The sequence below is a fragment of the Oryza glaberrima genome, chromosome 11, assembly GCF_000147395.1.
Source record: "Oryza glaberrima chromosome 11, OglaRS2, whole genome shotgun sequence".
Lineage (NCBI taxonomy): Eukaryota > Viridiplantae > Streptophyta > Magnoliopsida > Poales > Poaceae > Oryza > Oryza glaberrima.
In genome coordinates this window covers 7717952-7790040 of record NC_068336.1, presented here as the reverse complement: position 1 = coordinate 7790040, position 72089 = coordinate 7717952, and the positions used below count along the sequence as shown (strand labels likewise).

Below are 72089 nucleotides of genomic sequence, written 5' to 3'. Positions count from 1 at the left end.
ACCTAAGCAGAGTGATGACTCGCAACGATGAGAATATATCTTACTTAATACGAAAAGTAAATACTAAAGGAGATCACGAATACTTACTTATAAAATAAGTATCTATCAAGATACAAAATTGAAGAGAGTGCCGACATCTTCGGTACTCCTCTGGAACTCCCCTGGAAGAATGCCGACATTTCTGTCACTCCTCAGAAACTCCCGGAGAGAACTCCGACATTTGGGGCACTCTTTTCGGAGCTTCCGCTTACTCTCTTCATATATTCTAACTCTACTAGAGAGTAATCTAAATGTGTGAGTTGTATTCCACTTGTTGTGTGTTGTGAGTGAAAGCTTTAAATTTACTATGAGTACACATGCCCTACATTTATATTTAATCTCCAATTCAAATACAAGTGTATATTAATTAGATCTCTCGCCGTTTGTCATGTATATATAGTGCGCAAAGCAAGACCAGGGAACTAACTTGTGCGGCTACTACGTATGCGAGTATTGCCACTGCCTTACAACCCAAATCGTCACCACAAGAGAACTCGATGTACGTACAAATAAACTTAAAATTTCATTGCGTGATGTATCGATTTGTTGTTTACTAATTAATTTCATACATTCATAGGTTATTCGGATGAGGGATAACCTCACACACAAGGAATTTATCGCAGTGGTTCAAGAACAACTCATGGGAGTCGATTCATCAACGAACAAGTCCTTGATCCCGAGAGTGAATTCTACTACGACGGAAATACAATTCATAAGTCGTTAGCTTCTGAGATAACGACTACTAAGTCGAAGTCGTAGCTAGCTAGGACATAATGAATTGTAATTAATACATGTCTATTTTTCTATATGTACACATTTACTTTAGTGTAAATATATATTTTGGTCATATATGCACATATATATGTTAAGTGCTTTAATATTATACATATGAAATTTGCATACATATATGTATAAATACATATATAAATAATATATATATATAATATATATATATATAGGTAAATTAACCGGTGCTACATGGAGTATGGGCTCCAAGACCCAATTTGAATGAGTATGAATTTTTTTTAAATGTTTAGATATGAACATTAACTTCTTTACTAACAAGTTTGAAGTGAGTTTGAACTATTTTTTGTTAGATTTTGGATTTAGGTAAATAACATCCAAACATAAAATTCGTTAGGTATGTAATAATGAATTGTGAAATAAAGTTGAGTTTGAGTTGTTTTGTTGTTAGGTATTTGTATGAATCAAATTCATATACCTAGGTATATACTCACAATTTGAAAATTTTTAAAAATTCGAGAGAATTTATGTGTTTTATACCTTTAAGCCCGGGCACCATGGAGTCCCATATGGGTATATATATATATATATATATATATATATATATATATATATATATATATATATATATATATATATATATATATATATATATATATAAACCATGCAGCAACAGGGCCATGCAAATAAAAAAAATGGCAGATCGATCTTTAGTCACGGTTATTTCACCCGGGACTAAAGATAGCGAGACTAAAATTATGTTGATATTTAGTCCCGGTTAGTATTACCAACCGAGACTAAAATTTGATACGTCGCTGGTGGAGAAAGCCTTTTTACTCCCGGTTGGTAATCCCCTATAGTCCCGGTTTTCCAACCGGGAGTATGAATTCGGGACTAAAGATCGCTATCTTTAGTCCCGGTTCAAATACCCGGGACTAAAGATCGATCTTTAGTCCCGGTTGGTGTTACCAACCGGGAAAAAAGAGAGGAATCTTTAGTCCCGATTGATAACACCAACCGCGACTAAAGAGAGAGTAGCATTTTTTTTTCTTTTACCTATATTTTCTCCCGAATCTAGTGCCATGTATATCCCTAAATCAATCCCCAAATCCTCAATTCAAATTAACATCCCAAATCTTATGTTACTTATAAACATAAATCAAATACATCACAAATCCAAAAAAAAATACACTCAAATCAAATACATCACAAATCCTAAAAAATACACACAAATCAAATACATCACAGATTATGCATCTCATATCCATGCAATGAATCACAAAATTACACATCTCAATCAATCAAAAATTATAAAAAAAGTAAAAAAAAGAAAATAGGCCGGCTGGCCGTCGAGATGGCACGGCCGCCGCCGCGCGCGGCACCTCCGGCCGCCCGCCGGGAGCGCCGCCGCCGGGCGCGGCCCCGCCGGCCGCCGCCGCGCGCGGCACCGCCGCCCGCCATGGCCGCTGCCCCCCGCGGCACCGCTGCCGCCCGTGGCCGCCGCCCCGCGCGGCACTGCCGCCGCCCGCCACGGCCGCCGCCGGCCACCGGATCGGATGGGAAGTGAGGAGGGGAGGAGGAAGGGGAGAAGGGGGAGAAGGAGTTAGATCTGTGAAGAGGAAGGGGAACGGATCTGTGAAGTGTAGGAGAGGATAAGGGAAAGGGATTATATACTACGTATTAAATTTTAGTCTCGGTTGGTAATAATAACCGGGACTAAATATCAATATAATTTTTAGTCCCGGTTAATATTATCAACCGGGACTATAAAGATGACCTTCACCAACCGGAACTAAAGATCCTCGGCCCCCTGACAGACTACTGACACGGGATGAACCGGGAGTAAAGATTATTTTTAGTCCCGGTTGGTGTTACCAACCAGGACTAAAGATCATAAACTAGCTGTGGTGTTTTTAACCGGGACTAAAGATCATTTTTAGTCCCGATTTTTATTGTAAGCGGGACTATTATGGATTTTGGCCGACCGACCAAAGATGGTTTCTCCACCAGTGAGTGATACAGGCGCTACTAATGTCTGTAGTATGAGTTTGTACGACACTACTGCTGATCTTTCCATACGTACAAATGTAACGTACACATGAAAAAAAAAAGACCAGAAAAAACATACATCCATAAAAATCAACGGTTTTTCAAATATAATTTTAGATAAAATATATTACTTCACAAATATAAATATATTTAGTTAAATAAAAATCTATATAAATATCCAATCAATGTTCTTTAAACCATATTCTAAATCTATCTATTATATATAAAAAGTACATTAAACTTTCTATAAATGCTTTTAAACCGCTACGTGGATCTCAAATAAATTACAGAAATCCTATAAAACTATTATATACTGAAAGCCTATTAAACTTCCTGAACGCTGCTACATTATCACGTGACGCTCTAATTTAGAGTTATTGTAGAAAATTTAGAGTAAAAAAAGCATCCAACCTTTAATTTTCAAATAGATTAGTGGACAATTATTTTAAACATTGGAAGTCCATTAAACTTCCTACAAACACTCCTAAACCGCCACGTGGCGCTCTACAAATGCTCCTAAACCATCACATGACACTCTAATATAGTAGAGAAAATCTTAAAAATTCTGATAAAAAAGAAATACATCTAATCATTATTTTCCATTAAATAGGTGGTTCTAGCAATTTTAACCATTTGATCTCTATTAAAAAAGTACAGTGTACAACACCCCGCACCGTATTTGCGCACGTACATACTACGTACTCCCTCCACCCTCCGTATCTCTTCTCCTCTCCTATTTTCTAACTGACCTTTCATATTTTTCTAGCTAACACTTACGGAGTAATATATAAATAAAAAATATTAATTAGATAGATCATAACTCCCAAGTTATCAGAAAAGAAAAAAGATAAAGATCTGTCCGTCGATTTCAACTAAAGCTGATAGATCCACTATGCATGTCAGACAGTTAGATTAGATTTGTAAAATAACAGGTCTATGTTCGGCCTTGGAGCGATCCAGAAATAGCAAACCCTTTTTTTCTCTCTTTCTCTAAGTGTAGATACATAAGTTAGTCAAAAAATAAAGTGTATGTACATAGTGTAAGAGTATACCGTGGTTAACTACTTAAAAGTAATATTTAAATAAATATAACTGCTTAACTGTGCATCTAATTTTCAACTGGTTTGAATATTTATAATATTTGTGATTAAATTAATAAGTTAAGACCTATGTTAACTATATTTTGATTATAGAAATGATATGCTATGCATCAAGACAGCGATGAATTTTTTTTAATAAGTACGATATCAAATGTGCTATTCTATATTAATCTAGAAACATATATGTAGCTAAATTAGATCCATGATAACAATGATGACAATGCTCTACGTATTTTCAATGTGTCTATTACGTGTTTTGAGTCTATTTTTTCAACGTGTCAAATAACCAGCTACACTCAATCAAATTTATAAGACGAAAAATGTTTATATACTACTAAAATTTGATAGTATAATTTCAGTGTACCAATTACTTAATAAAAATGTGTCTCTACTAAATGAAAAATAGACTCAAAACACGTAATGATACCCTCACGGTTCCAATATATTCTTTTGTTGATCGTCCCTATCTTCTCTTTGTCTCTCTGACTCTTCTCATTGTCCTCCCTAATAGTCCCCAATTCATCCCATAAGAGCAGGTACAATAGCAGACTATTAGCCAACTATAAACATATTTTATTGAAATAAAAGATGAGAGAGAAGAGCAGCGGGCTACTGATCTATAGCCAGCTGCAGCACTGACTCTAAGATGCAGTGTGTGTATAATAGGTGGGACCATATATTAATAGTATAGTAAGCAACTATTGTATGAATTGGCTGTTAGATTGACTATAGATGAATTGGAGCTAGCAGTGGGCTATACTATTAAACTTGCTCTAATAAACTATCATAATATATATGCAATTAAAAAACACCTTACTTTTACTTCAGATGACATGTTTTCTAAAGAAAATAAGTCTACTTTCTTTTCAAATGATGAACAAGAATATAAATAATTGCTTATAAACATTACTTAAATATGATAGTATAATATAAAGCTAATAGGTTAGAAAATTATAAAAAAAATTAATGCCGATGAAAAAAATGTATGGAGAAATCGTGGCAGATGTTCTCTGGTTAATACTTAGCGTTTATAATTGTTTCAAACTTAGCATACGACGTATGCGAATGAGCGGGCTACCTTCCTAGTTAAAAAAATACTACAAAAAGGAAATGAAGTAAAAAAGGGCGAACAACCGCCCTCTCACGAAGCCTCTCCACCCCTCCATCTAGTTATCCGTTCTTCTCCCCTTTCTCTGGCCTCTCTTCCTCCTTTCCTTTGACGGCTCACCACCGGCAGAGGGTGGAGGAGGGGTCAGACCTCACGCTCAATTAGTAGTAGAAAAAGAACTAGCTGTCGGGGTTCTCCCGTTCTATCAAGTCTTTCATGTGTTTTTACCTTTTTGTGTCGTTGGGATGGTCATGGGTGCGGACTGCTCTCGTCCTGTTGTCGCGGGGTGTTTACACCATAATTTGGCTCATAGTTGATTTCGTTTGAGCGGGCCAGATTATTTAGAATATTTGGTGCAGTTGTTGAGTGGTTTGCTGGAAAGATTAGTTAAATTAGTGTGTGCAGGAATTAATGGTGCATGGAGAAGATCATATGTGAAACTGATGGGGTGGCCGTAGCATTCAATCTGGCATGGGGACATGGATCAGCTGAGCTTGGATGGATGCAAATTGATTTCTCTGTGTTACTACGTGCTGTTGGCATTCCAGGCCTCCATGGTGCAGTGATGGTGCAACGATGGAACCTGGTGGATGCATGGTGGAGCTGCTGTATTTGGTATTTTGGAGGCTGCTGTATGTGAGCCGATGTGGGATCTGTGCATCGCGGACCTGGAGGATTCGATGGCTCTGCATGCTGCTGAGGTGTCGATGGGCCGTGATGCGTGCATGGATGGGGAGCCACATAATGCGGTAAAGGAAAGATATAGAAACATATTTTTAGGCAGTTATTTTGTTTAGATGGAATCGTATCGATCTGGTGGGTTAATTTGTTGGACTTATCGGATGCATACATTTAGAACGGTCTTAAGGTGACCCTATAAATATTAGGGTATTAGGTCAGTTTTGACCCCCGAACAATATCAATCTACCATTTTCTTGTTCTTTACTTTTCCGTTATGTTCTATTTCTTTTTCATGGCTAAGTTCTAGCAATTCTAGAATTTGGTTAATCTTTGCCGTTTTGCGCTGAAAAACGGTCATGCTTCTCCACGAAAACGAGAAGATTATCCTTTGCTAGTTTGCTCAGAAATTAGTCGTTCGTCGTCACGTAAGTACGGTATTTATCTTCTTTGCTAATTTGCTTGTAAATTAGTCGTATGATTCCGCGAAAGTGAATTAATCTCGAAATCGATTTCACTAGCCGATTTTAATCTATCGATTTTGACGACTCTATTGTTTACACCGCAAATCGTTAGGTGATCTTGTGTTGGCCTAAAAAGGTGTCAACACGGGGTTCTTTGTCGGATCTCCTCTGAACGGCGAGCGACGACAATGGTGGGTTCCCTCCCCTAGCCACCAACTGGGGTGCTAGTGGTTTTGCTCAAGCAAAGGTTGTGTCGGCCTACTTCGTCTTCTCCGGTGAGCCCCTTTCAAGAAAAGCGGTCTTCTTTCTAATCTCTGGAGAAGTTTTCTTAAGAGGTGGTTGATGTGGTCGATTCTAGCCTGGAAGACCTCAACGTCCTTTGCAAGGAGGCTACTTTGACGTATTGTCGCTAGCTTTTTTTGCAGTTCAATTACCGTTTTTGTTTGGTCTCCTTCATTGGTGATTTCGATCTGCATGTTTTCCTTGCTATGGCTGCTATTGTTTTGATCTTGTGAAAGAAGTTTGGTAGAAATCATTGGTGGTGTGGTTGACGATCCGTATTGTTTGCCGGTGCTACAACCTCCACATATGGGAGGCCCTTCAGGGTTCATGCACATGCTCTACCTTTTGCCGCTGGCCTTGTTTCAAGCTCCGTTAGAACCGAGCTCCAAGCATCCGCCATCAGCGACACATGCAACCAAAAGAGAAGGACCTGATTGCTTGTTTATATTTTTTCCAGGTTCTTATCTACAAAATGTTGGTCACAAGTGTAATTTGCCAATTCTAGAGGGCCTTATGTGCAAAATTGGATGTACTCCGCTCAAAAAAAGCTCATAGAGATCGGCGCTATAGGTGTCAGAACAACTAAAATCGACACCTTTAAATAGCTATAGGTGCCGGTTCTAAACAAAAACCAGCACCTTTAATATATTGTAGGTGTCGGTTAATTAAAACCAACACCTATAATAAATTATAGGTGTCGGTTTTTTTAAAAAACCGACACATATCCAAACCGAGCCGAGCTGCCGAGCCACTGAGCCGATAGCGTCAGCCTTATCGATCCTCTCTCGATCTTTCTCGTTCTTTCTTTCTATTGCGAACGGCGGCAGCCCGGAATAGGCGTCAGCGGCGGCGCAGCTCGCCAATGGGTGGCGGCGGCGCCCTCTCCTCCGCCGGATCCGGCGGGAGGGGAGGCAGCGGGCGACGGTGGCGGCGGCGCCCTCCCCTCCACTGGATCTGGCGGGAGGGGAGGCGGCGGCACAAGAGGGGATGCGGCGAGCGGTGGCAGCGCCCTCCCCTCCTTGCCGGCGACGAAGCAGATGGTGGAGCATGCATGAAGCCCGAGGGCCAGCCCCTCTCCCTCCCTTGTCTCTTGTAGAATTTTTTTTTAGATGTTTTGGTGGATTTGTGGATGACATTATCGTTGAGTATGTTCATTCTGTGATGTCAATCGATTTTGATGATGATTTGTGGATGATTTAAGGATTTTAATTTGATTTGGGGATTTTGGTGGCGATGTGGGGCGCAAGGTACAGTGATGGTGCTCAGTGAGTTCGGCTTGATTCGAGCCGATTCTCTTTTTTTTTTCTCGAGCAAAGCTATTGGTGCCGGTTCTATTTTTATCATAGATGCCGATTGCTAGCGTTAGTGTCGACCAATAGGTGTCAGTCCGGAAACCGGCACCTATAGCCGGTTAGGAACCGGCACCTATGGCCCTTTTTAACTAGTGGCTGATCCGTGTTTGTTGCAGTGGTGCAACTCATGTATCTTGTTATATGATTTACTAATAATTAACGAAAAGAAAAATTGGTTAATTTTGTCTAAATAAAAACATGAGTTTTTAAAGAAAAAGTAAAAGGACGAAAAAATGACGCGGAAAAAAAATGAAACGAGGAATACCTTCTATTTTGTCAACACAATTACTCTGTTATAAAACTATTATCTCCTGCCAGAGATAAATATGGGCTCATACCAAATATATGGAAACGTATCCTAATAGGACTCTTCCTATTATGGGTATATATATTGAGAGAGAGGGCTTGAGAGGTTGGTTGATGTATCCTCATATGGTTAAAGCAATAAAACTGTGATGCCCCTCCCTATATCCGTGTTCATCTACTATATGATTGTGTGCATGAGATCGTCGTCTTCTACTCCGGATCAGCGAATAGGTCACTAGTTATTCAACACGTTATCAGCACGAGTTCTCGCTCGTTCCGCTGATCCGGTAAGCGTTTTTACTAGATCAATTTGTTTTGGTACTAATTAGATTGATCTATTGTGTTTATCTATGTGTCTATCGTCGACCAAGACAATCGCCTCCGCACGTAGCCGCGCACCGAGGCAGCCCGGAGCAGCAGCCTCACGCGGCGCAGGAGGAAAATCGTACTACCGTCGACGAAATCGATCGTTGATGACGCAGGGAGAGGCACGGCTGCCCGCGACGTGTGATGTCCGCCTGTCCCGGCTGATCTTCGCAACGGATCGCCTGAACCGCGCACGCGTCACAAGCCCCCGGAGATATATTGATCGGCGTGCACCGTGGCTGCATCGCATCATTATCGGTGAGATCAATCTAATTTATTTGCTATTAATAATTAGATTGATTCATGACGCGAGGTACTGCTGGAGGCACACTCGTGCACGTCGTGCAGTCGTCCATGCCCAATAGGAGCAGGCATCGCAGTCGGACGTCTGCTAGCCGCACCGTGTGCTGCTGCGACACGGTTCTGCCCTGCGAGCGTGTGCGTGTGCACTGTGCTTCCGTGGCTCATGCGCAATTCCCCTCGCGTTCGTGCCGAGCGTGATCCTGCCGTCTGCCCGCATGCGATCGAGCGTCAGCTCAAAACAGCCTCATGCTACTAGGATGGTCGCTGTGTAAAGCTAGCTACGGCTTGTCTGGAACAAGCCAGCCGATTGCCAGGCCTATGCAGGGGCAACAGCATGCGCATGCATGATGCACATGCCAAGCTACAGGAGATGAGCACGTGCATTGATCCATCTTCATCAAGCACGCTAATCACGGTAATTTTAAGATTAGTTTCTGAATTAATTTACTAATCTATAGATGCATCCGGGCATGTGTCTACTAATATGCATCTATTTTATTTGATGAAAACTGGAGAAAACCGTGTGTGGACGTGCGCCACGCGTGCACATACATAATCCGTTGAATTGAATGACGGAGTGCTGTCCCGAATGACGACACCTCACACTCGGTAACACACGACACCAACTAGAAGTTGTCGTCTATCTGGATAACATAGTTGTTGATCTATGAAAATATTAACACACTCGTCATCGCTGGATCTTATAGATCAGCGCGCTTGGGACACTATTGGTTGTGACTTGTATGTTAATAATCCGTCATATTGCTATCTGTATGAAGTAGATGGTAACAAATCCGAGTCATCGGCACCTGCATGCGCCGCCGCCGCCGCCGCCGCCGCCTGCACGTAGCGACACTCTGACGCCACCGCATGATGTCTTCCCCTTTCTCAATGGTTGCTGAATCAATCCAGAGACTTTCCCTCGTCGATCAGCCATCTGAAATGCCGACTCGACGGCCTTTCGAGGCCATCCGCAACGCAATTGATGGCTGCCGCCCGTAGCGACGCCGAGGAGCTTACACCCGCCTCCCCTCGCCGCCGGTACGCACGGCATTCCTCCCGCGCTACCGCACGCGGCCGGGACGAGGGTCGAAGCCGCCGTGAGCACCCGCCGTTGATAGCCGTTCCGCAATGCCGGCCTGTATGCTGAGTCGAGTTTCGTCGACACGTAACATGGAGCTATGATTGTCGGAACGCCGGTCACGGCCTGATTCCAACGAATGCCGGTGTCGGTGCTACTAGATGTTGCACGGCCGCTCTGCCTCTGACCATGGCAACTTGCCATAGTCGTCCATCTCTACCGAGGGCTCACTAGCACGTTTGTCATTGGTTCCATCTGTCGTCTCCATTGAAGAATGGCAATTGGATCATACCTCACCCACTTCTTGTGGGAGAAGGTCGTAATAACCCATTGGGCAACATATGAGATGGCCTGGCTAGGTTTTCAAGCTAGCCAGTATAAGGAGGTGGGCCAAGTAGAAATTGGCCTATTAAAAGGAGTTGGGCACGAACCGTGATTTTGGTCCGAAAACGACATTTTATTTCAAAAGTCCTTGGTTTCCAAGGCATTATGCGGAACTCAGAAATTATGCGGAAAAGTCCTATGGGACATTAGAAACTACGAGGAATATACATTCGCCATTTATACTTTGAACCTTCATGAATTGGGTTTACGCCAAATAAAGAAGAATTAAGGATTTATACCGGTATTTCTAAGTATTTGCTTTAACTATTTAGTTAGTTTCTTGAATAGCCATAATCAATCATAGAAACATTGTTTTTAGGCAAAAGAGCTTACATGAACTTGTGAAACCTTTGTTTTAGCACCCCTTTTGGAAGCATCATATTTTATGGTTTATTTCCTGGCAATTGTTTGTTTGGGGTAATTGATTGTTCTGTGGGTTAGTAGTTCTGTAAATTATACATACCTTTGAATAGCAGGAAATCATGTTAATTGCTAGGATTGTAATAAAGGTGTGTATAGAAAACCATTCTTTAATATTTTGTACTCGTTTTGTGCACTTTATTTACTAGAAGTAAACCGGTAGAAAGTTGCATAAAAGGACATCATGTAAGTAGTTGCATGTAGCAAATACATTTATTGGGCAAATGAGTAATAGAATTATTCATATATCTTCTCTTTGTCTAATTGTTGCCACATTTGTAGAAGGCACAATTATATATTCTCTGTATAGAATAAATGTATACACTCTTCATCAAGAGAGTATATTATTGACTTAGAGATATTTATTAGTGCATGACTATTATAGAAGATAAGATACAACTAATTTATATTAATTGTGTCCAAGTAGATACAATGTCATCGAATTTGCGAATATCTAGACGAGAAGTCTATATGCCAATATGCCCTGCACCAAAATTATCTATCAAAAGATTATGTACCTATGCAGTGTCTATAGTTAATTTGATTGATAATGTTATATTCATCTTCCACGTATAAATGACTTTACAAATGAAGTATTGTTTTTATGGATGTATGTAAATTATTTTGAGTAAATTGGTCATTTGCATTTGAAGCAATTTTGACCTAGATGCAACATGTTTAGTTGTTAGAATTGATAACAAGAAGTTGTATTACTATCAACATGTGCATTTGCACGCAATATATGACTTATACTATTAATATGTTCATGAAGAACATGCATACTCAATTTGTGGAAGGAAAGGAATTTGGTGTATTTGAATTTGATGTTCAACTCAGGGGAGACGAATAGTAATGACAGTAATCTTGCATTCGTTCTTTTGAGATAGTATTTTATAATACATGAGTTACATTATAGTTTAGATTAAGTTCAATATGAAGAACATGGTTAAGCTCATGTAGAGCATCTTTATCTTTTGCTTTAGGCATAGAAGCTTCTGCATTAGATTACTGAATATTTTTTTATATAGGTCATCTCACCTTACCTATATTGCTTTTTTTTTACCTGCAGTAATTCTTTAACCTTTTGTGGAATAAAATTGTGAATTGTATGTCTAACATTGAATGTAAATATTTGTCTTGCCTATTATTTGAAGTATTTTTGGCGAATGTATTCTTATTATCCACTAAGCCTCAATCAATCATGTAGGTTGATAGTTCTAAGTGCATTGACGCCATATTGGCATACATGTAAAGTTGTTTAATTATGCACATGAACAATTAGAATATTTATGTTTAAGTATTGAAGCTTAAATATATCCACCTGCAACCACATTATTTCTTTTAGGAAAGTTGTACCATGAAGTTACAACAAATCTGTGGGTTTCACGACAACTATTTTGTAAGTTTTCTTATGATTGGCGTGAAAATGGGGAGGAATATATGTATTTTGCAAATTAATTTTAGAATATTTGCAATAAAGAAGCATAAGAAATTGTGGATATGTGGCAAGCAAATTGGTGTGTTATAGGTCAAAAGCTAGAAGCAAAAATAGCCCAAACTATTAGCGAATCTTATTTGGGATAATTATGAATTATTGTCACACAACGAAGTGTGTTATTTATTGGCCATTGAAAATTTCATATTCATCAAGGAAGTATGAAATTGCATATAGCTATTTGAAAGCTATTGGTTTACTTGTAGTAAACAATATCCTAAATAATTAATGACCTTTTGGATTCGAATGATTCTGAATGATCAAATGACACCACATTTACTTTGGCGTAATGAATAAAAGTTAGACATGTCACCCAATTAATTTATTGGCATATTCAAGAAGAATAAATATTCTCGTAGAATAATGTTTGGGTGATTTGAAAAGTTCCATGATGGTTAAACTATGTTCATAGATTAATGTTTTAGTGTTATAGTTATGTTCTTGAAGACATCATGAAGTTATATAATACTAACACATCCATCTTATGATCATATCTATGTTGCATAAATATAAACATGAAGTTTATCGATCCAACTTAATTTAAGAATTGAATATAGTATGAGTAATTGGATCAAGTCTTGGGCAAATAAATAAAATGCTAGAAAATAGAGTAATTTTGTCGACTAGTGGATATTTGTTTGGGCTTCATTGTCGCAGAATAATAATCCTCTATGAATTGCGATAACCTACAGTATTATGAATGTGCAATTTTTCATGCCATTGCATTAATTTTTATGTTAGCTCACTGCATATAATATCTTTACTCCCTTTATTTTGTATAAGTGTGTGTTCAATGAATGAACATTTCCCTCATATATCACCACCATAGCATACATATATGGGCCTCCACATGAAGTTGGGGATACAAATGGACCGAATTCCGTTAATCCAGTGCCTATGATAGGGGATTTTTGTGATATGCTATTAGATAAAGATCGAATATCGGCATCAGGGGGAGAAAACCCCATGTGTTAAAGATGCCTTATATTTTCAAGAAGAAAAAGATCTTTATAAATAAGAATAACGCACAAGCCAAACTAAACTAGAAGGTTTAGTTTATTCTCCTGTAAGCCAGAAGCGGGAGCTTGCCAGATAATTATGAATTAAAGGAGTAATCAGAAGTTATATTTACTTGTAGTAAACTTTCAGCTAACAGTGGTATACCCCGGGTTTTGAAAAGTATATCCACAAATGCAGAGTGACATGTTAGTCAATGTTCTAAAATCTACAGGGACGCCTGCGGATTCTAAGATCTAACAACTATTGTCAATGTACTCATTAATAACTCCTTACAACTCTTGTAGAGTAATCACCATGAAGGTGAATTGCCTCATGAAGAGGTTCATCATGAAAATGAAAACTCAGAATTAAAGTGCGCACATCTATCTAATTCTGAGATGCAGAACAACCATACATCTTATGTTTGGGAAATGAGTAAGATATGGTTTATAATGAATTAACCTCACGGAATGAGCATGTGGAGAAAAGAATAGTTGTCAACAACATCGCCTCTATCATTGCTAATATTTCTCTAATAAGAATCCGGATCCGGAACCAAAGTCCATGGCAGAGTTGCATAGTAGCACTCATATCATGTCTATTGAAGAAAGCAATGAGGTTGAACCATAGTCGCTAAATAAGTCTATGTGAACATGGAAGTTTAGACTTAATAGGAAATGAAGTGATGAAAAGCGACGGTTCATTTGGTCATGGAAAAGACTGATATTCTCCTACTATGAATGTATTAAATTCCGCTATATATATCGCTGGCAAAAGGCATGAATGAATAAATGATATGCAGTTTATGGGTTATGAAAATCCATATGAAGTTTTCACTAGAAAGAAAACAATTTCGCAATATATATGTAATTCTCATACTAATTAGTGTCATGAAGCATACTATATTCTCATGAAGAGAATTGCAAGACTCGTAGAAGAGTTTATGATGGCTCACGAAGAATTTTTCTCCTAGAAGTGAGAATATTTCTCATAGCAGAGAAAATGACTTCCGGAAGAATAAGTTGATCCCTGTAGGACTATGCTAATGTATGAATTACCGGCTAATCTCCATATAACACCGATAACTCGTAGTCCCATGAAGTGGACAGACCCGTTCAAACGAATGAATTGGAAAATCACATCCACTAGCATGCAAGTGGATCGGCAGTTTTCTACATACTATGAAGGTGTAAGAATTTATATATCATGAAGATATACTTATTGATGGTATTTGACAATCTTATTAATTCCCCTAATGCCAAAATATAGACCGGTTTATGTCACTCTAAGTGGTTTAAGCTAATTGTTGAAGATTAGTGAAACAATCAAATTGGTAATGATTGATAAATCCACTATGAGAAAGTTGCATAATATTTAACCTCTTGTATTGAGCTAATTATTTTATACGTACCGCATATGTGTATCGTTGCAACTTATTTTCCCATAGTCCTCCGTAAGGATAAAACTTTGATTGTATTGCACATTTGAATAAGTGGTTATACATATTGCTCCTATACGTTGATTTATTTCTCATGTTCATAGTAGAACTTATGAAATAAGTAAACGAAAGATTAAACATTATGGTAATTTTATTATCATTGTTTTACACATTAATAAAAATATGGTTATGACATTGGAACATGGAAGTTTCAATGGATGTCTTATTGAGGGGGAGCATATATGCTAAATATTGATTATCATACTTAAGACTTGGAAGTCTTATATTTGATTTACCAAGAATTAATCAAATTAATCATTGTTTTGATAATTTACGTACCTTGAAGGTTACTACCGCTATATTGTTGTGTTAATCCAAGTTGATTAATATAATAAAGCATACAGATCATTAGCTATTTATGAAGAATAGTCGATTTTAAAAATTATGCAATCAAGAAGATCGTGTATTGTACTCTTTTTTCCTTAGTGAGTTTTTACTTGAATATTTCTCATGCAAGGTTTTTAACGAGGCAACAAGTACAATATAACTAGCGTGTACGATGTACTCTTTTCTCCTATCCTTTTCTTCCACTGTGTTTTTGGATGGAGATTTTAATGAGACATGTGTATAGCGCGGTATTCGTCCAAGGGAGAGTGTTATGAAACTATTATCTCTTGCCAGAGATAAATATGGGCTCATACCAAATATATGGAAACGTATTCTAATAGGACTCTTCCTATTATGGGTATATATACTGAGAGAGAGAGTGCTTGAGAGGTTGGTTGATGTATCCTCATATGGTTAAAGCAATAAAGCTGTGATGCCCCTCCCTATATCCGTGTTCATCTACTATATGATTGTGTGCATGAGATCGTTGTCTTCTACTCCGCATCAGCGAATAGGTCACTAGTTATTCAACAGACTCTACCCACATTGGTCAATTCTACCTGCTGAGCGGAGACTCCGGATAATGCCTAAGATAAGAGTGTTCTGGTGACGGGTGGTCAAAAATTTGCTACCCTGTGCTGCTGAACTCCGCAGAAGCCATATAAAAGAAATAAGTAATTGTCCTCTATGTGGCAATGATGAAACAAAGTTTCATGCATTCATTTATACTTTTGTATTCGTTTCGTGAAAAAAAATTAACACGTGAATATGATTGAAGCACAAACACTCGTAACCAGACCCTCACCATCTAAATTTATACTCCGTCACAGTACAATCAACTTCTAGGGATTCGTAACAGGAGTTAGATTCTTTTTCTCATCTAATCTAATATAGTGAAAAAAGTAAATGTTTTTCAACACCAGATTGCGCCACGTCATCGGAATAAAACTGATCGTTGGATGCACCATGAATTAAATTGCTGCCGTCAGATGCCAAGTAAAGGTGGGTGAAAAACAAATCTGGCCAATGGTCGAATTCTCCAGGTTGGGCCAACGGCCATGGGCCACGTGAACAGGGGAAACCGAATCGTCGCGTGTTTATATAAAATAAAAAAAATCAATGAGCAGGGGAAAAGGTACGAAAAAGAAAAAAAAAATAAAAGAGACACAGAAGTAACCCATCTCCTCATATACAATCCACCGCCGCCTCCGCATTGCCGTCGCCTCCTCCGCCTCTACTTCCATTCCACGTCGCCGGCGAAGTCCATCCACGCCGTTGCTTTCTCCTCTCCTCCTCCGGCGTCTCTTCCTCGCACAGTCCACCGCCTCCTCGCCTCCACCGCACCCTTCCTACTCGCTTTCTCATCCCCATCCCCATCCCAATCACAGCTTCAGAAAAAGCAGGACAAAGTTAAATCGGATCACAGCTAAATAGTTTGGTAAGTCTCAAACTTAGAAAATCCCATCACCTCCTATCTTTGCCTTCCCATACTGTAGCCGGGAAAACATAATAAAGAACAGTAATGGGATGGATTGACAAAGAATATGTTAGAAAGCACATGTACAATTATGTTTATGTTTTTTTTTAAAAAAAGAATGTTCCTGTGTTTTGTTCAGCAAGGAAATATTAATGTTAAAGGCCGATAGCCAACTGAAACGATTTTTTTATTGGACAATATATTTTTCTTTTGGCATCATCAGCAATGATCTAAATGTTTGGTTTGACATTAACAAGTGCCTTCGATGACAGGAGAATACAGTTGGTTTCTTGCCCTGCGTCAGTCTGTTGGGCAAATATGTGAATCAAGGACACAATTAAATTTGAAGATCTACATATCTGCACCGATGGTTCAAAAATGGCTGTAAATCAGTAACACTTTTGTCAAAATAATCCTGTTCATTTTATTTTTTTTCCCTTCTGAGTTCTGAAGCTGAAAGCCAAGCAAACAGCTCATAGTTACCATATTATTGGTTCTCGTGTCCATGAGGCCTGAGGACACCTTAACCTTAACTTGTTAATTAACAACAAAGTTTTAGTTCTACTCTACAATTAGCCTATGTAATTAGTACAACACTAGGTACTGAATGCTACAGTTTCTAACTCTGCATTTACCCTATGTAATGTCAATCATATATTGCAGACTGTTTATGCACATGTCAAGATTTTAGCGTTAATTTGACAGCCGAAATGTAAATGACTGCATCTGCCCATCTCTAATTTTTATCTAGAGACTAATATGACAATCCACTAGCCTACAAAATCTAGGGTGCATTGCGCATAAATATATCACCTTTTTCATAGCTAAATGTTTTTTTTTTTCATATTTGACTGTGTCTACGTGTACTGTCATCACACCTGCTACAAGTCTGATGACAGATTCATCGATATGAACAAGCTCAAGGCCTCCATTTCTGGTGGTTAGCTTTGATTAATTGTATTTGCATTGCACCTGTTCTGTATCACTGCATGTGTATAACTCAAGATAGTGTGCCAGCTGAAGTTTTGTGATCATTTTCTAGAGGTTATTGGCTATTTTGCTTTCCTGATTAACACAATTTTATTTGTACTGTCATTGTTAGATGGAGGTTCTTCAAGAATTATAATTTCTCTCTTTGATTTTTAGAATTAAAACATTTTAACTATTTCAATAGGTCAAATTAAATATGTTTACAACTGTAGTTATAACAGAAACTTCACAGAAATTCCATAATCATAATACAAGAGTATGAATGCATCTGAAACACCTTGATGTCATCATGATAAAAAGCATAATTACCCCCCTTAATGAACTGACAAGAATCACTGACAGGTTGTTGTTTAATACTCTGTAGAAGTGTAGAGTAATGAATATTTAGTTTTGTAATTGGAAGAGAGAATGTAGTATGCTCCGTAAAATATTGAACATTCACGCTTGAGCATAGTATTTGAGCCTTGAGCGAGAAACATTGGATTGTTATTAACAGGTCCTCTGATTCCGCCAAAAAAAAAAACATTATGGCATAAATATACAAGTTGTCAATACGGGCATATAAAGTCGCGCAACGCGTGACTAAGTGGCTAGTAAGGATGATGTAATTAAGATGGCATCAAACTACCCAAAACTACAACACAACTATACAGTTAACTACAACACAACTATACACTTCAAACTGGTTGGGATGCTACATATATGTATATAATTGTTGGATAACATATATTACCACAAGAAGGTTATAAATTTTTATTTCTGCAACACCTAAAAAAAGTATAGAGTAACATGATGGCACAGAATCGTAAACTAATTAAGCCTAGAGACAAACATAAACAAAACACGAAAAAACTAAGATACCAAGATGATACTTATCCCTCAGTCAGATCTGCCTCTTCTCATGCTTCAAGTCTTCTATCCCTTCTCTCTCTCTCTCTCCCTCCTTTTTCTATATATATCTCTCACTCCCTCCCTTTTCTATATATCTCTCCCTCTCCCAATCGACAGTAGCTAGATCTGCCTTGGACTATCTCAGCATTTGAAAATAAACAGACCGAAGGTCAAGAAAAAGAAACAGGAGACCGGATGCTTGGGCAGTGCGTAGGTACTAATTGGCCACATCCATCGCGGAGTCAACAAGAGAAAAGCACCTCAAGAGTCCCTTGCAGAACCCAAATGTAAAAATGTCAACATAGATGTGACGGTGAAAAGCAGGCTGATTTTAAAGAAAAACATGTTGACATATATGGTTAGTTCTTGTTAACTTACAAGCGCCATATGTTTAATTAAGATATATTTTACAATTAATGGTCTCTAGGTTGGTAGCATATGGCTGTATTCGGGAGCCGGGAGGTGAGATTGGGCACACAAAACGAAATGACGTATTTTCTTATGATTAATTATATATTTATTATTTTTTTAAAAAATAAATTAATATGATTTTTAAAGCAACTTTTATATAGAAAATTTTTTTAAAAAAATTATTTAATAGTTTGAAAAGCGTGCGTACAGAAAAAAAAAAGAGGGAGATGAGTTGAGAAAACTTGGGGAAAAAACTCAGCCAAAATCGGTCATATTTTGTAATCCAATAGATCATATTTATTTATACTACAATATCCTAAAACTATTAATGGTTAGAATATTTTTTCTACTGATACTATAATATAACTCGATGATAATAATATTCGTAGTGGGATGGTACCAACCCAGAACACCATAAATATGATCGTAAATTAAGATGTCAGTAAGAGCAGGTTTTAAATTAAGATATCAGTAAGAGCAGGTTTTAAATTAATATGTCAGTAAGAGCAGGTTTAATAAAGCAGACGACTGCCGGCGGAAAAAACACCAGATCAGCAATAGAGATAACTAGAAGACGGTGTATGTACAGCTGCTGGCTATACGCACAAGCACCAATGAATTGATTATCATTTTCTTTATGCCTTATCCTGCTGTACCCGTGCATTGCCTCGCGTAGACCCACACGCAACCATGGGATAAGCTTTTTCTGCAGTTTCTCTTTTCTTGGAGTTCATGTGTAGTCGGAGACAATTTAGTCGTCCGCTAGCACCCTCTCTCCTGTTTTTTTCTATCTAGCTAATCACTTTGGCCAGGTTGGATGCGCTATCGCCGGCTTAAACCATTTATTGTACCTGCTCTAATAGCATATATACATGGCCGGCCAGCTGGAGGGACTGTGCGTCTGCCTGGGAAATCAAACCGGAGAGTTGACAGCTACAGATTACTGAAATAAAATGTGGAAAGTCTTCGTCACGACCATGTGAAATCTTTTTTTGTGTATTTTTAAGCTATATTTGTATATTTATACCCTCGCACCATCGACGAGACGGGTATGCTATACACATCTCTCCAAAAACTCTGTCATCGTCACTTCTTGTCGCCACAAGGTTTCATTGGGGCGCTTAGGTGTCCCATCGCGGCCGCGAGCCGCTCGGCTATTGCCTAAGGTGCGTACTAGTCCCGAGATGAAGGCTCAAGTTTTCATTTTCTTTTTCCTTTTGGTAGGTTTTCTATGTGGTGCTTATTGTTCTCACGAAATTTTGAAGGCATACAAGCTAGTAACATTCTAGAGATAGCTTATGCCAATATAGGGAATAATATATATGGGGGCAGAGCCAAAAAAAAATGCAAGAGTAGGGCTGAATTGGTGTATTTCAATTAGACGCAATATATTTTCAAAAAAAATTATAGTGTTCAAATAGGATTTTGGAGTCAAGCCTAGGGCACAAGCCCTAACTGCTCTAGGCCTGGCTCCACCACTAGACACACTTTTTAACGAAGTAGCAGAGGACAAGAGTTATCAGAAATTTGTTCTACAATCGGAATTTCCTGTTTTCATTAATTAGATAGCACCGGAAGTTTGTGATTCAGTCTAATAGCAAAGTTAGCCTCCGTTAGTAGCATTGGATCCAAACTTGTTAGTCTTCCAATTTTCTAATCTTCTTTTCAGGAAATCATGCATCATGCGAAATTTCAAAACTGTCCTTCGAATCCTTCCTTCTCCCGCCTCTCGCGCTCTCTCACTAGTCACTCTTCAATCCTTAGCTCAATCAAGGCTACAGCCTACAGGCATGGCCAACCAAAAGCTCACACGGCGTCACCGCAGACGCTGCCCACAAGGTCAACATGCAGCCGCGCGTCGTCCTTGCACTCCCGTGTAGCCGCGGCGCAGCCTCCCTCACGTACGCTTGCCCACGAACTCAACATGCAGCCGTCTTTCTAGCACTCGCGTGCGGGCGCGGTGCGGCCTCATTCAAGCTTGCTAACGGCCAACAACTTTGTCTTAGATAATATGTTTTCTGATTCTGTTTTGATAACTTGGTTGAGTGTTTTTTTAGATAATGGAAATAAATCCCATACTAAGCTTATATTGCCCGCCTCGCGTTGCTCTATCCCACGGACAACACGGGTGGCAAAACTACACCATCGCTGCCACCACCTCCTCCTCCCCTCCACCTCGCCGCGGCCCGAGCAGCGGCCAGCAAAGCTGCACAACTGCAAGGATGACAGCGGCGAGGCCCTCTCCCTTAGCTCTTGGACTCGCTGGATGGGGGTGATGTCGAGACAAGGGCTGCAGGACCGCAATAGGCGGGGCCTCGGCGGCTAGATACACTACTGCCATGGCCAGATCTGGCTTTCCCACGGCCGGATCTACCGCTTCCTCCAGCGGAGCCGACCGGGGTCAATGGCGCGGCGGCGACAAAGGCATGGAGCTGAGACAGAGGCCGGCGAGGGCAGTGGTTGGCGATGGTGACGGTTGGACTGGGGGTGAGCCAGATCCGCCGTCCCCTTGACCGGAGGCAGTGACAACGACAGCGTGGAGCTAAGGCGGAGGTCGGTTGGGGCGATGGTTGGCGATGGTGATGGCTGGATGGGTGTGGGATTGATCCACCGTCCCCTTGACCATGGCGGTGGCAACGGCAAGGGCGAGGCGGTGCAGTTCGACCTTGAAGGTGTGACTGCATGCGGGAGGTCGGTAAGGCGCGTATGAGGTGGAGGCCAACATGTCACGCGTGCTTGCAGGGAGTGAGACCATGGCTGGTAGTGGAGGCGGCGGAGTGTAGCCGTGGAGTACACAGTGGTGGAACACCACGCTGGATGCAACCGCGAACCGAGTGCGGGATGCAGCGTGACGACAATTGGCAAGGCGTCGGCATGGCGGACATGCAGCCTAAGGTGGTGGCGATATAGGCAGCCTGGCCAAGGTGGCGAGGAAGGTGGCACCGTGAGGTCGGATTGAGGGTCTACGACAGGAACCTCTCCCATACGGTTGTCCTCTTGCGGCGATAGCTTGCTGCCGAAAGATGGCCACATTAGTGGGCTAATGCGGGGGAGTGGGGATCCAGCCTTCTCTCTCATCCTCTCCCTCTCCAACCCAACTGCGTGGATAGGGGTTGAGCATGTCGGAGGCCGTGCTCCTCCTTGATGATCAGCTAGTGGCGAGATGTTGGTGTGATGACTATGTGTTGAAGTATGTGTTGAAGGTGTTTAGTTGGCAGTGGCGACACTTGCGGCCGCCGCATTGCCCTTGGGGTGTTTCTACGGAATCTCACTCATTCCCTGTTGGATTTCCTTAGTTGAAAACCACGTCATGTTGCTACGACGAACGGTGGTGGTGCTTCGTTTTCTTCCCTGGAGACGTCGTTTGAGGATCCTTTCCCCTTGGGGTGCCATGTTCCCGTTTGTTTTCTCAATAGTGGGTTCCGGTTATAGACGTGTGGTGTGGTTGTTTTTCGTTTTGTTTTCCTAGCTATAGCCTCCGAGGGCTATTGTCTTTTACTTGCTATATCAAATACGAAACGTCGCACTGTCTTGTGCATTTTGTCTAAAAAAATGAAAATAAATCATGACCTTTACTTAAAAAAAGCTAAAGCCACTTATTACATAATTCTCTCAAGAGAGCAGAATAATCCAGCAACATTAATTCAAAACTAACACATAAGGAGTAAACAATTATTGAAGTCTATTTGTAAATCTCCATCTGTAGTTGATAAAAATCTGTATGACCGTAACTTCTAAGTTTCGACATGCAGAGAGTATAAGCTCATTATTCTCTTCACACTTTTAAAGCTGTACCTAGAACTGGAGTCAATGTTTCGCGCTGAAAATAAGTCGGTTGATTGTATTAGGGAAGGATAGCGCATATATGTCCTCCACATTGTTACCGATTAGGTTATTGCTTTCTGCATAATATCCACTTACACGGCATCGATCACTTTATTTCCCTCGCTTCCGCTCTCTAAAATCTCATCTACTTCCAATGGCGCAACAGGCACCAGTGCCCACGCTGCAGTATGTCAGCCCCTCTGGTCGCCCGACGTGCACTGACAGCACCGTCGTGGCATCCGTGTTGCCCACAATCACCGTGGTCACCACATCAACTTCATCTCCTCTTGTGTCCGGCCGGACATCCTCACCATGATCTCACTGCTCCATCCCAAAGTGACGGGGGGCTGCTCCTCGTCACCCTCGGCAAATATGCCTTAAGACTGGCCAAGTTCCACCCGACACCTTCCGCCCTGATCACCTAGATTGGATGAGGATGGACTTCCGACAGCCTGGTTGTTTACTCCGATGTTGATTGGACTGGCTCTCTCCATTCATGCTCATCGAGTTTGAATGGAGTATGTCTCCATTCAAGGTTGTTTAGAAAATTCAAATTTTTATTTTTTTTAAATGGATTCCATCGCTACTATCACAAATTGAGACATGCGAACGATCTAAAATGAAAATGCTTCTAAAGCTTGAATGGAGTATGTTTTTTATTTTTTTTCGAAAATAGAGCTCGCTTATTCTATTGCATACTTTGGCACGTAAACAATCTCACATAAAAATGTAGTTAACTACAAAGTTGTAATATCTTGTCAAGCCGGTTTGTCTTCATCCATCTTTACCAAAAAGTTACGTATTTTTAAATACAAGCACTGTTTGTGGATCAATGTTGGGTCGGTACTCAATGCAGTAGACACACTACTAAAAAATAATTTTTAGCAACGTTGACCTTTTATTTTTCCAGGCAGGTATGACCATTGGAGCCAAATGACCGCCTACAAAAATGTAAACCTGGTTGAAACTCGCTGTCGCGGACCACTTAAGCGGTCCGCCTTTAATTTTGCAGGCAGACCGCTTAAGTAGCCTTAGGTCGGCCGCCAGCGAAGATTTTACAGTATTTTAGGCCATGTGGCACGTTAGGAAAAATAAACTAAGGCTTCTGTGGATGGACACGTGGCCCGACAGCGAAGATATGGACCGTCCTGGTTCTGACACGTGGCCCGCCAGTGAAGATGCAATTTTTTTAAAAAAAAATTTAAAACATTATTATATATACTTTTTTTTTCTTTTGTTCGTGTGCGTGTTTCAGAGTCACACGTGGTTGATATAACTAATCGAGCTATCGATAGAGTATGTTCTCTTTCGCGTATGTTAGAGCCACGCATTGAGTATGAAGCAGAATAATATACATATAATAATTCGGAAGCACCTATATATATATATATACACATTGACAAATTAAATTTGACCGACGACATAACATTTACAAGTATTTTGAATGAATTACAAAACCCTAGCTATATTATACACCTGGTCCAGTAAGACAGGGATTCGTTCTCCGGCAGGGCTAAGACTCCTTGGTTGTCGAAAAATCGCCCAAGCTGATGTACACACTCACGGTGGATGAAGTAGCACATGTCCGCCTGAATGTTCTGAATGGAAGTATCATCGAGGTGTCTTTCAGATGGGGAATTTTGAAGCTGCATCAGATCATGACAGAATTAAGGAAATTAATTATTCACAATAATACAAGTTAGCGACTAATTTAATAAGTAATTACTTACCTCGTCATAATTCGCACAATATTTCCCATTAACCCTTAGGAACTCACAATAGTAATATCCGCATAATACTGTTCCCACCGGTTGCTTGTGACACTTTCAACATCAAAATAATTATAAGGTATATTAGGTTATTAAATGGAAACACACAAGCATTTATGAAAATTAAGTAGTACTGTTTGGCATCCATATGTACTTACCGGCCACTTATTGCGGACGAATATGCGTTCTCTTGAGTTTTTGCGTTGTCCGCCTCGCTGGTAATACCTTTTAAATGCACTGTTTGCAGATATAATTAATTTACATTCGTCAGAGGTTAAAACACGTCATGCTAATATCTTACTTACAGATCGAGAATTCTTAGAAATTCCTGATAGGTGTTGCTATCTTTGTCGAGGGAATCCAAGACGATGACTTCATTGTACTTTGGATAGAGAAGAAAGACTATCCAATGGTCGCTGCAAACGAAATTGTTAGTCGAGCCATGATTATATGTATATACTCTTAGTGCATATATATTACAACTTACTCAAAGGCATATGGGCCATAAACACACTCCTTGTCCTGCGTAGATTCAAGTGCAATAGCTACGTACGTAGCGACATCGAGGACCTTTTCATGATGCCTTTGTGCTAAGTAAGCTTTCCTCTCTTCGGAAGACATCGCCTTGATGTGTTCCTTTAGCTTCTTCTCGTCTAGCGTGTATGTGTGGTTCGGCTTACTTATCCTGCACGGGTTTAGGTAGGCGACAGGCTTTTTCATCGCTTCGGCTTCCACGTAATTCATCCTGCCAATAATGGATATCAAATGAGCTACGCATATAGGTGTAGTGATCTATTAACACGTTCAAGTATAGCACTTACAGACACCAGATGGCAATCAAATTGGCGTCCAGCCTCTTTCTACGGTAGAGGGAATGCATATCGGAGAAATGGACTTGGAGTAGACAAGGACCGCTCCAGAAGATGTTCTCCCCCACGGCAATTATGAATGAATCGATGCCTTTCATGGTGCTTGCCCTAATGTACCAATCGTGCCACCTTCTTAGTTGCCACGGTCCTTCTCTTAGTTGCCAGTCGTAAATGAATGGTTTGCCATTCTCAAACTCGTGTGGCACGTCTGGGGAATTGATATAGTTGAGATAGTCATCAAAGGTCTGCTTGAACCTTTTTAATTTTCTATTATCAAATTTGGCATTTATGATATCTTTGTCCTTTCCTCGGAATGCCGTTACCATATAATGTTTCTTGGACGTACTTTTTGCTTTGTGCTTGTGCGTCCTTACCATTACTGGCACATTGGCACCCTTAGGTTCCTCTGGTTGCGATGGCTCTGGTTGCGATTACTCTGGTTGGTCGAGCATTGGCTGCTCAGGCACCGCTTCTATTTCACCCGCCGCTAGCTTTGTAGGCTCTGCTTGTACAGGCTCTGATGGTTGTGCGGGAGACATTTCCCGTATTGCTAGCTGTGATTGTTGCTTTGCAAGCACCGATTGTTCTTCTGCATCCTTTTCAATCCGAGGTGATGCAATGGGAGGCTCTGGTCTAGGAGGTGATGCAACTGGTGGCTCTGGTCCTGGAGGTGATGCAACTGGTGGCTCTGGTCTAGGGGGTGAAGCAATAGAACTATCCCTCGGATTGGCTACGACTGGTGGACGCGACGGTGACACCGGTATCCTTGGTGGACGATCAATTCCATCCGTTGACCCTAGTTCAATATCATTCTTGTGCCATAGTATGAATTGGTCGACGACATCTCCAAGTTACACAATCTGCTCAGTAGTTGGAAAGTCGAGCTCGTGCATCCGGTAAGCCTCAATGACCGTCTGGACCTCTACCTTGACGTAGTCATCCGGAATGTCTTGGCAATGAAACCTGCGGCCTGGTATGAACCTCCCAGTTGCAACGAGTATTTTCTTTCCCGCCCTGCCGACCGGAATCAAGAGCTTGGACGGAGTATCCTCCGTTACATCATCAAAAGGATAGCTCGGCTCAGGCTCTAAAACAACAGCACCGTGCATCATTTTCTGATTCCAGTATATATTGCATTCGTCACGAGCTGTTGCCCTAGCCTGAGAGTCAATCTCTTCCTTGTAGTGATCACGCTTCTTGTAGGTATTAGCATCTTGTTTGAATCCATCCTTCCCGCTAGTCTTTGAGGAAACTCCCCGTACACAGCCAGAGTGCTCCGGTTTGCCCAAGGCATAGGTCAGCTTGTCACGGTCTGGCACGAACGTCCCAGCCTGTTGCTGCGTGACGATGTTCTTCATCTTGACAGCTACCTCCTGGAGCTTCTAATCCTTGAATACTACATCCCCCTCAGGGGTGAAGGCCGGTGTTCTTGCACGCACCCAGTTCCTGCTTCGTGGGTTGTGATTTTTCATAGGAACCGGTTTCCCAGCCTTCTCCGTCTCTTCATCTTGTTTTGCCCATTTCTTCACCGCTTGTCGGTAACCGGTCGATCCCATATGATGTGGATATTCATTCCATCTTCTGACTCTTCTCCTTTTATTCCACCGATGTCTTAAGGGCAAGGAACTCATCCCACTAGACCTGTGTTATCCTTCCGTAGTCCTTAAACGGTTTGAGTCCCTTCTGGACATATTTCTTATTCAGGTCCGTTTTCCAGTTTCGCCACAGCTTCCCCATTGTCTTCAACACATAATCCTTGGCTTTATCGTCGTCTGTCCCCTCTGGATATTCAAACTTGCTTTGCAGCGACGTCCATCAGCTGTTCTTTCTACTCTCTAGAACTTTCTTCCAATCCTTCCATGTGATCTCCACGATATCCCTGACCACCGCCCCACATTGGTTGCTATACTTCGAACATGAGTCTTCCGGTGATAGGGGTTCCCCTGTCTCACTCATCCGCGTCAGCACGTTTACTTCCTTCAACAACATGTTCTTCCTCGCTCGCCCCTCCTTTTCTTGGGTTTGCTTGAAGCTATTGTGCGCACGACAGCTATAGCTTCAGCTTCAAGTTCAGTTGCGGCTTGGGCTTTCCTTTTGGAGCGACGTGGAGCATTCAACTATTGTGTGCAATTCACGTGACTTTAATTAAAATCCATAGTTCGCAGTTAATATGATTGGAACTAAACATATATTATATGCTACATACCACCAGTTCGGGAGGAACGAAGTCAGAGTCAACTTCATTGTCGCTACCGCCCTTTCTCTTCTTTGCAGGAGAAGGATCGGGGTCACTCAGCGAGTGATACGATCCACTGTCTGGTTTACTTGAGCTAGACGATGAAGATTCCTCCGCGACTACTTGCGTGCAAATATCTTCCTCCATGACTAGCTGAGTTTCCTTGTACCCTTGTCACCCGTGGGTTGCTCTTGGGTGGGTTTGTCCATTGATATCGCTTGAAGGTGAATTTATGTTAGTTGTGAAATGGAATCATTTTCTTATTGTAAATCCAAAAAGAAGGCAAAATTTAGATACTAATTTTGTACTACAACTATAAATATTTTTATCGCCAGCAAACTCCTTGATCGCGTAAAGCAATCAATGAGATTGGTAACGACATCAATATTACAATCCACCAACCCTGACCATTTCAAACTACCTAATTGAGATCCTTAATTATCAAAGAATGACAGAATACAAAATGCATGGAGAATTATTGTGTCTAGGTCGGTTCCGTCCATGGACTACAGTGACCAATCCACCATAATTCCCCATGCATTTTGTATTCTGTGATGGTTTGATAACCTCGGAACTACATTACTGCGGCCAATCTATCAATTCTTCCATTTGAACTAAATTTCAAACCCTAAACCTAATAAGTTCCTTAATTATCAAAGAATGACATAATACAAAATGCATGGAGAATTTTGGTGTCTAGGTCGGTTCTGTCCATGGACTATACTAACCAATCCACCAAAATTCCCCATGCATTTTGTATTCTCTGATGGTTTGATAACCTCGGAACTACATTAAATCTGCGGCCAATCTATCAATTCTTCCATTTGAACTAAATTTCAAACCCTAAACCTAATTAAGTTCCTTAATTATCAAAGAATGACAGAATACAAAATGCATGGAGAATTTTGGTGTCTAGGTCGATTCCGTCCATGGAGTACACTGACCAATCCACCAAAATTCCCCATGCATTTTGTATTCTGTGATGGTTTGATAACCTCGGAACTATATTAAATCTGTGGCTAATCTATCAATTCTTCCATTTGAACTAAATTTCAAACCCTGTATATGCTTTATTTATAGGAAAAGGGAACATAACCCCTAACTAGCTAGCTAGACAAACTATTTCTAGCTAGCTACCCTACCTAGCTAACCACACTGTTGCCAATCTATCAATCCATCCTTTTTCTGCTAAATGTAAACATTATCCCCAAAATTCAATAGTTCTAGCAAAAGGGAACAAAACAACATATAAAGCAGTATACACGCCATGAATGGTTACATGTCAAAATGGCACTTAAATCCACATTCAAGTTTCAAACTAGCTACACATTCAAGTTTTAAATAACAGTTGCAACAATCTGAACGGAATGACAAAAAAAGAGCACAATTATACATATGCATTTTCAATTCACATAGAATTCCATCAAAAATTTCATCCAAAAGTTCATCCAAAATTCCATGGACTGCTGCTGCATCATTCATTCATAATCATACCAAAATTCATCATTCATCCAAAGTTCATCATTCATTCATCCATTCCAAAATTCATCGTTCATCCAAAGTTCATCATTCATTCATCCATTCCATTCATTCATTCATCCATCCACTGCACCATTCCATTCCAAAATTCATCGTTCATCCAAAGTTCATCATTCATTCATCCATTCCATTCATTCATTCATCCATCCACTGCACCATTCCATTCATCGGCATCAGAGACGATGAGCAGAGGAGGCGGCGCACGGCGACGACGAGTCCTGGCCGGCGCACGGCGCACGGCTTCTCGGCACGGCGGCGCGACAGCGGCTTCTTGGCACGGCGGCGCTGAGGAGGAGGAGAGGGGGTTAATCGGTGACCAATAGAAAACGAGGGGAGGCGGGGGGCGTGGGCTCACCGTGGAGGTCCCGGTCGAGAGGAGGAGGCGGCGGAGTGGAGATCCCGGTGGCGGCGACGACGGTCCTGGCGCGGCGACCGAGAGAAGGAAGAGGCGGCTAAGAGGAGGTCCCGGTGGCGGCGACGACGGTCCTGGCGGTGGCGGAGAGAAGACCGACGGTGTTGACGAGGCGGCGGGGGAGAGGTAGCTAGATTTGGCGGCGGCGGCGGTGGTGGCGGCAGGTTAGAGGTGAAGGTGGATCTGGCGGCGGCGACAGCGGTGGTGGAGACGGCGGCCCAAGGAGGAGGAGCCGGTGGAGAGGAGGAGGACGCGGCGGCCATCGGTCGGAGAGGAGGACGCGGCGGCAGGCCGAGAGGAGGAGGCAGCGGCGGCCGTCAATCGGAGAGGAGGATCTGGTGCGGCGGCGGTGGTGGAGACGGCGGAGATGAGGAGGTGGAGAGAATGGAGGAGCTGTGTCCGAAAAGTGGATGGTGTGAATAGAGGAGGAGGTGGCGGCGGTGGCGGGTGCTAGAGTTATCGCTGGCGGCGGCGCTCGAAATTTTGGCAGCCTGGCGGCAAAAATTATAGGGTTCGCGCGCCTCCGGGACTTAGGAAATTTTCAGCCGCACGCGCTAGCTACTTATAGGCGAAGACATCTTCGCGGAGGAACACGCCGACCGCTAGCGAAAACATTTTCGCTGGCGGAGGATTCTGTGGGCCGCTAGCGAAAACAGTTTTCGCTAGGGTGGGCAAAGCCGGCCACCAGCGAAAACCCTTTGGCCCCACATGTCATTCTCAACTGAAAAAATAATTTTATTTATTTCTACACAGATATGATTAATTTATCAAAAAAATTATCACTCTTTTTAATGTTTGCGCCTGATATTTTTTTAATGCATGCATACAAATAAATTTATACCAAACTATTTCTTGATCCAACAATTATCATGTCACCATATTCCATATACAAAAATTCATCATTCATCATTGTCATGCATTATAATATATTAAAATTCATCGATACGTCCAACATGATATACATATATAATGAATTAGCATCTAACACTTTTCCCTACACCTTCATTTCTCATGTATGGCTTCGGCGATTCACCAATTGATTCTTTGACGCGTAATATCTTGTTTCGAAAATCTGTGAATAGTGTCATGTTCTCATATTGATTGTATGCCTCGACATCTTTGACATGATCAACTCCCAAAATCCTTTGTTTTCCCGAAATAATTATGTCTTTCTTCAAATGAGATGGGTCTGTCACATAGAAAACTTGAGCGACCCGATCGGCAAGCACCCATGGGTCATCACCTTTGTTTTCCCGAAATAACTATGTCTTTCTTGAACCATTCTGTAAAGTGATGCTTGTGTTTCTTCATGATCCATGCATTAGATTGCCGCACATTTGTTACTTGTAATTCATGCAGGTGTTGCTCTATGTACGGCTCCACTATTGCGAGTTGCTGCAGCACAGTGAAATGAGAATCTTTCACTTTTTTATAGTCATTGCCGTGGATTCTTTTCTTCCCTTTTGTTCCTTTCCCAGATAATCTACCTTCATGTCGAGGTACCGGTAAACCAATTGCTTTCCCATCTTTTAGGTAATCAATGCAACACTCAACAACCTCCTCGGTTGTGTATCCCTCTATCATGGATCCCTCTGGGTGGGCGCGGTTCCGTACATAGCCTTTTAGAATGGACATGTATCGTTCGAAAGGCCACATCTGATGCAGGTATAGGGGCTCAAGTGCAATTATCCGAGGCACGATATGAAATATGAGGTGTTGCATCATATCAAAAAATGATGGAGGGAAACACATCTCAAGCTCGCACACTGTCTGGATAGTGAAAACCCGGAGAGGACCTAACTCTTCAAGATCAATTAATTTCTGAGATATGGAATTGAAGAAATAACACAGCTTAGTGATGACCAGCTTTACGTGAACTGGTTCGACTGCTCTAATTGCAATTGCGAGGAATACTGTGAGCATTACATGACAGTCATGGGAAATGTAGCCTGAAAGCGACAGATCCTTCATTGACACTAGTCGCCTAATGTTTGAGGAGAAGTCAGTAGGCACTCTCACCCCATGTAGGGATTTGCACAATGCAATTTTCTCCTCTCTTGTCAAGGTGTAGCAAGCAGGCGGAAGGTACACTTTTCCATTATTACCTTCATCCACAGGATGAAGCTCTTTCCATATTTGCATATCCACGAGGTCCTTACGTGATTACAACCCATCCTTGGTCTTAGTTGGTATGTCCAGTATAGTCCCAATGGTACTATCGAATACATTTTTCTCTAGGTGCATGACATCGATAGAGTGACGTATGTCTAAATCTTTCCAGTACGGAAGGTACTTAAAGAAAATAGAGTACTTCTTGAATGGCACGCTAGGGCTTGCTGGCACTTTGGCATCATTTCTCTTCCGCTTATTTGTTTCCTTCTTTTTTACCTTCCCAAAAACAACCTTCAGGTTTTTGGTCATTCTGAACACTTTATCACCCTTCCATGGTTCTGGTGCATCACCTTCCTCAACAGTACCGTCGAAATATTCTGCTTGGGAGCGGTACGAGTGATTCTTTCTCAAGAAACGCCAGTGCCACATGTACACTAGCTTCTTCGATCCCTTAAGATACCTGTACACGGTACCATCCACACAAATAACGCAACCCGTCTTTCCCTTGATCTGTCCTAGTAGGGAAAACAGTGCGGGCAAGTCGTTGACGGTGACAAAGATAATTGCATGCAGCGTGAAGTACTCCCGCAGGAATTCATCCCAAACTCGGATCCCGTGTTCCCACAAATCGCGCATATCCTCCAGCAAAGGCTCCAGAAACACATCCATGTCATTGCCAGGTTGTCGTGGTCCCTGTACAAGGATGGTCAACAGGATATACTTCCTTTTCTGACACAGCCACGTTGGGAGGTTGTACAAGGTTAGGAGCACTGGCCACGTGCTATGTGAGCTGCTCAAGTCACCGAATGGATTCATTCCATCGGTGCTCAATGCAAACCTTACGTTTCTTGGGTCCTCTGCAAACTTATGATACTTTCTGTCAAATTCCTTCGACTGTCTTGGATCTGCAGGATGTCGAATCATCCCATCCTTTTTTCGCTTTTTGAGATGCCAGCGCATCAATTCAGCATCCCTCGGGTTTGAGAACAAACGCTTCAAACGATCTTTCACCGGAAGGTACCACATGACAAGCTAGGGAATCTTATTTTTGTTACTGTCTTTGCATGGATCGGACTCTTCTACACCGCCAAGGGCAACATCCAGACCCTCGGACTGGCTACGGCTTGTTTTGTATCGACTACTCTTGTATGTTGGGCATCTGTCCAAATCCTCGTACTCTTTACGGAATAGGATACAGTGGTTAACACACGCATGTATCTTTCGCACACCCAGTGACAAAGGGCATATAAGCTTTTTCGCTTCATTTGTGCCTGTTGGCAGGGAGTTGGGTTGCGGAAAAAATTTCTTCGACAGAACCAACAAGTCGTTAAAACTACTGTCGGACCAACCATTTCTAGCATTCAATCTCATAAGCTCAAGCACTGTCCACAACAATGTGAAATCCTTCTCACAGCCCTTTGCCAAATTGTACGAAAGATCATTCGTTGTCTTTTTCAATGCATCAAAGTTATCCAACCCACGAGTGAACCCAGCAACAACCTCAGTTTCAGCATGACGCAACATCTCTTCCAAATCTGCAAAATTACCATCATCTACGCTGACATTACCATCATCGGCATCATCAACTGTATTGTGCTGACCATTGCCAGACATTACCATCATCGGCATCATCAACTTTATTGTGCTGACCATTGCCACCAACAAGAACATCATCATCATCAACGGGTTCTACTGCATGCACTTCTTCTTCTTCTTCTTCAGCTACTACAATGACATCCTCGTACCAGCTTGTCACGCTCGGAATTTCTATCCAAAATTCCAAACGCTTACATGTGTGTAAACTCTCGTCCAGGAATCAGCCGAGGCAAACAATAACAAATTGATAATAGAGTACAATTATTATTCTAATTAATAAGCGAATAAAATGTCATTACAGAGGCAGATAGTTCCTCTCAATCAATAAAGTTCTAAGCAGCGGAAAATAAGATAAACAGCGCAGATGACTTCGTTCCACAGGCAGCTTGACCAGGGGTACGCCTAATCCTCCACACCATCAGTATCACTGTAGAACTCCTCCTCTGATGAATGATTGCAAGGTGAGTATATGACATACTCAACAAGCCACGCAGCAAATATGCAAATGCAAGGGATAACAAAGGATGACATAATATAGGCTCATTTGCATAAATAGCATTTAATAAATATTGCAGAATTTAATAAAACAGTAAAGTATTTAATAAGCAATATTAATCCAACGCTATACAACATACCCTGTTGCATAGGCCCAACCATCCTGAACAACCAAACCCGGCTGCACAGATCTATCTCCAAACCAGGAATATACCATTCCAAACCAGGAGATAAACAAGTCATTATCATCAACATTTATTATAGTGAGAGGTATGAAACTAATCACGAAAGACATTGTTAGACCCACCCATAACCGCGGGCATGGCTATTCGAATAGTTTTAACTCTGCCAGAGATGTACCACTGTACCCACAAGACACAACCTCAACATCATGTCAACCATGCGTCGCGATACTTAACAAGTACCCGAATAGAGATTGTGATAATACCCTCTGCATAACACAATTCAAAGCAGTGCACCGTTCCCGGATCATAATCACCCCCTTGTAAACAAGGCATGGACTCCCCAGCGACCCCCATGGGTTTATCTCTGCCACTTCACATTCTGGTGCTCCACAATGAACTATATTATACAGAAAGTAAAGCCGTTGCTCACGCAGGCTTGTGGTTGGCACGGTTAATGTTTCACAACCGAAAATCGTGAACCGGTCCTTAATTGTCATGAGCACGACCATTAAAACCATGTGCTCACAACCCACCATTATCAGGTTTTAATTGGCACATTAATTAATTAACCAATCACGATCAACCATCGTGAGCTATCATTAAGCCATCATTAAATAGTAGTGAATCATAAGTATCCCCTTTATATGAGCTAGTGTCTCTAAGCAGGGCTAAGCATCCTATTCACTTTAGCTAAAACCATATAATGTTCTAGCTAATCAAATTATTAACCAAGTGACAAAGAATAGGGAATCAAATAGCAAAAGGGCTATAACAAGGCAATAGGTTATTTCCACCCAATGACATTAAAAAATAAATGCAATAGCTGAATAGAAAAAATAGCTTTAAATGGGATCAACATGCTCAAAGAGTTGTTTGGGATCTGTGTGACTTGCCTTGCTGGCCCTGGAACTCTTCAAAGTCTCCTCCCGCAAAGTCGGACTCTCCGGGAACGTCGGAATCTAAGGAGAAAAGAGCAAAATCACCAAAACAGCACATAAAAAAGCATGAACAATACATGTGGACATTTTTAACATGTTGATCTCAATTTTAGAAAAATTTAGAGACTTGAACCAACTAAATCCGAGTTAAGATGAATTAGTTATGAATTTTTAAAGATTAAATTGGATTAAATCATTTATATAGATTTTAATTGAATTATGACGCAATAAAGAATTATTTTTGAAAAGAAAAAGGAATTATTGCGTCAGTGGGCTCGGCTCACGGTGGACCGGGTGCACGGCAGCGGTCAACGGAAACGAACGGCCGAGATCTATTCTATCCAAAACGAACGGCCGAGATCTATCTAATCCACAGCGGTCCACGGGAAACGGCGTCGATTACGTCAGCGGTGACGTCACCACTGGCGGCGGCTCGGCCTCGCATTCTCGCCGGCGAACGACGGCGCGGCGGTGCAAACGGACGGCACCTACGGATAGCGGGCGACACAGCGAACTCACCGGTGACCCAAACAACAGCGGATGGTCAACGGACGGCGACGGCGACGAGGATGGAGCAGCGGCGACGATCGGATTGACGATGACGGCGGTGCTCCGGCAATCCTCGGCGGAAACGGAGGGCGGGACGAGGACAGCGACGGCTTGGCGATCACGATGGCGGCCTTCCCGAGCGACGATGACGACCGGAGTGGTGGCGGCGCACGGCTGAACTCGCGGCGGCGACGGCGGCGCAAAGGCTCACGCGGAGGCGGCGCTACAGGCGACGGCGGGCTAAGGCGAGGGTGGCGGCGAAGAGAGGAGGTCCCGGGGGTCCTTAAATAGGGGCTAGCGAGCGGCGACGAAGGCCCACGGCGGCCGGCGACGGGAAGGAAAGATTAGGGTTCGGGAGAGAGAGAGGAATCCGATTCGAGATCGAACCCGGCACTTTCCAAATGATATTAGCCGATGATTGCAAAAGAGAAAAGAATAAGGAGATCGAGAAGATCGTTTCCCCTCAATCAATTTGACCGGAGATGGAAAGGAGCGACGGAATTAGGAAGGACGGCGGCGGCGGCTCAGGCGGCTAGGGTGCGGCCGGGCGGCGAGAGGAAGACGACGAATCTGACAGGTGGGCCCCACCTGTCAGCGGGAGGGAGAGCGCGCGCCCGGCGGCTGCGCTCGGCTGTGGGCCGACCTGGGCCGAAGAGAGAGAGAGAGGGTTTTGGGCTGACTTTTGGACGAAAGCCAAAAGGGGATTTTTAAAACCTTTTCCAATTTAAAGTATTCATGAAATGCAATTCCATTTATTAAAAATACTTCCTTGGCTCGAATAAATCCCAGAAAAATCTAGGAACTATAGAATCAAGTAAAGTATTTAATAAAATTTTATCTAGCCCACTTTTATATTGGAATTTATTATTTAAAATTAGATCTTTTCTTCTAGGCTTTTAAAATTATTTCTAATAATTTCAATTAAACAACAATTTATATTTTTGGGATTTTTAGGGTGTGACACAGCTCAACACTTCGTCGCGTACTGTAGCCTGGTTCGAAACTTGCTTGCTTGGGATCTCTCCATGATGTGACCAGTTTGTGTAGCGTTCAATAAATCCATGCGTCACCAAGTGTTGCTCGATTACAGATGGATCGTTCCAACTTTTCTGTTTTTGCAATGCACGCATGAACATCTAATATCTTTGGTCTTCTTAGATGCAGCATTCTTCTAGCTATTGTCATGAATATGTCAACTCCTTCAATCTACGACACATGATATCTCTCTTTATTCATCCATGCCCTGTCCGCCATCTATGCATTAATTAATTAATTGCGGAAAAAATAATACAAATTTAGTTAGTTTAAATATTTTGAACAAGATAATTAAAGCTAGCCAAAAATCTGCATATATAAAACATACATCCCTCGGACGAATTACCAAACTACCCTTCTTTCTCTTCTTCTCTTCCTAGCTAGCTCATTCTTTTGCAGTTAACTAATATATAAATCTGCTAAAAATAAACCTATCGAAAACTAGATATATATATATATATATATGGAACATCGATCATACACAATATTTCTTGCAAAGATTGCCGTTTTCATCTCCAAATAACAAATAAAAAATGTTTTTCTTCCTCCATGTCAAGTATTTTTTGCGATGAAAAATCTCAACATACAACCAATAAAAATAAAAAAAAAAGTTGATAAAAAGAGTAGGACAAAGTATAACTAACCTCTGGTACAATAAATCTTTCAAAAGATTCGAGATCAAAACCTTCCCCCCTATGTATGTGTTCTTAAGAGAGAGAAAATCTTGCTCCTAATGGTGCTTGAGGTTACTGTAGCTGGTTCATATAGTTCAGCGCATTTTCCCTAGCGGTCGTCATATGTCGATTCGTTTGAACCGCCATTGAAAATGATTTGAGGTGGCGGAGGGTTAAGGACGCCGCCAGCGAAGATGTAGGTATCTTCGCTGGCGGTCCACGTCACCACACCGCCAGCGAAGATATGGTATCTTTGCTGGCGTTAAGTTAAGAGGGCCGTCAGCGAAGACACCTACGTCGTCGCTGGCGGGCCGCATCTCCTTACCGCCAGCGAAGATACAATACCTTCACTGGCGTGAGCTTAAGAGAGCCGCCAGAGAAGATATCCAATCTTCGCTGGCGGCCTTCTTAAGTAGACCGCTAGCGAAGATGTGTTTCCGCTGGTGGTCCTTGACCCCCCACCCTCACGATTTTCTGCGCTAACAGTTTTTTCACATGGCCGCCATGAAAAATATTTTCCAAACGCCATGAAAAATCGATTTTCTTATCAACGTGATTATCAAAACGTACTGTCACGAGTTTGTGCTAATAAATACTACTGTCCCTGCATAGATAAAAATGTGGTTAGCATTTGTATAGTTAATTGTACTAGCACGTATTTACTGACCGATGTGACGGTGATAGAGAGCTAAGTGAACAAATTCGTTAAACTAAAATACGTCACTTTCAGTATTCTGAATTAGATTAATTTTTTATGGGACATAGTACTAGTTACTACCATTATTTCACCTTCTTATGTAACTCACCGTTGAATGCATCCATTTTACTTTTAATTCTCTATTTTTCCTCTTTTTTTGGATTGAAAAGACCTTTGATCTGTTTGTCTCGAGCAGGCAATTCACGCCTACCAGCTTCTTCTCGTGAGGTTTCGTCTTTTTTTCTTCCCATTCTGAAAAGGGCTTTTTGCGGTAGAGGTAAGATCTTACAAATCGTATCTTAGTATAAATTTGATGTCGACTAGCTTCTAAAACTTAACATGCAAGTGCGCCACATCATCATCCACTATCAATTTTTATCTCAAGTATTTTAAATTACATATAAATGTGTCATGTCATTAATAAATAGCAATTATTATCTAGAGTATTTTAAATATCATGTAAACATGACATATTATTTACAATTTTGTTGTATTTTTAGAACTCAATATGCAAGCAATGCCAAATCATTACGTCCAAATTATTTAAACATATAAATCTACCATTTTTATAATGTATAACATGCATTCATCCACAAATCACGCAACAAAGCGCGTGGTATCAACTAGTAAATCTATATACTTTCCACCCCTCATTAATAAATGAGAGCAGGACGGGAAAGCATTAATGCCCATAATTATTCTTTATAAATTTTAATAAATCACTAAAGGAATATGCAATAAAAATATCTTTTCGAAATTCTCCACTGTTTTAAAATCACAAATTGCAGATACAAGAATTTCAAAATATTAATTTGAACTTTCCATAAGCATTTAAAGGCATATAGTCTGAATATACATATTGAGCAATTAAGATGAATTAAATGGATTTCAATATATATTTATATTATCATTGATGATGTATATACATATGATTTTGAAAATTAAAATTACCTTTTTTCACATAGTTACTTGGATTTTAAAAAAATGGCAAAGCTATACAATTTTTTTTCCAAATCTATTAATAATTTAAATTTTTAAATGAAACATCCATTACAAACTGAAACTTTTTAGTTCAAATTATAAGTTGGAAACTGATATTTTAATTCAAAATTGGACCATGATATTTTGTATTTTATACTATTATGACTGGTTGGAAATTGATATTTTAATTCAAAATTGGACCATGATATTTTGTGTTTTATATGAATTTCAAAATAAAACTAAGGAAACTATACAATGGAATTTAATAAATAGAAATAGATGATATTTTACCAAATTTGGTAAGATCAAAATTAATTAGCCCTTGAGTCAATGGGCAATGAACTTTTTTTTCACAATAACTTGATGCCGCCTAAAAATATATATATACTGTCATTCTAGTAATTTCTTTACATGATCAAATATATCTTTGTTGGTGATTAATTAAGAAAAGGCTTCATAACTCATCCGATTGAGCTCGTACTTTGTCCAAAATATTGAAGGAAAAACAAGATAGACGGAAATGGGAGAAAGAACTAATGGCACTCTCCCACGAACTAATGGCAGTACTCTCCCACAAAGAACCACAGACCAACATGAGTCATGACATTGGTCTATCTGAAGAATCAGGGAGCGAAACTGAAGAATATGACAGTGACACTAGCCTATCAGAGAAAGCAGAAGAGAGGATCGACAGACGGCTCCTATTAGCAGCCAGATCCGGTGATTGCACGGCAATGAGGGACATGGCTGCGAGTGATCCAGACGTGCTGCTCCGAACGACTAACCATGGCAGCAACTGCCTGCACATATCTTCCATCCATGGTCACCTAGAATTTTGCAACGATGTGGTCAGGCTCAAGCAGCCTCTCCTCGCCGCCGTCAACTCATACGGGGAGACGCCACTGCTCGCCGCCGTGGCAGCTGGGCATGCTGCTCTGGCTTCTGAACTGCTTAGACACTGCCGTGAATTGGGCTTCCGCGATGCAGTTCTGAAGCAGGACAGCGTCGGATGCAATGCACTGCACCATGCCATTCGCGGCGGCTACGATGACCTTGCGCTGGAGCTGATAGCTGCAGAGCCGGCACTGTCACGAGCCGTGAACAAGAACAACGAGTCGCCCATGTTCATCGCTGCGATGAGAAACTCCGCCGACATATTCGACAGGTTGCTGGCTATCCCGTATTCCTCTCATTCTGGGTGTGCAGGTGATCATGCTCTGCATGCTGCCGCGAGAAATGGGAATTCAGGTGAGAAATCTTCTCGCTGTTTTCATTCTTCTGTGATTGTTGTCGCCATGGCTGACATCTTGAAACCTGCTTTTTTCAGATATTGCTAAAAGGGTTATGGAGACGCGTCCATGGCTGGCCAAACTGCCAAACAGATACGGGTTAACTCCCATGCACCATGCGCTGCTTTGTGACCGTGTTGGCGTGCTACGAGTGTTGCTGGAACATGATTCTTCTTTAGGATACGTCGTAGCAGGCACTGAAGACGTTCCCCTCCTTGTTTCTGCCGCATTCCAAGGTCGTATCGGCATTGCTCGAGAGATTCTAAGCTATTGTCCAGATGCTCCCTTTCGCAGTAAGAATGGTTGGACATGCCTGAGTGCCGCTGTGCACGCAGACCGGCTTGAATTTGTCGAATTCGTCTTGGGGACACCAGAACTACAGAAACTGGTTAGCATGCGAGACAATCAAGGGAGAACTGCTCTGCATTATGCTGTCATGAAGTGTAATCCAAAAATGGTTGCCGCTTTGTTGTCGCATGGAGGCGGTGATGTCACGATGCTTGATAACTCCAGTAGTCCTCCAAGCTGGAAATTATGGGGACTCGGGGATCACACTAAGACTTTGAACTGGGTATGTTATAGCCTCTCTCAAGTACTTTTTTTCCTTAATATTACATCTGCTTATAATATTATAAATCATTTTGATTTTGGTCAAAGTCAAACTACTACAAATTTAACCAACTTTATACACAAACATACTAATATATACACAATGGCGAAACTGAACAGATTGGAGGGGGTGCACCACCTCAATATACACAGTGGCGAAGCTGAATAGATTGGAGGGGGGTTCACCACCTCAACCGTACATGTAGTGGCACACGGAATTTTGAAGCCATGCTATACAAGATAATGATAGACTATCAACTATAAAACATCATACTAAATGATGGCTAACTATATGATAAAGATGTGATTAGAAATTCCTACTTTAAAATGTAAAGTGGGGACAATAAAAAAGATGCTCAAGATTGCAAGGCACATTGAACCAATGTATATGAGAGGATACGAAACAAAAGATTGAAAAGATATGTAAAACGAGATGAGTTATTAACATATGATTAACTGAATATTAATTATTTCAAAATGAAAATAGATTAATATGAATTTTAAAGCATATGAAAAACAAAGGACTTTTGTCTCCCCTACGCTTCAACTAACGCACCTAGACTAGTTAAGTGGGAGTAATATATATTGGTGTGTGATAAAATTTAAAAGTCAAGGAACTAGTGCCATAACTCTTCAAATTAAAATATTAGTACTTAGCTGTGTGTTTAGTTCACGCTAAAATTGAAAGTTTAGTTGAAATTGGAATGGTGCGACGAAAAAGTTGGAAGTTTATGTGTGTAAGAAAGTTTTGATGTGATAGAAAAGTTAGAAGTTTGAAGAAATATTTTGGAACTAAACACGGCGTTAGGATCGATCTGGAATACTACTCCACTTTCCTAAATCCCAGCGCAACAGTATAATTATTTAAATCCTAGAAGACTATCTAGAAACATTAAAATAATAAATAGATTGAATTCTATATTTAAACTTTAAGGTTTGATGTGAATAAATCAAACAAATTGAAAAAATAAGATGAGGAAGTTATATGCCCTTGCCTATATCCAATCAACATAAGCATATACTGGCGATAGACATGATCAGTAAAACGAAAAAACAAAATAACAAAGCAGTAGGCTCGTACGACAAGTGGCCTTGCAGCCGTGCGCTTGTTGTGCCACGCTCTGGCCAGTCGTTGGGGGTGCACGAAACTGAGCTGAGGGGGGTGCACATGTAGCAAAAACAGGGCATCAGCACTAAAAACAGAAATACAGAGGGTTCCTTTGCACCCCGTGAGGCTGTGTAGCTTCGCCCCTATATAATACCAAATTAGTTTAACTTAATTTATAATTAAATATATTTTTATAGTATATTTGTCATATGTCAAATATATTACTACTTTTTACTGTAAACTTAAACTTAAAAACAGTTTAACTTTGACTAAAGTCAAAACGTCTTATAATCTGAAACGAAGGGAGTAAATGCTTAATTTGAATCATTAAAAACTTTGATCACATATAAAAGCTAAATTATGAGGATTTGACATAAAAGAATCGTTGTACTCGTTCAACATGAAGAATATTAACATGTCATCGCCACATTGTAAGAAATTTATGTTACCAACCACTTCACTGTTTCTTTTATGGTCCATAAGGAGGTATCAAGAGTTACCAGATAATATAATGTTCGTTTGTGGCACCTTGATGTTATATTTAGAAATTAAGGCATAGCAAATGAACACTCTCAAGTGTGGCATAGATTCTCAAGGACCATAAATTTCACAAAACTACTAATATGTGGCTGGAACTTTCATTTTGCTACAAATTTAACTAGGTATGTTTCACAACATTGAAAAATAGCAAATAATTTCATAAAAAAAAGGTGGCAACTTAACCCCACCCCCCACAGCTACCCACTCATCTCCTTGTTGAAGGTGTCATCTCAGGTTTTAAATGAAAATCTAGTCATGTTTTTGCGTGACTGTGACATAAGAGGATCAGACATTTCTTAAGGCGTTTTATGGAATTGGTGCATAATGCTCTATGTGTTTTGTCGTGGTTATGTATGGGTGAGATGATGCTAGGCAACATGATATGCTCATGTTTGCCTTAGTTTATCTGCATGCGGACAATCTTCGTAAGATCACATGCAGATTCTTGCTTAGCCTCTTCACGCTGTATTTTTCAAGCGTATGCTTGCATTTATCCGTGAGTGTACTGTACCTGCATGCAAAGATTAGCGGATCTGTATGTCTTTTGCTTTTTAGGGGAAACTGTATGTCTAATTGATGCATCGACTAACATCAATATATCAAACTTGGCACCCTATTCTCTCCATATCGATTACTTTATTCTAGAACTGCATGCTGATAATAGAATTGGTTTAGTTGTTGTCATATCTATAACTAATAACAAATTTAGCATTATTATGCATATCAATTTTTGGTTCAATAATTATTGATAAATTGATCTTAGTTGCTTTTATTATTGGAATTTCTTTGCAGAATGAAGTGGCCATGCTTATGATGGAAGCTGATCCCCGAAATGCAACCTCTCTGCATTACCTTGCTATGGACGCAAAGATAAAAGTAACTAATGATTCGAGGACGAAAGCAATGTTTCTAACTCAGACAAACACAAGGAGCACTTCATTAGTGGCTATCCTCATAGCGGCAATTACATTCGTCGCTGCTTTCACCTTACCTGGAGGATACAATACTGATGTTGGAAGCAGACACCCCATTATGGCAAAAAAGTTTTCACTTCAGGCTTTCTTGATCTCAGATACCTTAGCAATGTGTTCCTCATTTGTTGTCGCATTCATATGCATCATAGCAAAGTGGGAGGATCTTCGGTTCTTGCTTTATTACTGGTCTATTACTATGAAGCTCATGTGGTTTTCATACATGGCAACCATTATAGCATTTGCAACTGGTTTGTACACAGTTTTACCTTCTCATCTTCAATGGTTGGCTATAGCGATTTGTTTTGTGCCAGCTTTACTGCCCATCCTTACCAAGCTGCTAGGTGATTGGCCTATCTTGAAGCTCAAATTTCGGCTAGGTAAAATCTATAAGTCAGGCTTCATTGACATGGTGTGACTTCAATGATTATCCTTGCTTCCATTGTACCTTGTAAAATTAATATATTAAATTTAGATACTAATATTTATTTTGGCCTGCTACATTGTTAATGTTAGTTGTGGAATATGTCAAAATTCTAGCATGTACCCTCATGCTCCGGATATGGCATTTGTAAAATCGTGAGCAAACTACGCTTATGAATTAATGAATAAAATACTATTCTTGTTGTTTGAATTACCTATTAGTTATATTGCGTCCAACGAGTGTCTAACTATTTGTCAATTTTTTTGGTATCGGATAATACATATGGGCTAATATGATCAAATGATGATAAGCGCATGTATTGTTTTATGATTATGTTTCATAGATCATATATAGAGTTTCAAATCAACAACGGTGTCCACAATATATGCCATGAGGGGGTCTTAAGCCTCTAGAGTGGATATTATACACTATGGAAGTAGTCCTTATAAGTAACCTTATTATGAGCTAGCATTATGTATAAAGACCGTACGAAATAAAAAATTATCTCTGTTCTCTCCCCTGCTATTGCCTCCTCCCTCCTGCTCCTCTCCCCTTTGTGAGATCCACCTTATTTCCTACTATCATATTCATATACATTGTGTAGGGTTTGCTACAACTAATACCACATGTTGTGGGACCCATCTATATAGATCACTTGGTCTTTGTATATTGTTGGTGCCCTAAGAGCATTTCCAACAGATGTACAAAATTAGAACCCCAAAAATTCTCTATTGGGAACAGCCAAAAAGGAATTTGGCGTAAAATGCACCCCCTTCTTCAAGAGGTGCCTAAAATGTTGGTTCCCAAAATTTTAAAATTTGCCACATCATCATTAGTGGGTCCTTCTCAACTAATTTTATAACAACCAGTGATTGATTGAGTCGTCTCCATACTGTTGCTGCATGCATGCACTTCGCCAGTCCCGTCGTTGGCCGTCCATGCCTTGTGGCATGAGATGCCATGCAAATCTTTTCCAAGATCGCAACACGCGAGGGGACTAGGCCTGGTCAATCGTGAGATTGCGACTAATCCTAGTCGTGCACGAAATCACGACTGAGACCGTTCTCAAGGCTATATGAGACGCATCGATATGATAACGAACGAAGGATACAGTGCTGCAGACGCACACAGAGCTGTTCCTCTGTCAGCGCCGGCGGCGTTAGCTTTTCGGTAAGCCAGGCAACGGCTGCAAGAAGCAACGAGCGAGCAGCAACTATAGGTGACAAGCACAAGCACTTGTACGGTGCGTATAAACCATACTAGTACGGTGCGTATAAAGTTTAACATTGATAAACTTAGTGCTTTATAGTCTTCCCCTGTATATGATGCCTTTCTTAGCAATACCAAGGGGTTTACTTAAGAAACTTGATTATTTCCGCTCTAAATTCTATTGGCAGTGTGATGATGAAAAGAAAAAGAACCGTTTGATGAAGTGGAGTATTATGTGCCAACCCAAAGAATGAGTTTAGGAATTAATGATATAGATATGAAAAACACCACCCTTCTTAGCAAATGGTTATTTAAGCTACTCACGACTGATGGTGTGTATGGCAACAATTGATTCGTAATTAACAAGTACTTGGGCTCAAAACCTGTGTCACAAGTCGAGTAGAAAGCTGGGGACTCATTTTTTGGCAAATTCATTATGAGAAATGGTGCGCAAATCAGGTTTTGGGAAGAAGTGGTTGGGAGAAGCACCATTGTGAGAACAATATTGTTGTCGAAATAACAATAGCTTCACATCAAAAGACGTGGTTCTCTCGGTGGAATTATTGAATAGTAAAACAATGTATTAATTGTTGAAATTTTTTGGGATCCCCCATTACATGCTCCTAGGGGCCATTTATAATCTTAGTACAGACTCATACCCCTCTAGGGTTTAGTATGTACTGGGGAATTTACATTGATACCCTTATGATAGGAACATTAGTGAGGGCATATAGTGTCCATCCTAGCTACGCGCCCTTAGTCGGGCTTCACAGCCCGGCCCATCAATGGCGAATGACCTTCTTGGGCCGTGCCGCCCTTTGGGCATCTTTGGCGAAGACCACCCTTCTTCAGGCGAACCTCACCTTCTTCACCTCATGGATTCGCACGAAGTGAAGATCCGACGATGAGTCACGTAGGATTGGTGGTGAACTCTCTAGACTTCGCCCTCCGGCTTCGCCCATGTGCTTCGCCCAACGCGAACCCCTCGAATTCCAGCTATCGCCTCGCGTATGCAATTGCCTTGATGGTTTCAGCAGGTTTGGTCGAAGGCCCTCGTAACATGCCTCCAACAAATATCCTTACATATACAATATAGTTAGGAATAAACATGATACTGTAGGAAAAGTGCTACAAAACTACCTTCCGAATGTATCTTGGCGAAGGGATCTTATTGGGCCAAAATTAGTGGCATGGAATAACCTTCTTCCACGAATCGCTAACCTAATGCTTACTCAGAGTTCACATTATCTATGGTATTTGTGTCGTGGAGTAGTTTTGACAAGGGATAACCTGACCAAGCACAATTGGAAATGAAGTAAGAATTGTTGCTTTTGCCACAAAGATGAGATAATATTACATTTGTTTTATGAGTGCAGATTTGCCCCTTTTGTGTGGTGCACTATTCAAGTGGCTACGGGGCTTTTCCCGCCTCGTGGTGTATCCAATATGGTTGGTAATTGGCTACGGGAAATTAGGAAAGACTTGAAGTCGCTTATCTTGTTAGGGGTAGCCACTATTTGTTGGTCATTATGGTTTTGCAGGAATTATATTGTGTTTGACAAAAGAAAATTCTCTTCTCTTTTATAGGTTATTTTTTAACTATCCACTTCCTTTGTACCTGGGCTATCCTTCAGAAGTCTGGTTCATGGGGATTTGGTTGCAGCAGTGTGTCAACACTTGGAGCAGATTAGGGAGTTCTTTTTACCAGGAACATGGGTAGCGGTCTAGCTTGAAGATTGGTGCTCTCTAGATTTTCTTGCTTTTCTTTACTTGTTTCAAACTATTTTATGGGTGTGTGTGTGTTTTGGTTGTGTGTATCCTAGTTATGCAGAGGCCGGGAGTTTTCTTAGTATGGTTTTATCAACTTAATTTACCTGTCTGAGATTAATAAAAGCTTTCTTTATCATTAAAAAAAAGTAGTAGCACTAAGTAATCTTGGCTTTTTTTCATTCATCTAAGGCCTTGTTTAGTTCCTAATTTTTTTCCCAAAAACATCACATCAAATCTTTGGACACATGTATGGAGCATTAAATATAGATTAAAAGAAAAACTAATTGCACAGTTTGCATGAAAATCGCGAGATGAATCTTTTGAGCCTAATTAGTCCATGATTAGCCATAAGTGCTACAGTAACTTGCATGTTCTAATGGCGGATTAATTAGGCTTATTAAATTCGTCTCGCGGTTTCCAGGCGAGTTATGAAATTAGTTTTTTCATTCGTGTTCGAAAACCCCTTCCGATATCCGGTCAAACATATGATGTGACATCCAAAAATTTTCTTTTCGCGAACTAAACACAGCCTAAGGATGCAACAACAAAGAGTGCTGAGCCGCTGACAAAGAAAACCTTGACAAGTTGACTTTAGCACGCTGATCGAAACATGCTTCCATGCATGTTGATTGCTCAAAACAAAAGTGTGACCAACTTAAAAATGTGGGCCTCATTTGTCAATGAGAGCAATGGCTGTTAGAGTTATAGATAATCCTGCTGTTTTTACCTCAATTTGTCAGTACTGTAGCGCATCTAGCGTTTTTTCAGTTTTTCAGTTTTTCTGTTAGAGTTCCTCTTTTCCCATTTTAGTGGAGCCGATGCCTCCCTGCTTATATGCATTATGGAGCTAAGACTCTGTCAGAAGCTCAAATATACGTGATGGCCCATATGCAAGAAATCAAATGAATAAGAAAAGAAGAGGAAATTAGATTGGGAACTTGGATATAAAACCAAAGAATAGAATTTAGCAACTACTACTATGGTCAACCGGCTTGTGTAGATGCATGCATGCGTTGAGACTTGAGCCTATATAGGACTTGGGTTTAGCCTTGTGGACCCTTGTGCAGACCTTTTTCAACGCAGGAGGCAACGGAGTAGTATTAATTATGAGAGTCAACGTGTAATCAAGCGCACCAGAGGACGCACAATCGCACACGGGGGCGAAGGTAAAAGATATGTGCGGCATACTAACATATACTCCCTCAGGTTTCATTTTAATTGACGTTTTAGACATTGACATGGACTACAAAATATATCTTTGACCTTATTTTTCTATTATAATATACATAATAAATAAATACATGTTTACTTTTATTATAGTGCTTTGAAAGACAAACCTATATATGTTGTTCTAGTTTCTTTAAACTAAATATTTTTAAAATTATTAATGGTCAAAATTATAAAAGTTTGTCCCCAACCTTGTTCAAAACATTAATTATTATAGAACCAGAGAGAGTATGTATTATTAACTATCTCCTCACTGGTAGTGTTTGGTTTGGGGACGAGGTGGGATAGGTTAGGTCCATCCCTGTTTTTTGGAATGGGATGATCCTGTTTTTTTGTTTGGTTACAAGGATAAAACAAACCATGTTTTTGAAGAGACATAATGGGATGGAATGATCCTATACATTATTTGGATGGAGGGATGAAGGTGGGATGCTTGATAGGGTTACCTATTGATATTAGTTGGTGAGGTTACCCTCAACTAGTCATGAACAACACACAGTACAAAATAATACTTAGTCATGAACACCACACTATTTGAAAATGACAGTTGTGAATTCCGTTTGTTCACAAACGATATAGCTCCATAAGTTATTAAAAAAATTAAAACTCCATGTATGCCCATCCTGATTGCTACAGTAGCAGAAGGTTCACAGTGCACATAATACAAGTCAAACATAATAATAGCAAATTTTAGTCTTACATATAATAGCAACTTAAGGTCTTACACATGATAGCACATTTAATTCTTGCACATGATAGAAATTTTAAGTCTTACTCGTACTAGTAAGTTCGATGCCTCAAACATATTGGCAATTTAAGTCTTACATAATAGGTAAATAAGCCAACCAACAACACATAACACCAAAAAAACTATCCAACTCATCCAAGAAACCTATGTTGATCCAGGGAACTTTTCACTAATGAACATAGCAAACCAATGCATCTTGTTTTCAAATGGAAGTCCATCGAAAGCTCTAGCAATGTGAGGGTTGGCAACCAAATGAGCATAATAAAATAATCTGTGGACCTCCTCAAAACCAGGAAGGGTTTTCAATGTGTCAAATAAACCTTCTGGAAGCTTATTGTCTGGCTCGGCGACCTTTAGTATAGCAGAGGCAAGCTTGTCACCAACACTAGTGAATGCACTAATCAGCCCGTCATCTTCATTCTCTTGCGTTTTGGATTTCTTTGGCTTACTTGCAGATGACGCCTCCGCACGATCATCAGTAGTTGCAGGACCATCATTTTCTTCATCATTGTCAGCTTGGACATCCTCTATTCCTAGGACTGAACTTGAGTCCTTTGCATACATTCCTGTAGCCATGGTGCTACCAAATATTGTAAGCATCTCACCATAGTGTGCAAGAGGTTTGTTAAAATAATCCGCATCGGCCTTGTGATCTTTCATGAAACAAAAGTTATTGTATAAGCAAATGGAATAAAAGTTATAAAAATAAAACAAAGATCCCACAAGGTAAGACATATACCTCAATATAACCATTATAGTGCTCATCATCAAGAGTAATAATGAATTTTTTCTCATCCCAACTAGCAGAACTCACTTTCCTGAGCCTATTTTTCTTCGTAAACTTTCTTTGCCATGTCTTCAAATGGTTCTTAATTTGCTCACCTGTGAGAGTACTATTGAACCTTTCATTGATCGCCCTAGCACATGCGTTGAGATGGACTGCCTTGAAGCCGGATGAGGTCCTTGTGCCACCAGCAACAACATTAGCTAGGTGAGAAAGCATGAAAGAGGATATAGCTGAGGTCCATGAAGCATGGGTGCTTACTCCCTTGCTACTGTTGCTGTCCATTTCCTACCTATCATAAAATGAAACAAAAATGTTCTTTCAGTAATATATAAATATATATATATATATATATATATATATATATATATCAATAAACTATGCATGCAACAATATATCAACCCAAAAAATTACCATTCAGCAATATATCTGATCAAAAATTCAGAATTCAGCAACATATCAACCCAGAAATTCAGAATTCAGCAACATATCAACCCAAAAATTCAGTATTCAGCAACACATCAACCCCGAAAATTCAGTATTCAACAACATATCAACCCAAAAAATGACCATTCAGTAATATATCAACCCAAAAAATTACCATTCACGAACATATCAACCTAGAATTTTAGCATCCAGCAACATATTAACCCAGAAATTCAACATTCATCAATTCATCAAACCAGAAATTCAGCATACAACAATACATTTATTCATACAACTAAGATTTGGCAAATGGACTACAACAAGCTGTCCACACGAATTAAATAAATAAAAGAGTTCATAGTACAAATGAAATGTAGAAAATAAGGTAGAAATACAGGTTGCATAGCTACATATTACACTCCATGATGGTTATTACGGTCAACCCACATCTGATCAGCTAAACCCTGCTTGAACTGAACCATCAATGCATGGTCATTCGCTTGGCGGGTTGACGATTCATCAATGTCCTCACTTCACCAATCAGATGGAGCTATCATCTCATCAATTCCATCATTTATGACCTAGTTATGAATAATACAACAGGCTACAATAATATCTACTTGAGTTCGAAATGGGAAGAAAGGAGTGGCATCATCTAGAACTTTGAACCTCCTCTTTAGTGACCCAAATGTACGTTCAACCGTTATACGGAGGGATGAGTGTCTAAGGTTGAACAACTCCTCATTTTGCACCGGATTATTCCCCCACTCATTCAAGTGGTACCGGATAGCACGAAAAGGAGGCAAGAATCCTTTTTAGGCTTCATATCCAGCATCAACTAGATAGAATTTTCCTATTATATGATTGATAAGTTGGTGACATTCCTAAATATCAACATTTGTCATGAAGAATTTGATAAACTATAGTAATCTATTACTTTGTGGGACATGAAGGCCATTTTCACGTTCCAAAGCATCTCTTAAAACTACAGCATCATGTGCTGTCCCCTCTCAACCAGCCAGGACATAAGTAAACCGAAGATCAAAATCTACGGCCACCATTACATTTTGAGTGGCATGGGACTTCCTACCATGGAAAGAAGACTCAACATTCTTACGAACAGAGGCTCTAATATGTGTGCCATCAATAGCTCCAATACAATCCTATTTTGTGTTCAACAACATTAAAAATTAGGGACAATATATCAATGTTCACATAAATATAAAATGAGATAGGGATGAATCTCACACCTTAAAGTAAGGATCCCATCTAGGATTTCCTGCTATTTTAGTTGGAGTGTCCAATGAGGGGGGTCTGATAAGTTCATCTCGTAGCTCACCAATTGCATTAAGGACTTTGTTAAAATAACGACTTACTGTTTCTCTAGACCTATCATAATTAGTGCGAACTAATCTATTTCTAAGGTTATATCCCACCGTATGCAGAAACATAGCCACTTGTTCCTCAATACACATGTGGATGGTATCTTCAAGTAAACCACGATCCCTAAACAACTTACAAAAACGAAAAAAACTTCCTCTTCAAAGTCTAAACATGTTGATACAAGTTGTATCATTCCTCCAAATTTTCGTTTCTAGGTACTCAATTCTTATCCTATCCCTTTCAACCATTGGGCCATATCTAATACCTTCTCTCCTTGAACCTCTCGTTCTTTTTCTAGACCGAATAATCATGGCCATCATTGATAACAATAAATTTGTAGCAGCAATACAACCTAAAAGGTTGGTCTCTTATCCATCTACAATACAACAACAAAAATAACACATTACCATCATCTACTGTCAAGAAATTTACCCAAAAAAATAACACATTGTTGAACTAATTATACTACAACATTCTTGAACAAAAACAGACATGCACAGATCTATAAACGAAATCCCCATTCAGTGTTTAGGCTATTTTTACCTTGAACAATGGAAACCGAGCTCTGCAGTTTGTGGGTAGGGATGGAGAGGATGAGGATGAGTAGCAACCGGCAATGGAGGAGGCACCACCAGCTTAGCGCGCCGTCGGCTCGCCCCAACTCCCACAGCTACCTCGCCCTGCTCGCACCGCCGCCTCGCTCTTTTCGCGCCGCCGCCTTGCCTCAGCTCGCGCCGCTGTCTCGTCCCTGCTCGCACGCCGCTGCCGCCTCACCTTGCTCATGCCGCCGCCTTGCCTCAACTCGCGCCGCCCCCTCACCCTTCTCGCGCCACTGCCTCTCCCTTCTCGCGCACCGCCGCCTAGCCCTGCTCGCGCCGCCGCCTCGCCTCAGCTCACACCGCTGCCTCGTGCGCTTCCGCCGCCGCCACTAACCCTAACCCTAGAAACGGACTCGTGAGGAGGAGAAAAGAGTGAAGGGAAAAAGAGAAGCGGTGAAAATATGCGGTGGGACGCGAGGTTTACTGCGCGAGACGTGTGAAATCACGGGCGCGGAAGTGGGATGGCGCGGTCCGCTACTTTTTCCCGGATGAAGCGGTCCCGAATATTGAAGGAATATTCCCTTTTTGAACCATCCCATCCCTTCTAGCCTCTCAACCAAACACATCTAAAAATGGGATGATCCTATCCCATCCCGGGATATCCCTCCAACCAAACACTACCTAATAGGATCCCGTACTCCAGCTACCCTCATATCTATATGAGATTCTTTGGTGATTGATGATTTTTATGCTACAATAAAAAATCGTCTAAAGGTGAAGATTGTTAAATATATGATCTGAATTTCAACCCTCAGTATATTCGGATTAATTTTCGAGGACTCCAGATCTTTTCATATTAGGATTCTTAAATTTTCCCCTTTATATCTCTTGTTAGCTGTATGGAAAGAGTGCAGCAACCCATTGCTATTCTTTGCATTGTAATCAATCCTTAACAACAATCATTGTTAGTCGGCGTCTTGTTGACGAAAAATCCACGCTCGGCCGATGGTGCCGGAACTGTGTTAGTGTGAACTAGGTCAACGAACACAACGGCCTGGGATATCTGCTTAACTCCAGTGCAGGTCCTAAAATTGATGAGATACGGGCATGCTAGTCAGTTTGGTTCTATAACTGAAAAGCTAGATAAATAGTAGATCAAATAGCTGATCGGCTGACCAGCTGATGGAGCGATATTAGCCGATGTCGATAAGGTTTTGAGCAATCGTCTATATGTCCAATGTAGATTCTAACACTTGAGTGAATAATGATACATAGTCAATCGGTTGATAATAATGTAATTAAGCAATAATATAATCCAATAGAAACCAATCGGCTAACAATGATATGATAGAACAAACACTTATTCGAAGGTTAAAGCATACATCGGCTGAAAGTCCGATGTCATTAAATCCAAACGATTAGATAAACAATAAAACCATTGCTGCAATCAGCTAAATCCAACTTGTATGCAATCTTATAAGCCGATGCAACGTCCAAATAACTCATCGGCTAAAACTCCGATGAAACCCCTATTAGCAATCAAAGGCAGATTAGTTTTTATGTTTCTAAGCACGGCTAAGGTTGATGCAACTCGAAGTATACGAAGAAACATAAAGTCTAAACAGTCAAGCCTTTGACTGATTTTAAGAGTGGTGGATACCTTAGCTAATCTAATCTAGCAAAGCAATTTTCCTGATACTGGCAAAAAACCCTAAAGTAGATCCCAGCCGATACAAGTAAATTGAGCAACCAAAATAGGTTAACTAAGATATATGTTAAATAGGTAGACAAATATATCAACCGAACCAAAGCGATAAACTGAAATTTTTACATTTTGGTCCTTTTTGAAAACTTATTTTACAAATAGACCCCTAGGAAAACTAAAACCGAACCAGACCCCAACATGGTGGCGCCAGCCACACTGGCGCCGTGCCCGTGCCATCGTGGCACTAGGGCCGTCGTGGCGGTGCTGACTGGGCAAAGTGGGGCGCCAGCCACACTAGCGCCGCCCCTCATACCACGGCGCCAGCATGACTGGCGCGCCCCTCCTCTGCGGGCCCCACCAACTTTCTCCCCCCCCCAAATGTTCGCCAAGTCTGTTCTGCCTCCGGGCAAAGGCTGGCGCCCCCCCAAGACCGCGGCACCAGGGTGGCTGGTGCCACCCTTCTCCCCGCCCGACACCCTTCTGCCTCCGGGCCACGGCTGGCGCCGCACTCATGGACCACGGTGCCAGGGTGGCTGGCGCCGCCCTCCTCCCCCACCGAAACCCTTCTGCCTCCGGGCCTCGGCTGGCGCCGCCCTCCCCCCACACCGAAACCCTTCTGCCTCGCGGCAGTGGCTGGCGCCGCCCTCCCCAACCGCGGCGCCAGGGTGATTGGCGCCGCCCTCTGCCTCCCTGCAAATTAAAGATCCATATTGCACAAATGTACCAATTCACAGTTCGCAATTCAAATCACAATTCACAGTTTTAGATAGAATAAAACAAGTTCCAATTGCACAATCACAATGCCAAAAGTCCATCACATATTCCACACATCAAACAATGCCAAAAGTCCATCACATATTCGACACATCAAACAATGCCAAAAGTCCATCCTATATTCCACACATGAAACAATGTTCAAAAGTCCATCACATAGTCCTCACATAGTTCATCACATAGTCCTCACATAGTCCATCACATTTTATATCACATAGTGCACCACATATGTCATACTACCAACAAATAGATTAACTTCATACAAATCACTTCTTCCGTTGGCGCCGAATAGCTTGCGAGCCCGGAGTGTATCTACATTTGAAAATCCAATGTTTAAAACATTTTAAAAACAAAATGAGGGAAATCAAATAACATTTGAGAATGGTAAGCTCATTTTACCTCTTTTTCGCTGCCCGAGTGGATCGCAAGTTGTATTGCGTGGGTTGCGTCCCCTGAGGCGCGTCGGGAAGCTGCGACATGTCTATCTCCTCAGCGTCTGGTGCGACGTAGTCCTCATCCTCCTCGTCGTCATCGTCATCATCATCGCTAGGTGGAGCCGGCGCCTTCCTCTTTCCCCTCCCTTGCGGAATGCGTGACGACGACGAGCCACCAACTTCTTCACGCTCTTCTATCCTGATGGAGTGTCGAGCGGTACTTGGACGCGTGGATTGAGGTAGTGGTGGTGGTAGTCTCCGCGGTTGGTACACGTCGTCCAATCCAACCGACCTGCAGCCTAATCTTGCTGCAAGTTTCCGGCACCTTTGACGAACTTTCTGCATTTCAAAAAAAAAAAAGTTTGTTAGGCATAACTCAAGTAATGCAAAGTGCTAAATAAATTTTACCTCTAAAACATTGCGGAGTGTGTTCTCTGTGTCCTCACCACCCCTCGGAGCTTGGAGGGCATGCCCCATTTCATTCACACTCCTGAGGAGCTCTCTCGACTGAAAGCGTGAGAAGATATATGTTAGGGTCTAGGGTGCAAATGGAAATAACTTTGACAAATGCAAGAAAACTTACGACTCTGTCTCTAAGTGGGGCGTGCTCCATTTGATATCCAACTCTGGTCCGGACATCATAGGGATTCCGCCCCTCATCGGAGTCGCGGTCATCCTCTATGTCGGCTTCCGTCCAAGTAGGGCGAAGGAACAGTCTATATGTCCTATGCAGCAAACGAAGGTACTCTGAGAAAAGATGATTTTGGTGTATAGTCTCGATGTACCTGTCATTCCTTCCAGCTATCCTCCATTCATCAATGTATCTGTTATGCTCTAGCCCCAATCTTTCACCTTCTTTGTTCTCACCCTGTCATACCTAGACAAGTGGAAGGTGATGAAACAATAGTGAGCATCGACAAGGGTTAAATGGTACAAAATTGAACATTGACAATGAAAGCAAACAAAGATAAGAAATATTTACTTGTGTAATTCAACTCCAGTTGAGATGTCCTCAACCGGCCAGTCTTGTTTCTTCCCGAACTGTCGCATGACACGGTGCGGAAGGTGGTACTCAACTGCCCAGAAACAAATCAATGGGCACTGGTACATGAAGTAGTCAGAGTCTCGATTGCACATCGAGTTCAGGGTCAGGCTTGAAGCCTCATTTGTGTGGTATGGTAACCACTCAATCTGCAAAAGTTGAAGAGATGTCGTTGGTTAGTATCACAATTAAAGAAGTAAATGTCTAACTAGAAGTGATATTGGAAGTACTTACATGTTGAGGCTGTAAGCAGTCCATCTCATTGACATAATGCTTGTATGCCACATCCCGGTGAGCATGTGCAGTAGCAGTACTCTCAAAAAGGTAGGCCACTGTCTTCTCCATGTCTGGCTCATTGTAGGGCCAAGGAGTGAAGCTTTGCCTCCACTTAGGCCTTCCAACCGGTAGTCTTAACCACATCCACAGCTGAATCAATAGCACACAACCACTCATGTTGGATGATGGTGCCTGACGACAACAAGCCTCACAGAGCTGTCTATATGTCCACGCCAACACTGCTGAGCATCAACTAAAATGGCCCAGATCACCAAGGTTGGCGACCAAAGGTATCCATATCGCCGATATCCAAAGGAATCCTATTTGCGGCAGAATTGACAACACGGTATGGACGATGGTGCACGATGGCGTACTCCTGGAGCCATAGCTTCAATGCGACCATGGATGGGAACTCTAAACCCTTTCTGAGACCATCCACCTAGAATGGTTCTGGCAACTGATCTAGGTTGATGCCGCCATCTAGTATTGCACCATGGGCATGTATTAGGTCCCTAAACTCAGGAATGTCCGGCTTCCTCCCAAACACCTTCTGAAACGCACGACATTCCTCTAATGCTAACTTGTCATTGTTAGTTAGTGGAGGGAATGGACGGTCATCATCAGAGTCTTCAGCAAAACATCATATTGCTCAACACTTGCCTCCTCGTCAACCTCCTCTCTATTGACTTCTACTGAGACAGAATCATGACCACCACTCAATTCAACATCAAAGTAATCATCTGGATTCACATATTGGCCTTCTACTTCCATCGGGATTCAGGGTTGCCTCCGTACAACGAACAATGCACACTTTCCAACAAATGTTCACTTAGATCAAGCCCCTCTTGTACTAACTCCCTTTTCATCTCCCTCGCTGCATCCACATCATCAGTACCGCAATGTCTCTTTGATGGTCCTGCCTCCCCTAAATCATTTCCAAGCAAAGGTCTCTTCTTATCTCCTTCCCCCTCCAAGTCTCCTCGTACCAACTCAGTATTACTTGCACCCCCTCCACGACGAGAAGAATATGTCACAAAATTCTTCTCAACGTAATGATAAGAAGGAGATTTGTTTAGATCCAAATTTTCTACGGTACGTACCAACTTTGATGCAAACACCTCTAGAGATCTAAACTGAGACTCTTTTACCAAATCAAAGTAAACTTCCCATTCCAACTGACCTATCACATTTAATATATACTTATGCCCTTGACCAACATCGTATCTCCCATAAAAACGAATCTCCACATTATCCTCGGTTCATCCAAGAACTTCTTTCACTCGTGACCTTAGTTCATCTAGAGTTGGGTGGGTGGGAAACAAAATAGTCTTCAATGACATATCCTCAAACTCAACATGTGCACCAACATAAGGTTCCACCACTCTACCACCGTAGTAAACACGAACAATTCTATCCATCTACACCAAAAAATCAAATGTAACTTTGCAACAAAAATTAAATCTTCATTCCTAAACGTAGTCCAAACCGACATATTATAACCAATGCATAACTTAATTTGTCCCAAAGCTACTACTCCAAAAAAAATATTTAATCCACCTACAACTACCAACAAGTTTACTAGTGCATTACACATCAAAATATTACAAATACTCCGTCATACAACCCAACCTAGTTCTAATTAACTATAATCAATTTCTATAATGCAACCAAAATTTTCTCCCCTTCATATAATTAATGGTTAAAAGTTTAACCTATAGGCTATAGCATCAAGTCCATCAAATTAAAATTACTTTCATGCCTCAACCCTAATTTTTCATCCATCCATCCAACCAAACCATCCAAAATTAACATTACCACATATATGGTTAAAAAAATTGTGACACCAATGAGTACATTGCAAACATGTAGCACTACAACAAGCCAATCTCAAGAACAAATGCTAAAAATCACAAATTTGGGCAAAAAAGGGGTTCTAGGGTTACCCTCCGATCTACAAATTCAACCAATAAAAACAAAAAAAAAGAGGGGGGAATGGAGGAGTCTACCTTTCTCTTCGATTTCCACAAAAAATCCCGCGAAAAACAACTTCAAATTGAGTGGATTTGTGGTGGAGAGGTGAGGGGGAGAGAGAGGGGAAGAGTTGCTGCGCTGCTGCTCGGGCTGCTGCTTGGGCGAAAATGGGAGTGGGGAGGAGAAAGGTGGTGGGGCCCACGGGGTTTAAGGGCGCGGCCCACAAAGGAGGGGCGCGCCAGCCATGCTGGCGTCGTGGTATGAGGGGCGGCGCCAGTGTGGCTGGCGCCCCCCTTCTGCCCAGTCAGCACCGCCACGACAGCCCTAGTGCCACACTGGCACGGGCACGGCGCCAGTGTGGCTGGCACCGCCATGTTGGGGTACGGCGCCAGCCACTCTGGCGCCCCAAAAAGGACCATTTCCGGTTTTAGTTTTCCCAGGGGTCTATTAGTAAAATAAGTTTTCAAAAAGAACCAAAATGTAAAAATTTCAGAGCGATCAAAGAGATCGAAGCGATGCAGCCTTGAACAACACCAACGTAGCTGATACAATTGCTTGGGCCGCTAGAATGTAGGACTTACCCCTTCGTTGGAGATCAAAAGCCGATGCAGCCCTGCGTCAGGTACCAAGTTCCGATGGATAATGCATAAAACCTCAGAAAAGAGGGGGCGATGCGCCGAGAGTAGTTGTATTGATCTGTGAGATAATTTACAATCACCCTGGGTGTACTTATTTATACCCATGGGTAGATACTCGTACTTATTGGACAAGAATGAAATTTTCTTAAAGATAAAAGGAAAATATAAAGTCCTTATCTGTAACATCCTGAAAATTCCCAACAATAAAAATCACTAAAATTTCGAACTTTTTAAAACTTTTTGCATCATGCTGGATGTTATGGTTATTATTGCTTGCCAAACCATAAATCGACACAGTGGAAAAATCAATTTAAAGATCTACACCTGAGCAATAATTACGATTTACAACGATACGATATTTATTATCAATCCCATAAATGTTTATGCACATGAAAGCAAAGCCAAATAAAGTACAAGTTAATTATTAAACCCTGAAGTATAAATCACAAATCAAATATTAAATAATTGAACCATGTTGATAGCCTGATTTCATATTTAACAAAAGGAAACAGCAAGGTTAAATCTAATTCATTTGGATCCATTCTCACATGAAATTAATAAGTACACATGAAATAATGGTCTCCACCATAATGACCCTATTTATGTTTCACTCAAATATTTACATTAATATTTAAAACACTTGATCAAGCCTCTGATGGCATAAAATCAACTCATGTAAAATAATTGGTCACACAAATAAATTGAGCAAATACATCACTATATTTATAATGGGCTCATTAGGATAATTTTAGGATAATCTAATTAAAAGCAAATTCATTTGGAGAGAAACAAACAAATTGAGTTCCCAAAACCAAAATGTATAGTTTGCATCTCAAATCAAATTACAATCCCAGCCATTTTTCAGTTTGGCCCCTCCATCCTTCCCTTTTTCCCTGTTCTTCTTTTCTCTCATTTTCCCAGTCGGCTACTGTTCACGGGCCGCCAGGTGCTCGACCAGAGCCCAAGCCGAACACCCAGCGACCCGCGTCGCATCGCTCCCATGTGCCGCGCCGATCTCGCGCATGCGCCGTGTGAGTATCCCATCGCCGCCCTCCCCCTGCCGCGCCGTGCCTAGCCCTGCGCGCTCCGTGCGCGTCGCATCGCGTCGCGCCCCGTGCCGCTGCCGCGCGTGCCGTCGCGTCACGTCGTCATCATCGCGGCACCGCGCGCCGTCTCGTCATGCCTCGCACCACGCGCCGCCAAGCCATGTGCCGCTGCCGCACCTCGAGCCCCGCGCTGCTGCATGTCGCCGCGTCCTGTCGCTGCCACACGCCGCCGTCACCCTCGCGTCGCCGCTCCTGCCGCGCCGAGCCCCGTGCCGACCCACACCGAGCCCCGCGCCATCTCTCCCCGTGCCGTGCCGTCTTGTCGCCGTCGCTGCCGCGCCATCGCGTCGCCGCGTGTCGCCGTCGCCGCTTTGAGCCCCGCGGCGGCACGCCATCACGTCGCCGCACGTTGCCCTCACCCTCGAGCCCCGTGTGCCGCCCGTCGCATCGACCATTAAGTCGGCCACCCTTCCTGCACCCTATAAATACCCCCTCTCATCTCCCTTCCTCCCCACACCATCTTGGCTACCATCACAAGGCCCCAAGAGCCTCCACGAGCTCGTCCTCCCCTCTCTGCCCCTTCTTCTCCCTTGTATGCATTTTCTCAAACACCTTGTGTGCATGCCAGCAGCTTCTTCTCCGCTCCACCAACGCCGCGGAGCTTCATCGTTCCTCCATCCGGAGGTAAGTCCTCGCCCCTATAGCCTCTCCTAGTTCCGTAGAAACTAGAGCCCCTTTAATTTAGCCAATTAGCAACCGTAGCCGTGCCGGTCCGGCCACTGTTTTGCCGCCAGTGAGCTCGCCGTGGACACGCCATCCCGGAGCTCCTCCTCTCCATCTAGTGAGCAAAATGGAACCCTCACATGTCGTAGATGCTCACGCACTCGTCGAATCGGTTGTAGACCATCCCGTTCACCCTAGCCGCTTGCAACCCAAGACTTGGCCATGGCGGCCATGCCGCGCCGTTCGTTCCCGCGCCGCCGTGTGCCTTGGCCGCCTGCCGGGGTTCGCCGGAGCTCCTCCGAGTCGCCCCTAGCCGTCGCTGAGTCGCCCTCGCCCGGGCCTAGCCGCGCCGTGCTCTGCTCGGCCGATGGCTGGAGGAAGAAGACGACGGGAAAAGAAAGAACGAGAGAGTGAGGCCGTGCCCACCTGTGCAATTTTGCATTGAAAAATAATTCGGTAGGAAAAAGGAATAAACCCGGGGTCCCACTTGTCAGATGGTACAAGGCTGTGTATATGTCTTGGATTAAAAATAAATCGTTTATGAACAGTATCTTTTCGCAATTTCTCGGATTAATTCAAATTTGAATCTTTACACTAGCATAACTTATTCATTTTAACTCGAATTTGAGTGAAACTTGAACCTAAATTCATCTAAATTCATAAGCTTTCCAATGGTATATAATTCACTATTTAATAAAATATATTTATAATTATAAATTAATTAATATCAAATGATTAGATAACAGTTAACCTAAATAGTGTGCCAATAAATAATAAAAATGGATATTGTACAGTAGCATAATTATATTTTATATGTTTTGTCGCTGTAGCAACCACATAAATTAGTTATAATCTATCCTTCAAATTAATGGGTGTATAGGAAAATATTAGTGCCATTTACTAGTCTATGTCCAAATATAACTAAATCCATGACTTATAAATTATTTACATAAAATTTAGCCTCATATTTTGTAACTAAAATATAAACACACATAGATGAATCTTTAACTAGTTTAGGAGAATAATCACAGAGCTAGTTGTATTTGGACCACTTAAAAGTTAGTCCATACAATATCATGTGAAGTAGAATGTATATATATATATATAGTTCGGTTGACATCCATTAGTTAACCAAACAGAGCCATCTTAAAATCAACATGTATTGTATAGCTTACAGTAAAAAGCAACTACTCAAATATATGATCCAATAATAAGATATTGTTGCTTACACATATACTATACATCCCATTATAGTTGTACGGTATAGTATTAATTTGCGTGTTGCATATATTAAATTAGAGGGAGTATATGACAAACATGTATATTAGATAAATACTAGTTATAAATCTTGACCTCATATAATTATAATTATAGTTCAACTGTAAATTAGGATTGTTCATTCAGAGATAATCTGCAACCACAATATAATCTAACCTAAACAACTCTAACATTCAAAGCGTAGATAATTATTATCCTTTTATAATTTATTGTGGTAAGTAAAATATGTTCATAATTAAAGTAAAGCCCCCATCAATAGAATAATAATAATAATACAAATGATTCACTGTAATTATTTGATTGATCCTAAATCCATCCAACAACAGAACCTCTAGTATATGACCATTTTATTTAGATAGATGCATGTGTAGCCATAATCCTTCCATAGCCATTTGCTAGATTAAACCACATATTAGCCCAATATGTATCCCATAAATGCTATGTTGGTTAACTCCTAAATAGACCATGATGACAACAGAGAGGCTAAGAAGCCTTAGCCACTAGCATGATTGGAATCCATTAGCAAACACGAATAGTACGAGCAACCCTAGGTTCGACCTCAACAAATATATTTTGTTTGTGCATATTTGATTGTTGCTTGAATATTGATTTTTCTCGCGTATTATAGAAATTGTGTATCGGTTAGTCGTGAGGCAACGTCTGCAACTTCCAGGAGGTGAAGGTTGATCAAGATTATATCGAGAATAAGGACTATCCTGAGCAGGCAAGTCATCACTATTCCTTGAACATGTTGATCCCAATTGCGAAATTATTTTGTTTACAAATAAAATTGCATGCAATGATGAACATCCTACTTGTGATTATGCCATGCCTTGATTATTGTTTACCCCTTATTCCTTCGTAACCATGTTTACGTATGAGTCCCTAGTCAATTATGACAATTGCTTAGAAATGCTATTCTAGAATCATGCATACTCATATTTATCAAATGCTATATGCTTGGGCAATTACCTTTGGGAAGGTAATTGAGATACAGCATGCGGAGACATGAGCGCCACATTGCCATGATATTGATGACATGATTTGTGAAAGGAAAATAAAATGAAACAACTGTTTTCGACTGGGGCGGCTGGAGGATTTGGGTGGTGTCCGGAAAAGGCTAGTGCCGTCCCTGGTCAATTAAGGACCGAGCCATGAAGTTAAGCATGAAACGACCCCAGTACAACCGTACTTATCGAATGGGTAGTGGAGTAAATAGTTGAGCGGAGGCAGTATCCATACATAGTGGTTTCTTTTAGGTGTGTGAATCGACAAGCAGTCTGCTGGCGGATGCCCTGTCAGGAGGGCCAGAGGCTAACTTGCAGTCTACTGGCGGATGCCCTGTCAGGAGGGCCAGAGATTGACTTGTAGTCTACTGGCGGATGCCCGGAACGGATGGCCATTTTGCTGGCGGATGCCCGTTACGGATGGCCAGAGACTGACTTGATAAGACTACGAGAAGGAACCCAAAAGAGGACAGCTGAAATGGATTGGGTTCAACTACCGGATGCAATGTTAGGAATGCATGTGTGAGTTTTCCCTCCCCGGGAGCGCCAGAACTCCTCTCACTGCTAGAAATCGTATTACGCCTAGAGTGCATGAGGATTTAAAGTTCATGGAGCGGGTACTGCCAATGCGAGGTTATCGAAAGGCTTTGCCGTGACGCGTCTCATGTGTTGGGGCGAAGCTCATGTGTTGGGCAGTCGCGGAATACGGGTAAAGTGTACATCCACTGCAGTGTGAGTAAACCAAATCTATTCGAATAGCCGTGCTCGCAGTTATTGAGCACCGGGACATGTATTACACTTGGCTAGACTCTAAATTCTTAACTTGTGTGGGATGGGATATTGCATGATGATTTTTATGCTGATGGAGCCACTTCCTGAGAGGAGGGAAGGTGGACGTCCTCAGAAAACCATGACGACTCAATGGCGGGAAGCTATCGTTGGGATCACAATGGATGGTGGACAGAACCGTCGTTGTTTAATGTGAACATTGGTATTAAAATTTGATCAGTCTATGCTAGGTCTTAGGCTTGTGAAAAGATTTGCAAAACCTGCTTTACGCAAAAGAACTTGAAGCCATTCCTTGAAATACCCTCTCTCATACGCATTGTTGTTGTGGTGGCTTGCTGAGTATGCTTGGTACTCACCCTTACTATTTATATATCTTTTAGGAGAGTATTGAAGAGAAGCCCTTGTTAGTACGCTTGCGTACCTGACAAGATGATCGGAGTGTGGTCTTGTTCTAGGTCTCGTTCCCCAGTCGACTGCCTGTGGCATGATAACCGGGCCCTTATATTATTATTGTCTTCCGCTGTTGTTATCTGATAGTTGTTGGTCTACCTACCCTAATGTAAGTATTTAACTCTTTTAGCCTGAATTCATTCGTGATATGTTGTGATCCAACTATGTATGTGTGTACCAACTACTGATCCAGGGATTGGTACGGATAAACACAGAAGATTTCCGATTTCCAAAATCGGGGGTCTACATTATCGGACACTAAATACACTTTCCTAAATATAAAAGGAATTAATAAACGCTTCCTAATTAATAGATAAAATGTCATGCCACATCCTCCTTAAACTTGGCCTCTTCTAAATATACTTCCTTTAGTCAGTTAATTTCCTACCGAACCCATCAAAAATCCGACTACTGATGACTGATAGTGCCCATCGGCCGATTCCAGAACTCTGAAGCCGATACTGACTCTAGGCCGATAATGACTTCGGAGCTTACCAAATTTTGGCGTTAACACATGTTCCCTAATTTTAAAGCACGAGAACTCATGCTTCAAAATTATCTTCTTTCAGATCTTGATAACTCCAAAATTAATCCTCTGTTGCTTCTTGCCATCGGCTTTCATGAGGCGATACCGTTTTTGTTAGATGAGTTAGGCTGTCAAACTTGTGGAAAAAGAATTTGTCCTTGATAGCTCCTTGATATGGAGCTGCGCCAAACAAGATTAAATGAGATTAGAAAGATGTAGCTTGAAATTCATGTGGATTTATTTTTTATGAGATATGATGTATTCATTTTTTTCTCTATTCAACGTTTTCTGAATTGTCCTTTCCATAAAGCGGAAATGTTGCTTGCCACGAAGCCGTAAAGTTGCTATCCAATATGTGGCATTTGGTTCTGATTAAGATGGAGATGGAGTAATGACACGAAAAGAAAAAAAAAAAAAGACACCACAACGTACTACTCCTACCTGCTACTGTACTGTCGCCATCTCGTTCACAGCGGCACCGATGCTTTCACCTCCCAATTTAATCAGCTCGGCCGACCACCGGCAACCACGAGCCGCCTCCGCGCCTCCCCTCGGCGCACACAGCAGATCGGCGAGGTCTGAGCGCATCGTCCTCAACACCGAGTAGACCGGCCGGCCGCGGCAGCCATCATCGCTCCTACCATGGCCAAGGAGCTCCTCGCCTTCCCCGGTGTCGCCGTACCGTACGTGTAGCAGTTTCTTGACAAGAACGATGGCATACTGAAGTGATGCCAAATTGCCAACTGCCAAGTTTTCTTGTGCTTCTTTTCCAGGTTAATTTCACAATATCTCTGCATCTTTATTTAGGTTCCCAGTCTTGCGCATCAACCAAGAAAAGAATCAATGGACGTCTTGCAGGTGCCTTAGCTCCGGGAGCACGATCCATTCTCGATGCTAGGCAGCTAGCTTTTTCTCCCCTTTAGCTCCTTTTTGCTTTGTCAGGCAGGGGAGGCAGTTTTGCTTTGCCTCTATAAGAGACAGTGCGATTATTAGGCTGGGCAAGTGTTAAACCGTTGCTGGGATTTGTTGGATCTATCAAAGTTGGTCGGGTGGTATCTCTTGGGTGAAATAGTACTACTGCCAGGTACTACTCTAATTCTTAATTATTCAGTGAATAGATGATATCCTTGTTTTCTTTTTTGCAGCAAATAGTTGGGAATTGTGTATTGCAAAACTAGTGGATCTTTTGTAAAAACTATACTTTTTTTTTCTCATTTGTTTTAATATATGGATGTAAGCCAGTATAGCTACAGCTAGTTTGCCAGGAGCTCAGATGGAGAGGCGGCTCCTGGAGGCAGCCATGGTTGGCAGTGCCACATCAATGAAGGAGATGGCTGCACAGGATCCAAGCCTGCTGCTTGGAACAACTCCTCAAGGGAACACCTGCCTCCACATCTCCTCCATCCATGGCCATGAGGGATTTTGCAAGGATGTGCTGACGCTAAACAATTCTCTTCTCACTGTCGCAAACATGGATGGTGAGACACCACTGCTCACTGCCGTGACAAATGGACACATGTCTTTGGCCTCTATTCTACTTGAATGCTGCTGCACACTAGGGTTCAGTGAGGCAATCTTGCAACAAGACAGAAATGGTTGTAATGCACTGCACCATGCCATTCATTGTGGTCACAAGGACCTTGCACTGGAATTGATATTAAAAGAGCCTGCCCTGTCAAAAGCTGTGAACAAATACAGTGAGTCACCAATGTTCATCGCGGTAATGAGAGATTTTACAGATGTTTCTGAGAAACTGTTGGGAATTCCTGGATCTAGCCATGTTGGAACATATGGCCACAATGCCTTGCATGCTACTGTGAGAAATGGAAATGCAGGTGAGAATTATATGGACTATGGACTAAATTGGGCGTATTATTTATTTATTATTTCAGAAAAACTGGCAACACTATTTTTACAACGCAATCTTGTGCAGGAAATTAGATTCTTTACTATGTGCCCAATATTATTCGTCATTCCTTTGGTTTGTTAACAAGCAAATTGCTGCCTCGATTTGTTCAGTTATGGCTAAAAAAATTTTGGAAGGTCGTCCTTGGCTGGGGAAAGAACGAACCAGAGAGAGGAAGACCCCAATCCTGATGACGGTAATTTGGGACAAGATAGACGTGCTTCGTGTGTTGTTGGAACATGATGTGCTTTTAGGGTATGAATGCTATGATGATGGTGGTAATCTGAGCCCTCTTCTTGTTGCTGCTGCATATCGAGGTCATGTTGATGTTGCTCAAGAGCTTCTTAACCACTGTCCAGATGCTCCCTATTGCGACAGAAATGGTTGGACATGCCTTCATGAAGCTGTAAAGGAAGGTCAGACAGAGTTTGTGGAATTTATCCTAAGGACACCACAACTTCGTAAGCTCATCAACATGCGAAATAACAAGGACGGACAAACTGCTCTGCATCAAGCTGTCCGGATGTGCAATCCTAAAATTGTTGCCTCGTTGTTGTCTCATAAAGACACAGACTTCACACTGAATGATCACAAAACTGGCCAGTCAGTAATTTGGCAATTATGTTTGGGTTCAGAGCGTGCCAAGACTTTAAACTGGGTATGTTGCAACTAGCTACCTTCATAACGCTTCGTGTATACACCTACGTATAGACCTTTTGAAGAAGAAATACATAAAGTGAATGCAGCTAATTCAGGATAAAAAAAATGAGAATTGAAGGAAAGCAATAAAATGAAAAAAAAAATCTAGTTGAGTGTTATGGAAGGCATGCTGCCCCCACAATTTCATTTTTTTTTTGTTTTTATTCAGTTTTATGACCTGTATCACTTTGCCCTCATGAACATGCAAATCACTAGAACACAAATCTCATGTAGAGGCACGCTATTAGAGGCATTTTGCACAAGGCATATCAAACGGTCGTGGGATGGGAGATGTTTTTTAGGTATTGTATAAGCAGTTTCCCAAACAAAAATCGTGTAGTCGATTTTTTTTGACAAACAATTTTAAAAACCAAGGTATTGATTACTATTTACCGAAGTTTAAATAACATCTTTCTTTGGATTGGAAATTGCATGTATTCCCCTATTATATTGAAAATATGTCTACTTTACAATCCTAAACTTTCATAAACTTCAAATAAGATACTAGTCAATCTTACGCCATTTAGATGCATGGAATGGGTATGTATAGTAGTGGCATATTTCAAATAAATGAAAAAATATTTTTTTTGGAATAATATAACTGAAAAATTATAATTGCATGATTCTAAATATGTGAATAGTAATAACATATTTTCAAACCAAAGAATTTGTAATGGTATGGATCTAATTAACCCTTACTTTTATACTGCAGAATGAAGTGTCCATGCTTATGACTAAAGCTGATCCTGAAGCTGCAACCACGCTTCACCGTCAGTTCGCAAGGAAACGACTAACTGATGAATTAGCAAGGAATGTTAAGTCACTCACTCAAACATACACAAGCAACACTTCGCTAGTGGCTATTCTCATGGCGACGATAACCTTTGCCGCAGCCTTCACCCTGCCTGGGGGATACAGCAACGATTCTGGAAGCGAGGGACTTCCTGTCATGGCAAGGAAGTTAGCGTTTCAAGCATTCTTGGTCTCTGACACCGTAGCAATGTGCTCCTCGCTTGCCGTCGCATTCATATGCATCCTAGCAAGGTGGGAGGATCTTGAATTCTTGCTTTACTACAGATCCTTTACGAAGAAGCTTATGTGGTTTGCATACATGGCGACCACTATAGCGTTTGCAATGGGTTTATACACCGTGTTGGCCCCACGAATGCTGTGGTTAGCTGTTGGAATTTGTTTCCTTTCGGTTTTACTGCCCATTCTCACTAAGCTGCTAGGTGAGTGGCCTGTCGTGAAGCTCAGATTTCGTTTGGGTAAGACTTTCAAGACTGATCTCCTTGATATGGTATGACGTCATCAAATTTATATTATTTGTTCTGCTTTCCAACACTACATATAAGTTCATGCAAAATGTATGTTGTAATATATACATTTTATTTTGGTGATATGTCTAGAAGATATCATGGAGAGTTGGAGACGATTATACCAGAGACAATATTTATGAGTTACTCCCTCTATCCCAAAATATAAGACATAATCATTTTTTTCACATGTCTCATAATATAAGGGAGGCATGCATGCATACATTAACTATAATACCTCTTGGTTCTTTAAATTTGGCTTATTTTAAATCATCTACCATTAAGCTCCCCAATCACATTGCTTGTATGTATTGATGTCATTTAATCAAGGGGGTGGTCTTTGTGTTAGGAGTGGTTGACCTTTATATTTTTGGGATGGAGGAGTAATGAACAAAGTGTTACTCTATCTCTTGAATAATATATCATTTACAAATCTGGAGAAACTTTCATTCAAAATCTAATGTTAGAGTGCTAGATTACACACACATATTTATGTTTGGGCCTAGAAATCCCAGCACATCCTTGTAAGTGGACGTAGACTTTAGTTAAATTCTGAACGGTGTACAGGGATGACCTGGTGAGTAGGGCTGTCAACGAGCAGAGCTTGAGCGAGCTCGCCTGCCTAGGCTCGAGCTCGATACAAGCTCAAGCAAAGCTTATAAAATGTTCGAGCTCTCAAGCAGGCTCGGCTCGAGCTCGACTACCACTACTACAAGAACCGTTTTTGCAAACGGGCCGGAGTGATCTTCACATGCGGTTGCGCCAACCGCATGCGCCAAATCGTCTGCGAAAATGCAAATCTTTGCATGCGGCTAGGGCACCCGCATGCGAAAATGGGATTTTTGCATACGGTCGCTTATTCCGGCTGCATGCGAAAATAAATTCAGCAAACAAAAAAAAAATCCAAAACCCCCAAAAAAAAATAAAAATCCAAAAAATCCCAAACCCTAGCCCGCCGTCCACGCCGCACGCCGTCGTCGCCCCCGCCGGATCCGTCGACGCCAGCATCGGATCCGTCGCCCCAGCCGCCCGCCGTCGTCGCCGCCGCCGCTTCCGTCTCCCCCGCCGCCCGCCATCGTCGCCCCCGCCGGATCCGTCTCCCTCGCCGCCCGCCGTCGTCGCCCCCGCCGGATCCGTCGGTGGCAGCACCAGATGCGTCGCCCCAGCCGCCTGGCGTCGTCGCCGGCGGCGGATCCATCACCCCCGCCACCCGCCGTCGTCGGCGGCACCAGATCCGCACAGTGCGGCGGTGCCACCCGAGATGGCCAAGCCGCCCCTACCGCAGCGGCGTTGGGAAAGAGGGAGGGTCGCCTCATCGTCGTCGGTGAGGAGGGGATGGCGGGCCGCCGAGGCGAGGCTGCCAAGCTGCCGCCCGCCACCGCCGTAGCCGCGCCGCCCGCCGCCGCCGCTGTAGCCGCTCCCTATGGTGGCGGATCCGGCCCTCCCGAGGGCGGCGCCGCCAGATCCGCCACCTGCACCGACGCCATTACCATCCGCCGCCCGGCCGCTCTGAGAGAGGGAGAGGGAGAGAGGGAGAGAGAGGAGAGAAAGAGAGAGGGAGAGAGAGGGGAGAGTAATAAATTAATAGAGGGAGGGAGAGGAGATGAGGTAGAAAAATTATGAAGTGGTGGGAGGGAAAAAAGAGCGGAGAGAGATGAAAAAATTGGGGGGTATTTTTGCATGCGAACCACTTAAGGAGCCGCATGCGAAAATAGTTATTAAAAAATAATTTAAAAATATGAGAACTTGTAATCAAATTTTTTAATACTAAATGAACTCAAATGAAAAGGTTGCCAAAAACAAAGTTGTAGAACTCGTTGAGATCTACCAATTTTCTTTTGGTCATTTCTCCATCCGAGTTTGATTGAACTATATAAAATTTGAACTTTATAATATAAGAAATTTAAATAATTTTTTTACATAGTAAATGATTTCAAATAGAAAAGTTGTCAACAACAAAGTTGTATAACTTATCAAGATCTGCAACTTTTGTATTGGTCATTTTTCCATATGACTTTGTTTGAACAGTTTGAATTTGAACTGACAACTTCAAATAACATTTTCAAATACAAAATGATTTCAACTGAAAAAGTCATCAATAACAAAGTTGTATAACTCATCAAGATCTATAACTTCTATTTTGGTCATTTCTTCATCCAATAAAGTGATTTGCAATATTGTTCACAAAATGTACATCTCTTATAATGTTGTATAACTCATCAAGATCTATAACTTTTATTTTGGTCATTTCTTCATCCGATAAAGTGATTTGTAATATTGTTCACAAAATGTACATCTCTTATATAGTTTTTTGTATAACTCATCAAGATCTATAACTTCTATTTTGGTCATTTCTTTATCCGATAAAGTGATTTGTAAGATTGTTCACAAAATATACATCTCTTATATAGTTTTTTTAAAAACTATATAAGAGATGTACATTTTGTGAACAATATTACAAATCACTTTATCGGATGAAGAAATGACCAAAATAAAAGTTATAGATCTTGATGAGTTATACAACTTTGTTATTGATGACTTTTTCAGATGAAATTATTTACTGCTTCAGAATATTATTTGAAGTTTTGAAATTCAAAATTTTAATTGATAAAACAAATTCACAAGAAAAAATAGCCAATATAATACCAGTAAGAACATAATAACATGATAGAGCATGATTTTAGAAACATTTAGGAAAAAAATCATCCAATTTGGAGTTCATATGAGTGAGATACACTAGTTTCAAATTTTTCAATTTTTATTTTCGCATACGGCTTCTTAAGTGGCCCGTATGGAAAAATCGATTTTTCCATGCAGTCGCTTAAGTGAGCCGCATGCAAAAATGAGCTCATTTTTTTGCATGCGGCCCTCTTAAGAGACCCGTATGGGAAAATCGATTTTTCCATACGGGCCACTTAAGCAGCCGTATGGGAAAATGACCCTCGATTTTTGCACACGCCACTAGTTATGGTCCGCATGGAAAAATTATGGGGCCTCGTATAGAAAAATCACTTTTGTAGTAGTGTACCGAGCTCAATTTTTAAATAAAATAATATATATATCAAAGATAATCATTAAAAGAATAATTAATTTCTAGTTAACTATGTTAATGTAAGAGGAAAAAGAATAAAATAAATATATGATGCCAATACAAGACATACAAGTAACATATATAACCTCCTAATTTATTAAATAACAACAAACATTATATATTATCAAGCTTGTTGGAAGCTCGAGCTCGGCGCGACAGAGCTCGCGAGCTTTGGGAGAGGCTCGGGCTCGGCTCGTCTGGAGCTCGAGCCAAGCTCGAATCGAGCCTAGGACGAGTCGAGCTCGAGCAGCTCGCGAGCCTCGAGGTTTTTTTACAGTCCTACTGGTGAGCCCCCTCCCCCCCAAAAAAAAAGAAAAAAATCACAGGCAGAGAAAAATGAGAAATGCCTGCTTTGAGTTTACCATGGTAGGAGATATCAAGAGCTGTCTGTGTAAACTGAATACCACGGGCGGCTGCCTTAAGAGCAAGTTTAATAGTATAGCTAACTATTAGCTCCAATTCATCTATAGCCAATCTAATAGTTCATTCATATAATAGTTACATACTACACTATTAATACATGGTCCCACCTGTCATACACACATGGTGTCTTGAAGTCCGTGCTACAGCTGGCTACAAATTTATATGCATGTGCGGACGACCACATGTGTCCATGGCATTTTCCAAAGCGTGCTCTTAAATGCCCGCCTGTGTGTTGTCTGTTCATTTTCCTCACATCACTACTTCAACTACCTCCACTAACATCAGTTCACAC

At 41.5% G+C, this 72089-nt stretch overlaps 1 protein-coding gene and 2 pseudogenes across 9 annotated transcripts; 2 read left to right on the top strand and 1 right to left on the bottom strand.

Annotated features, from left to right (window-relative positions):
* The first annotated feature begins 39196 nt into the window (after positions 1-39196).
* On the top strand, positions 39197-43611 carry LOC127755940 (ankyrin repeat-containing protein NPR4-like; annotated as a pseudogene).
* A 5104-nt stretch (positions 43612-48715) lies between these two features.
* LOC127755656 (uncharacterized) lies at positions 48716-56003 on the bottom strand (annotated as a pseudogene).
* An 8826-nt stretch (positions 56004-64829) lies between these two features.
* LOC127753707 (ankyrin repeat-containing protein NPR4-like) lies at positions 64830-68626 on the top strand. 9 transcript variants are annotated; one of them, XM_052279129.1, is made up of 6 exons: positions 64830-65045; positions 65170-65220; positions 65305-65446; positions 65601-66197; positions 66382-66926; positions 67680-68626. In XM_052279129.1, exons 4-6 carry the CDS (start codon positions 65636-65638, stop codon positions 68271-68273), a joined length of 1701 nt encoding a protein of 566 aa, XP_052135089.1. In that variant the 5' UTR covers positions 64830-65045; positions 65170-65220; positions 65305-65446; positions 65601-65635; the 3' UTR covers positions 68274-68626. The 9 variants fall into 9 exon arrangements, with proteins under 9 accessions (XP_052135089.1, XP_052135085.1, XP_052135088.1 ...); XM_052279125.1 differs by having other exon boundaries at positions 65170-65446; XM_052279128.1 differs by lacking the exon at positions 65170-65220 and having other exon boundaries at positions 64830-65135.
* The last annotated feature ends 3463 nt before the right edge of the window (positions 68627-72089 follow it).

Bases quoted from the DNA above. Each gene is read 5' to 3' on its own strand.
- LOC127753707 (XM_052279129.1), top strand. From the start codon at position 65,636: ATGGAGAGGCGGCTCCTGGAGGCAGCCATGGTTGGCAGTGCCACATCA. The intron at 66,198-66,381 runs GTGAGAATTATA...CGATTTGTTCAG, and splicing joins TGTGAGAAATGGAAATGCAG to TTATGGCTAAAAAAATTTTG. The intron at 66,927-67,679 runs GTATGTTGCAAC...TTTATACTGCAG, and splicing joins GTGCCAAGACTTTAAACTGG to AATGAAGTGTCCATGCTTAT.